The sequence below is a fragment of the Cyrtonyx montezumae genome, unplaced genomic scaffold (genome assembly GCF_038088225.1).
Source record: "Cyrtonyx montezumae isolate F1298 unplaced genomic scaffold, pur_monq_1.0 scaffold_29, whole genome shotgun sequence".
NCBI lineage: Eukaryota > Metazoa > Chordata > Aves > Galliformes > Odontophoridae > Cyrtonyx > Cyrtonyx montezumae.
Window position 1 is genome coordinate 93,422 of NW_027072033.1, and position 72,089 is coordinate 165,510.

General features: G+C 39.0%; 2 protein-coding genes across 7 annotated transcripts; both read right to left on the reverse strand.

Annotated features, from left to right (window-relative positions):
* Positions 1-6,528: 6,528 nt before the first annotated feature.
* CDC14B (cell division cycle 14B) lies at positions 6,529-58,453 on the reverse strand. 6 transcript variants are annotated; one of them, XM_065740590.1, is made up of 15 exons: positions 58,223-58,287; positions 56,654-56,696; positions 50,652-50,745; positions 49,591-49,666; positions 46,558-46,650; positions 32,929-33,005; positions 30,546-30,612; positions 29,081-29,143; positions 28,086-28,173; positions 27,492-27,722; positions 25,681-25,819; positions 25,403-25,556; positions 24,588-24,688; positions 12,328-12,444; positions 6,529-8,022 (listed from the first exon to the last, which is right to left on the reverse strand). In XM_065740590.1, exons 2-15 carry the CDS (start codon positions 56,685-56,687, stop codon positions 7,983-7,985), a joined length of 1,374 nt encoding a protein of 457 aa, XP_065596662.1. In that variant the 5' UTR covers positions 56,688-56,696; positions 58,223-58,287; the 3' UTR covers positions 6,529-7,982. The 6 variants fall into 6 exon arrangements, with proteins under 6 accessions (XP_065596662.1, XP_065596663.1, XP_065596657.1 ...); XM_065740591.1 differs by lacking the exon at positions 56,654-56,696 and having other exon boundaries at positions 58,223-58,453; XM_065740585.1 differs by lacking the exon at positions 56,654-56,696 and having other exon boundaries at positions 6,529-8,019; positions 58,223-58,446.
* Positions 58,454-60,806: 2,353 nt separating this feature from the next.
* Positions 60,807-64,445, reverse strand: PRXL2C (peroxiredoxin like 2C). Its single transcript, XM_065740584.1, has 6 exons — positions 64,205-64,445; positions 63,730-63,798; positions 62,488-62,541; positions 61,993-62,098; positions 61,630-61,761; positions 60,807-61,026 (listed from the first exon to the last, which is right to left on the reverse strand). The coding sequence occupies exons 1-6, from the start codon at positions 64,367-64,369 to the stop codon at positions 60,899-60,901; spliced, it is 654 nt and encodes a 217-aa protein (XP_065596656.1). The 5' UTR covers positions 64,370-64,445; the 3' UTR covers positions 60,807-60,898.
* Between the last annotated feature and the right edge of the window lie 7,644 nt (positions 64,446-72,089).

Consider the following 72,089-nt stretch of genomic DNA (forward strand, 5'->3'; position numbering starts at 1 on the left):
GATGGGATGCACCTATCTCAAAGGGGGAAACGAATCCTAGCACAGGAGCTAGCTGGACTCATTAAGACAGCTTTAAACTAGCTGTGACGGGGGAAGGGGATAAAACAGGGCCCACCAGTAAAGAGCCTAAGGAGGCTGTGCTGGAGAAAGGGGTGAGGCAGATGTCTCAGCTGAAGTGCATCTATACCAATGCACACAGCATGGGCAATAAACAAGAGGAGCTTGAAGCCATTGTGAGGCAGGCTAACTATGACCTTGTGGCTATTACAGAAACATGGTGGGACCTCTCCCACGACTGGAGTACTGGGATTGATGGCTACAAGCTCTTCAGAAGGGATAGACAGGGAAGAAAGGGTGGTGGCATAGTTCTCTATATCAAAGAGTGTTTTGATGTTGAAGAGCTTGAGGTTGGAAATGACGAAGTAGAGTCCCTGTGGATAAGGATCAGGGGGATAGTCTTTGGGAGTGACATCGTGGTGGGGGCCTGTTATAGACCGCCTATTCAGGATGAAGAAATAGACGAGGTGTTCTATAAACAACTCGTAGATGTTGCACGATGGCCAGCACTCGTTCTCATGGAGGACTTCAACTTCCCTGACATATGCTGGAAATATAATACTGTGCAGAGGAAGCAGTCCTTGAGATTTCTAGAATGTGTGGGTGATTGCTTCCTGACACAGCTGGTGCAAGAGCCTACCAGGGGAGATGCCTTGCTTGACTTACTTTTCACTAACAGGGAAGGACTAGTAGGAGATGTGAAGGTTGGAGATTGTCTTGGCCAGAGTGACCATGAAATGGTGGAGTTTGCTATTCTTGGTGACATCAAGAGGGTGACGAGCAAAACTGCTACCTTGGACTTCCGGAGGGCAGACTTTGACCTGTTCAGGATGCTTGTTGCAAGGGTCCCTTGGGACTTGCTCCTGAAGGGTAAAGGGGTCCAGGAAGCCTGGATGCTCCTCAAGATGGAAATCTTAAAGGCACAGGAGCAGGCTGTCCCGGAGTTCCGTAAGTCGAGCCGGAGGAGAAAAAGACCAGTGTGGATGAACCGGGATCTTTTGTTGAGACTCCGAGAGAAAAAGAGAGTCTATGTCCTCTGGAAGATGGGACAGACTACTTGGAGTGACTACAGAGAACTGGCCAAGATTTGCAGGCAGAAAGTTAGAAATGCTAAAGCCCAGCTTGAACTTAGACTGGCTACTGCTGTAAAGGAGAACAGGAAACCCTTTTACAAATATATTAACAGCAAGAGAAAAACTAAGGAAAATTTCTCTCCTTTACTTGACAAAGCAGGGGATGTAACCACAGATGATAAGGAAAAGGCTGAGGTTCTCAATGCCTTCTTCACATCTGTCTTTAATAGACAGAACAGTTATCCTCAGGGTACTTGCCCTCACCTGGAAGTCCGGGACGGGGTGCATAATGCACCCCCTGTGATCCAAGCAGAGACGGTCAGAGATCTGCTCCTCCATCTGAACTGCCACAAGTCCATGGGGCCAGATGGGATCCACCCAAGGGTGCTGAGGGAGCTGGCAGAGGTGATTGCCGAGCCACTTTCTGCCATCTATCAGAATTCCTGGTAATCTGGAGAGGTCCCACAAGATTGGAGGCTTGCCAGTGTGACTCCTATCTACAAGAAAGGCCGTAAGGAAGACCCGGGGAACTACAGGCCTGTCAGCCTGACCTCGGTATCAGGGAAAGTTATGGAGCAGATGATCTTGAGGGAAATCACACGACATGTGCATGGCAACCAAGGGATCAGACCCAGCCAGCATGGGTTCACAAAGGGCAGGTCGTGCTTGTCCAACCTCATTTCCTTCTATGACTAGGTGACCAGACTGGTAGATGAGGGAAAGGCTGTTGATGTAGTCTACCTGGACTTCAGCAAGGCCTTTGACACGGTCTCCCACAGTATTCTCCTGAGGAAACTGGCAGTCCGTGGTGTGGACAGGTTCACTCTTCTCTGGGTGGAGAACTGGCTGGAGGGCCGTGCCCAGAGGGTAGTGGTTAATGGAGTTAAGTCCAGCTGGCGTCCTGTTACGAGTGGTGTCCCCCAAGGGTCAGTTTTGGGGCCCATCTTGTTTAATATCTTTATTGATGACCTAGATGAGGGAATTGAGTGTACCCTCAGTAAGTTTGCAGATGACACCAAGTTGGGAGGATGTGTCAAACTGCCTGAGGGTAGGGAGGCCCTTCAGAGGGATTTGGATAGGCTGAACAGCTGGGCTGAGCTCAATGGGATGAAGTTCAATAAGACCAAGTGCCGGGTCCTGCACTTTGGCCATAATAACCCCATGCAATGCTATAGGCTTGGGGCAGAATGGTTTGAAGAATGTAGAGAGGAAAAGGACCTGGGGGTGTTGGTTGATGCTCGGCTCAACATGAGCCGGCAGTGTGCCCAGGTGGCCAAGAAGGCCAACAGCATCCTGGCCTGTATTAGAAATAGTGTAGCCAGCAGGAGCAGGGAGGTGATCATCCCCCTGTGCTCAGCTCTGGTGCGGCTGCACCTCGAGTACTGTGTTCAGTTTTGGGCCCCTCACTACAAGAAGGACATTGAGGCCCTGGAGCGTGTTCAGAGAAGGGCAACAAAACTGGTGAGGGGTCTGGAGCACAAGTCTTATGAGGAGCGGCTGAGGGAGCTGGGATTGTTTAGTCTGGAGAAGAGGAGGCTCAGAGGAGACCTTATTGCACTCTACCACTTCCTGAAGGGGGGTTGTGGTGAGGAGGGGGTGGGCCTCTTCTCCCTGATAAATAACGACAGGACGAGAGGGAATGGCCACAAGTTGCGCCGGGGAAGATTTAGATTAGACCTGAGGAAGCATTTCTTTTCTGAAAGAGTGGTCAGGCACTGGAATGGCCTGCCTAGGGAGGTGGTTGAGGCACCATCCCTAGCGCTGTTCAAGAAGCGTTTAGATGAGGTGCTAAGGGATTTGATTTAGTAGTTGGGTAGGGATAGTGATAGGAGGATGGTTGGACTAGATGATCTTGTAGGTCCTTTCCAACCTTATGAACCTATGAACCTAAGTGTTTCTGTTTTTGCTAAGCCCAGACTTGAATATTTCTAAAGGCAGCACATCACTTTTGCTGCAGTATTTATTATCTGCTCCTACATTGCCTAAGTAGAACCTATAAAGGAAGCTGAAGCATGCCAAATCATCGAAGTTAAGCAAGCTTCAGAAATACTGTGAACAGATTATTCTTGCAGTTCACAACAGTCAAAATTTTAGCCTGGGTCACTGTTCAGCTGTTCTCTGTATTGTGTTTTATTCCTCTGCCCTTCCCTGTCCAGCGCTGCTACTGTGCTTCCATGTCTACATTGGGATTAGCAGTGTTTTGCTGTGGTGGTCCCATCCAAACAGACATTATCCAGGCAGAGCCTTTTGTTCACTCTTCAGCAGGGAGCTTGCAAAGGAAGATGTGGTTTAAACACTGATACAGTTTCAGAAAGGGCCACCTTACTGCTGATGAACACAATTTCCAAGCGAATATGGACGTCTCTTTCTGGAGCAAGTGAGGGTTTCCTCATCGTCAGATAGGCTCGGCCCAAGGTGCACATGCATTGCCTTTTCTTAAATATGTAAGGTAGAAATAAATACAGAAGTGGAGAGTATGTACCCTTCCCTTCCCCTCCCCTCCCCTCCCCTCCCCTCCCCTCCCCTCCCCTCCCCTCCCCTCCCCTCCCCTCCCCTCCCCTCCCCTCCCCTCCCCTCCCCTCCCCTCCCCTCCCCTCCCCTCCCCTCCCCTCCCCTCCCCTCCCCTCCCCTCCCCTCCCCTCCCCTCCCCTCCCCTTCCTGAACCCTCATAACTTCAGTAAAAATAAACATTTCTAAACATTTCTGTTTTGAGAAATCTTTGATGTTTGCAGTCAAGGTATATATGGTAATATGATATTTCGTATTATATTGATTAAAAAATAAATAGAGTGCTACACAATCATGCAGAAAGACGAATTATCTAAGAAGCCAGTTGTTCTGGTTTAACCATGATCATTTTTGCTGTGTAGATGTGTCCCAACCATCCCATTTGAGTCCAATTATCTTCTGAAGTCAGTCCCCTCTAAAAACAGAGCTGAAAATTGTTTTTAAAATGCAGTATTTTGAAAGATTTGTGCTTCTTAACTAAAACTTCCTAGGCAAGTGAGATTCTTCCATAATTTCTAAGAGCACAAAGTGATCAGAACCATACAAATATGATCTTGTTCCTTTAGAATGCTGGAAATAGAAGGGAAGACACAAACTTCTGATTATTATTTTTAATTTTACATAATTAATGTTTACAATTCTCACTATTCAATATTTTGTATAAAACCAAATACAATATGCACTATTTTCAAATGAGACACAAATGCATATTGAGCTATTTGATATTACAAGATAATATGAAGCTTTATCTTAAAAATACCTCCAGCAAAATAAACTCCCATTCTGTCAATCCAAGTTAAAAAAATATGATTAGAAATATACAATTTAAAAATAATCAGGATGAACAGTACTGATTAGTCGAAGACTTCTAGATCTTGATAGTCTATACACGAGTTTACACAAGACAGTCTGCAAACTATTAATATAAAAACTGCAGTGCAACAAATTGGTGACTGTAACTTTTTTCCTTCCCTCCCCGCCCCCCCCCCCCCCATTTTAATGCAGAAGTCTCTACAAACATTTTTCTTTGTTGTTATTTTTCTTTTTAAAGCAGCACTTCTGTTGTCCTGGGGCAAAAGGACATGGTCTGATACAACCTTTATTACCATACTGATGCTGTAATGGGAGCTAGCAATCTGACCTAAGACACCACAGCTTTTGAATATGTCACATACTTTTGAATAAGAGATCATGGAAGAATCCATCTCTCATGCTGAAAGAGTGGAAAGAATTTTTAAGTTTAAGCAAACCTCCTAGTTGGTAACAGCAGAAATAACTTTCTTCAGCCGCTCCATTCCACTGCTGTCATACACATGCTCCTTTTTGGCACACAGTACTTCACATTTCAAAACAGATTTGGAAAGCAAGGACTCCCTCACCTGTGGCTACTACTCTTTATAATTGTACTTAAGACAGCTTTGGTATGGTGCAATACAGATACAAGACACTAAAAACTTGGACAGACAAAGCAATACAATTAGATGAGAACACAATGAGGTAATGGGTTAATTCACCATGTGAATTAAGACTGCTTGGAGAGTTCTCACATTAAAGTCCAACACTGATACTTTGGTTGTTTCTCAGCAAGATAACTCAGTGTTGAATGGGGTCTGAAACATATTCACGTCAGTTTTGTTTGAGCTTGAGTTGCCCTGTGGTGTGCCAATTTAAGCAAAGTTACTTCTGATTAACCTCTAAGTCCTAATCACTTTGCTTGGAAATTCCAACTGAGAATTCAGAAGGGCCGTGAAACAGGCTGATAAATTTTAGATGAATAAGTTCAGCTAAGAGAAGGGTAAGGCCAAAAACAATAAGTAAATCTTTTCTGTTTTTCTGTTTTATCCTTTCCCTTCTGCCTGTTATAAAATTTTCAAGATGAGAATTTTCTTCAAAAATAAAGAGATACACCCCCTGCTGCAGTTCTGACAAAGGAACTAAAAAATTTAAAAAAATAAAAAAAAATATATATATATTACAAAAAAAAAAAAAAGAATTCTGGCTGCTTTTTTTTTTTTTTTTTTTGTGGTGGTTTTCACTCTGAAGAGAATGGAAGAGATGGTGAAGATTAAGTGGAAAAAAAAACAAATAAAAAAAAGACAAAATTAAGATATAAGCCTCAGTGCTCTCTGTCGTGCACCACACAAACCTTTCCTATTTTCTTTCTGTTCATATTTGCAAATAATGCTGTCACCATACATTTTACATCATGTCTCCTCTCCAAGTCACAATGCTCTTTGGCCACAAAAACGTTCTCAAGCCTATGGGTGGTTATTCACAGTGGCACTGAGAAACCACTAACAGAACACTTCCCTTCATTTGAAGAGAAGTCTTTCTCCATAGGAAGAAAATTGCAAATTTAATCTGTACCTTCTTAATGCTTAAGTTACTCTGCTGCTAAAATTCCCTGCCAAAAATGACTTGGAGGTAGTGGTGGGTAGCAAGCTGAACATGAGCCCTTGCAGCCCAGGTGGCCAACTGTAGCCAAACTGCACTGAAAGGAGCTTGGCCAGCAGGTTGAAGGAGGCAATCCTGTCTCTCTACTCTCTGCTGGAGAGACCTCACCTGGAGCCCTCATCCAGATGCAATGATCTCAGTACAGGAAATACCCAGACCTACTGGAACATGTCCAGAGAAGGGCCACAAAAGTGATCCAATGGATTGACACCTTGCTTACAGTGTCTTACGGGAAGCTTTAGACAAGAAAGAAGCTTTTTAGTAGGATCTGTGGTGACAGGACAAGAGGAAATGGTTTCAAACTTAAAGAGGGGAGATTTAGGTTGGATATACAGAAAAATTTACAGAGAGGGTGATGTGGCACTATAACAGGTTGCCCTAAGATATGCTGGATGCCCCATTCCTGGAGACATTAAATGCCAGGCTGGACCAAGCTCTGAGCAACATGACCTAGCAGTGGATGTCCCTGTCCACTGCCAGGGAGTTGGACTATATTACCTTTAAAGGCCCATTCCAACTATAAGGATTCAATGATTCAATGATTCCAAGATCACTCCTTTATTCTGTAAGAGTTACAAAATGAAGAGAGAATTGTATTCTATCTAAGGCTATGTGGTAGCAGTTCTCATTTGAGGGAAATGCAGCTATAAACTTCCAGGAAGAAAGGATGCCTCACTTCAAAGCAAACCGTTGAGACATATTTCATAATGTGAATGCAGTAGGGAAATAAACATTGCCAGTGTTAGAAGATAGCCTTGTCGTGGATAAATATTTCAGATTGCTCTACAAATTTCATTGCTTTTAACTGACAGGTAAGCTGTAGTTTTTTAATAATTGTAATCAGATGTTACCAACCGTATCTGCCCCTGAGTTCCATTATCAATTTCAGTTGCACAGGAAGCTTAGTTTTCCTTTCTTTTTTTTCCCTTTTTGTTTTTTTTCAGACGTGCTGCACTCACTAAGTATTTTCAAGCAAAAAACAACAAAACAAACAAAAACAAAAAAACCACAAACAAACAAACAAAAAAAACCCCAGTAACATTCATAAGTTATTTAATGTACCAATAATACCTGGAAAAACGCCTTAACTTTCTGATATGGTAATCTAAAGGTTCATCTAAATGACTTGAAGTTATAAAAAGAAAGAGTAATGACATTTCACTGTTTTAAATGTTTTCCTCCCTCTTAGAATCATACATACCAGATTTAATGCAATTACAAATAGGTAAAAGAGCCAGTGGTTGTGAACAACTGAAAATCTATCACTGTCAAAAAACATGATAATTGTGGGTTTTTTTTTCAAAATAAAAAAAAAAAACAATCACCATCTTTGAAAATAAAGCACTCTTTGGTGGACAATAGTTATTTTGTGTTCTCAACACTGGGACTTCATTAAAAAAAGTCATATAAAATAAGAAAGAATAACCAATTAACACAAGAGAGTACCAAACCTATAAGTAAAAAGTCTCTGTGGTTAAGTTTCAGTCTCAAGTGGAGACCTGAACCCAGTCTGAATGAATAACACAGATTTATATATTAAAAACTCCCACCATTTTTTAACTTCTGGTGGTCAGCAGCTGTTAAGTGATTGCCATCACATTTTATACACATGCATCATATATACTAGAGAGCCCTCTTTATAATAGAGAGCTCAAGTATTTACACCCGAGTCTGAATTTACAGACTTTGTTGGTTTTGTTAGAGGAAGCATTAACAATTAAGAAATTGTCTACCAAACACACTGACAGTTCTATTCTACGAGTATGAAGAAATTTCTTCTGTCAAAATGGAGCCAAAGACATCTTCCTAGATATGAAATCAAGTGTCTTTGAGTTGTATCCCCTTCATTTCTGGATATCCCCTTTCAACTCTGCTTGCTGATTAGAAATTTTAGCGCAATACTGTTCTAGTTCTTGTGATGGACTGGCTGCTGAAATAAAACATATTTAAGGAAAAAAATTTAAATGCGTACTCAAAAAGTTATTTGAAGCAAACATTGTTGGCAAGATAAAACAACCAAACTGTATTTCAAAGAAAGAAATGGGATAAAAGTCATGGCATTTAAAAACAGCAATATCAGTTGTAAAGAAAGCAAAGACCAGTGTGCTTGCAGACAATACGAAGAAAGGCTCAGCTTCATACAAAAAAAGCAACATAAGATTAAAAGTACCATCATTTCATTAAGTACAATTGCTGTAAAGTATTCATTTTCCCTCTCTCCCTCTAAAGTATCAGACTTGCAGGAAAAGTAGAAAGATTAGTAAAGAAACATTAATATTTTTTAAGCTAGACTTAGATTAAACAGATAAGCTCTGAAATGCTGCAGGCAATTTTCAGTGTATGAACAAGAGTGCAGATGGCTCCTTTTACAATTTCCAATAAAGTAAAAGCACATGAGATTGTAAAAGCATAATCCTCTCTTGTTAAAAGATGATCTATATCACGGTTTTCATACATTTTCTCCTGACCTCCCAGTTTTGTTTCTTTTTCTGTAATAACTTGATCTCTATTTTCTCTTTAAGCAGCCCTACCTACCAAAATTCTTTGGCCATTCAAGATTTCACTTTTAACCAACTACTAGTTATATATGTAATCCTAAATCCGTAATGTGATAAAACAGAGAAAACTATTTCATTTGGGGCTTACTATATTTCATTTATTCTGGGAATTTTTGAAGTATTGGTATGTTGGCCAGAATGCACAGGGTTTTTACCATGTTATGAACACAACTTTGCTATGCATTTCTGCTAGTCCAGCTGTCTGTCAAAGGAGAATGCTATTCCAGTCCTTCCCGTACTCTGGGATCAAGCCTAGACCATGATTATTTATGTTAAGAGTTAAGATTTTAACATTCTTCTTCCATCTCACTCACCTTTCAGCTGATATAACATACTGTTCCATCTACTAAAAGTGATTTAATAGCAAGAAAGCAAGGACAGAAAAAGGAGAGGAAAATGACCTGTCTATCCTTCAAAGGATCTGGTATATACATCCTGTTAAGATTCAAACACAGACACACTTTGTTCCCAGTAACTCGGAAATGTACACAGGATACATCCTCAAAGGAGAAAAAGATTAGAACAAGGACACCCACAGAAAAAGGCTATGGAGAATGCTTTAATCATGTAATCATGTCTTGCAGTTACACAACACAAGAGCTAACGTATTAAGTCCTCCAGTACTGGTCCTTTGTAGATGGCAGCTGACATCTCAAGACATTCCACAAAGGAAATGCAATGAACATTATGAGCAATATACTGAAGTTCTCTAAGAGTAGGATATTTTAACTGCATATTTTGGCTGCAGTATCAGTCTAAGGACATTTATATGACAGTGTCCAGCAGTCTCAAGGATGAAATGGTAAACTCAGATCTGGTGATAATGCTGCATTATGATGGGACAAAAATATGATTCATCCACAGTAAAAATTAACTAAAATGACCTGGAGTATCAACTAAGAAGTTTTGTATAAAAATAGTGCAAGATGTTTCTACTGGAATACAACAGTCAGCCAAGACAAGGAAAGAATAAAGGTCCACATTAATGTCAGAAGTTCCAAGAGAGCAACAGGGTCTTGACAAGGATTGATGTTGTTTAGGATATGGACTCAATTTGTTGACAGTAATTATTTTTCTCTGCATTGTGTACTGTAAGGTAATACAAACTTCACAGACTTCACCTGGATCCTGGCAATACTTATCAGTACAAGCTGGAGGATTTAAGGATAGAATGCAATCCCATTGAAAAGGTCTTGGAGGTACTGGTGGATGGGAAGCTGGACATGAGCCAGCAGTGTGCCCTCACAGCCCAGAAAGCCAAACATATCCTGGGCTGCATCAAAAGAAATGTGTCCAACAGGTCGAGGGAGGTGATTGTGCCCCTATACTCTGCACTGGTGAAACCCACTGGAGCACTGTTCCCAGACGTGGAGTTCTCAGTACAGAACAGACATGGCTGAGTACATCCACAGGAGGGCCACAACAAGTATCCAAGGCATGGAACACCTCCCCTACAAGGACAGACAGAGAGCTGGGGCTGTTTGACATGGAGTTGTTGGAGCAAGTCTAGAGGAGGACCACAAAGATGAATAGGGGGCTGAAGCACCTCCGTTATGTGGGACAGGCTGAGAAAGCTGGGGTTCTTCAGCCTGGAGAAGAGAAGGCTTTGAGAAGATGTTATAACAGCCCTCCAGTTTCTGAAGGGGATCTACAGGAAAGCTGGAGAGGGACTTTTTGCAAAGGCAGGTAGCAACGGGACAATGGGAAATGGCTTTAAACCAGAAAAGGGTAGACTCAGACTAGATATAGGAAGGAATTCTTTACTGTGATGGTGGTGAGACACTGGAACAAGTAGCCCAGTGAGGCTGCTATTGCCCCCTCCCTCAAAGCATTCCAGACAAGGCTGGATGGGGCTTTGAGCAACCTGTTCTAGAGGGAGATGTCCCTACCTATAACTAGGGAACGTAACTAGATGATCTTAATGGTCCCTTCCAACTCAAACCACTCTATAATTCTACAATTCTGTAACTCAACCCAGAGAAAAGAAGGTTTCAGGGAGACCAGACAACAGCCTTATAGTATCTACAGGGGGTATACAAGAAAGAAGTGGACAGACTTTTTAGTGGGGTCTGTTCTGATCAGCAAGGGAAAATGGTTGTAAATTAAAGGAGGGAAGATTTAGATTGGATATAAGGAAGGAGTTTTTTACAATAAGGTTGGTGACACACCAATCCTTGCTCCTCTGAGTCATACATCTTTCAATACATGTATAGCATTTCTTTCAAAATAACTGAAATCTTCCTTGCTCTCCAGTTTAGGGATGCTGTTTTCTCCTACAGATAGGTAGTCTTATTTCTCACAACATAAACATCTACTTAGAGGTGTGTTTTCCAGGAAATGAATATGTCTGTTCAATTACACATACAGTTCATCTACATCTATGAAGACTTGCAAGTAGCTTAAAACTCAGAAATAAAAACAGCTGTGGGAATCCCATCAGTCTATCTGGAGCAAAACTGACATGGTGAAAATAATGTAGAATGGAGTTTCTCAGTAAAACTCTGAGAAAGGCCTGAGGATTGAAAATGAAGTATTTTTCCATGTGTTGTTACAGGAATCAAAATATAATTCATAAAATTCATATAAGCTGCTGAAGAAAATTCTAACTAGCACATTCCTGCAGACTGCTATTAATTAGACTATTTCCTTTGTCCAGTAGAGCAGATTTTCCATAATGTCTGTTGCCTTCAAAAAAGGATGAGGTTGTGGAAACAAAAGCTATGTGGGGAAGAAAAACTGCACAAAACCTTGGAATTTTCAGCAAAACTTATTAAGAGAGCCACATAATTAGAGTTTGTGGGCTTTTTTTTCTTCTACTTTTCGTTGCTGTTATTTGCCACCTTTTTCACTTCCCAACAAATAAATATATATGTCTTCATCACCTGGTACATACATTCAAAAGTTGTTCCTTATGAGCCTAAGACAGGTTCATTTGCAGCCACAGAATATTACCTGAATATTCTATCAGAATATTATACCTATTCTATCAGAATACTATACCTGAATATACTCTAAAGCTCATCTTTGATAATGTCCTGAGAGCTACTGCAGAGAGACACAAACACATGTGCGTGCAGAAGGAACACATGAGTACTGTGGCCATACTCTTCTGCATCAAAAGACACTCTTGAATACACTCATCCAAATTTGAAATTTCCTTAAGCTTTGCAGAACAAGATCAGACCAGATTATCAAAGATACTCTCATTATGGAATCTCATACCAGCATACATATAACATTTTATACACTTCACCTACACACTGCTGGATTTGCCCAACTACTGCATTTCAGTTTTCCACAACAAACTGACTTAACATGCTATATCTAACTTTTAATGCTGGAAACAACTTTTCCTCTCTTACTCCAGATTAGGTTTGGTAGTTACAAATTATTTTTTTTATAACAGAATCCTTCACCTCCAGTAGTTCTTACTCACATTAGGAATAAGAACATAAAATTCCAAAACTTGAAGGACTCAGCAGTATAAACCAATAACATAAGATTTAAAGTTCTGGATATTCTCAATACATAACACAAGACATAAAACTGCTTCTCATTTCTCATTCTTAGGAGGAGAATTACATTGTGGCAAAAAGCCTCTAACAGTAATGGACACACCAGCTCAAAAGTATTTGTCTACCAACAGTTACTGGATCTTTAAAGAGGGTAACTCTCACCTTTTTACACTTTTGTTTCTTGCTGCAGACCTGGTTGTTCTTTTAGTAATGTTTGTACTGTCAGAAATGCTAGGTTCAGAGGTTTTATTTTTCTGAACACTGGACTGCAGAAATACTCTGAAAAGAGTAGGAAAAAGAAGAGATTATATAACCTGAAAGTTCCTAGGAAAACACTGAAAATAGGATATTACACTTTCAGCAGATCTAACAAGTATCAGTGGGCCTTTCATTCTGAAAAGCAAACTCTTCCACCTAAAAATCAGCCTCCTCTTCACAATGTTATAATTATGGCAATTCAGGCCTGTTTTATTAGGCATACATGTGCCTTTTTGTGTGATTATTTTTTTAATTATTCACTTATTTATTTTTTAACACGCAAAGAAAAGAATAAATAATGGTTTGGAGTTCTTTTTTTTTTTTTTTTTAAGAATGAAAAGAAAGCTAACTATAGTATTACATGTTCTGCAACAAGAGAAAAAATGAAGACCAAAACTGAAGTAGGCAACAAAACCAGATGTTATTCCAGTTTGGTATAAAAAGAACTGGAAAACAAAACAACAGAAAAATCAAGTAATTCAATGAGTCGCAATATCATGCAGTTAACCATGAGTTATTCTCTTTAGATACAGTTGCCTGGGGAAGAAAAAATAAAAATAATTAAAAAAAAAAAGCTAGCATTCTGATATTACAGGTAATAAGCAAACCATACTCAAATGCTGAATGTGTTCAGCAGCCTCTCCTGAAGACTCAAGGCAGAAAAATCCTAGTGTTGCTCATAGCATCAGCACCAGTAACATAACTGTGAAATGCAAATATTTTTTTTAGCCGTCATGCAGCTTGCTTGTAGGGAAACCACATTCTCAGTATTCCTGAATACTTGTAGTAAAATTATGATTCTATGGAAAAAAAAGACTCCTCACATATATCAATAGTCTACACATACATATTTAGTCAACATTTAATTGGTCTATTTTCTAGTCATTCCAACTGTGCAAGTTTCTAATTATATAAATATGCATTATTTTAGAGATTAATGTAACTTCAGGATACATTCTTTTTTTCTTCTGTGACTATGAGCATTTCAGTTCTCAGGCTTCACTGAGTTCATCTCTGTTAGTAGACTGTATTAGATTGGCAACCAAAGCTTCATTAAATTATATAAACTGCTACCTGGTTGTTTAATATACTGAAAACCTGCTTTTTAATAATCCTATATATAAACATAAAACAGGTTCTGGAGCAAAAGTAAGCAGGTATTAATGGGAGAAAATATATATGAGTATTTTTGCAATCACACAACATACTTACCTGTCAAGAGCAATTACTCAAAATATGAATAGAAAAAAAAAACCCTATATATTTTTACTGTTTTATATGGAACTTGATACTAGAACTGGAATGCACAAATGTAATTTAGAGAATACAGTTTCATCTAAAATCAATTCTGCAGTATATTTCTCCATTTTAGAGTAGTAAAAATGACCAGCAACCTTGTTGTAACCAAAGTTAATGCTTCTATATCGTTTGGTAAATGATTATGTAATACACTAAAGTTTGTGTATTTTTAATTTCTATATGACCAAGGCTATTCTAATATTTTACACGTGCAAAAGCAAGCACTTTGATTTGCAAAAGTCCAAACCTGCAATACTGCAACAACAAGGACTATTAAAATGCAACACTAATTCCACTGTAAGCACTACACATTCAAAGTCAGAGGAACCAGATACATGAGAGGCTGAAAACAAAACATAAATGCCTTCAAAAGCATATCATGTTGCAGCAGACAACACAAGTTCTTCCACCAAAAATCTGTTTTCCTTGCATGCCAATGGTGAAAAGGTTCAAAATATTAAATTTAACTTTATAATTTCTATTGTCTGAAATATATGAAATATATTACAATTCCAGTAAGTTCTAATACTACAACTTACCATTCTCTTTACAGCGTAGTTGTTGTACCACGTGAATCAATTTGTAACACTGCACTTGAATGAAAATTTGCAAATGATGCCAGTGGTGAAAAGAAGTCAACATTACAATCTTTCATCTGTACCACTAGTGATTTCCAGGACTGAATTAACAGGTACAAAGCCTTAGTCTCCTGACTTCATCACTTAAACGTGACTGAATCGTGGCACATGCTGATTAATTAGCGCTTATGCAGACAGACACATGTAAAAAATGTGTCTTCTCCATAAACTTTTGCATAAATTGTCTCTTCACATATAACGAACAGAATACAAAGCAAAAATTTGAAAAAATGAAAAAAAAAGAAAAAATGAAAAATTTGAACTAAAAGAAAGCAAAAATTACTGGAACATTATTTAATCATTACCTCTTTCATATAGGTGTTTTTTTTTTTTCCAGACACCAAAAGTTCAGAAGAGAAGCCAGTATATATGGCTTAAACCTGTATAATCCTCTAAATATGAATTAAAATGCTGTGAAGCAACAAGATAATCATCTTTCATGGACACTTCAGTGCTCACCTTTTTGATATATCATAAGTAAGTCAGTAAAAAATTGAAATCCCTATTAACAAAGCATTTGCTAAATGATCAGACAAACATGTTTAAATCAGACTAAAACTTCAGTCTTTGAAGACTTAAGAGTACCCCAAGGAAAACAGACAAATTCCCTTTTGCACCACTGCCTGACACGGTGTTACAGCTAAGCACTCACTGCTGTCTTGAGACCCAGCCCTCAGCTTAGGAGCTGCATTACCTTAAATGTACAGAATTTTGATTTAATATGTGATCAGACTGGCAGCCTCACTTGAGAACATGTTTCATAGGTATGTTTTACAAAAATCATGAAATGATTCTCAGGACATCTATTTACTGCTTGGTAACTATTCACAAGAAATAGCATGTCATGTTGTACAGCTCAACAGCTAACTTACAGAAATACAAGAAGAAAATGCATCTGATGTACAAAATGTTCTCCTCTCAGTGAAACATGGCTTTTTAAAAAAGAAAAATCCTGAAGATACACTACAAGATGCTTTAACTGCCACAGTACTAAAATATGTATGCTATGAATTTTTCATTCCCATTAGCATCACTTGCTAATTCTGAATCTAATACACCCTCTAACATGATAAAATTTGCATGCCACTTCTCCTTAAGCTAATTTATTGGCCTTCAAACAAATAAAAACTTGCCTAAGTGGAATAGTGTTGGGTTGATAGCACCAACTTCCAAATAGTTCACAGCTTTATCATTTAAATTGGAGGAGGGGGCTAGGGGACACACAACAACATGGCACAAAAGCCTAATCCCAAAACCCAGGCCAAACACTGGAAAATCTGAGCAACATTAATGCACGCAAAAAGCTTTTATAAACTATAACTGATTACAGCACCCTAAGGAGGGATGAAGTTGTCACGCTCCAGTATAAAGGAGGGAGACAAGGTTCTTGCTTGGACATGTTCCAACATGTTCATCAGCAAACTTCGATGCAATGGTATAAAATATTAGTCTCTTACACCACCCTATGACTCAAAGGTTGCTTAAAAACTGGACACTGGTGATCCATGATGGTGATAAAAAGACAGGAAGCAGAAGGGTAAAGGAGGGAGGGGGCAGGAAATAAAATGTTTCATATAATTGTTACAAAAGTTTTTTGTTTGCTTTTTTTTTTAATCCTTGGTTAGAAGTGTTGCCCTGATATGTTTCACTTCTTCATCAGCAGAGGTAGTTGTAAAGTACATAGAAGATATTACACATTGTATTAGTTGAATAAAACATTCCATCATACAAGGAACAAACATAAGAGTTGCAATAGTGCACAATATATAGAATAAAATATGTTTTACCCATGGGCCACCTGGGAGCCAGGAGAACAGGTCAAGGTCTGGGTTTTTCCAAATTTGGACAGGAACATGTGCTATCTTTCGTATACCTTTGGCAATTTGTTTGACATCTTTCCCATTATCATCAATCTTTAGACAACAAGCTGAATCATTTAATTTGCCACAGACACCCCCTTCTTCAGCTAGCAGGTAGTCCAGAACAATGTGATGTTGGAGTATTGCCACCCACATCTGTGAGGCTTGATCTGCAAGGAGATCAAGGGCATAACATCTGGTGGATCTCTCCAACATAACATACCCCAGTCCAGTTTACAGGTAGTTGTTTATATGCATAATGAAAACAAATAAAAAAATGTCCCTTCAGTGCTAGTCGTGAGCTTCCTAATATCCACCTTTCACCCCCTGCTTACTTGAGAGGTGAAGGAATTAAGTTTCCCTATGCCTCTGGTAGCTTTTCTGGTGCTGGAGAGGCACTAGGACCTAGGGTTTTGCTTTCCTCAAATCTAGTTGGCCATCCAGTTACCAGCATCTTGAGCCTATCTGTTGTCAGTCCATCCATCAAATTTCGTGGAATGCCCTTTTTCCAGCCCAGAGTCCAAAGACCATTATGTTTATGATCAATGATTCGCCTACCTGTTCTTAGTGGGCATGAAACCTTTTCAGTTCCATTAAGCTTTGAGCTAGGTGGCCTGAGGGCAAGTCTGGCTGCTGCAAGCCTTACTCCCCTTGGCTCAAATTTTTTGTTGGAAGAAGTCACCTGCCCATATTTTCTTCCATAGTTAATTAACTCTTGGGCAACCTCCCCCCATGTCCATCCTTTGCATCCTGACTGCGGATGATTAGAGGTTGCAGTTCCTTCTAATACTGCCCAGGTTGTTTCTTCCTGAGACATAGCCTGTATCTTTCCTTGCAATTATATGCCTATGGGTTTCAGTGATTCTGGAAGCCCCCTGATTAGAGGGGTCATTCTCTCAGGATCAACAGGCAACATCATGGGAGATTCATGGTGTAACTGCAGCTTCCAGTCATACATCGTTTGGAGACAGGCAGCCTTCTGAACATTCTCTACTAGCTGATCAGCAGTTCCAGTAATGGCAAGGGGGTCTCCCCTTTCTAGAGGATGAAGACCACCTGCCCAATAGGCAGCTCTCTGTGTAAGGGACCAAGGAGCACGATTGTTACCAGTAGTTAAAAATACTCCTGGTCCCCAACAGCCTTCAGCCTCTTTTTTGGTTAAAAGTATCTGATCTCTACCTGTGAGGCTGACCCTCCATATGTACTCTGTTTCTGATTCTTTAGGAGAGTGGACAAAATCTCTTTTCAATTTTGCTAGCTCAGTAGTAGAGAAAGGGATTTCTTTAATGTTAATTTGAGGATCTAAATCCTCGCTATTATCGTATGAATACTCAGTTTTTATTAAAGGACGCAACCGAGCTGGGGAGGCTTCTAACTTGTCTACACTTGCCTTTATACCTTGCAATTCCTCCCTTGGATAAGTTTTATCTTGAGGAGCACTAGTACCACTGGCATACTTACCCTTTAAAACTTCCCTTAAAGCTATTTGCAACAGATCAGAATTATGTTTTTCTACTTGCTCTTCTAGGTTTACAATTTGATTTTGAAGAGCTTTTATCAATTCCTGACTTACTTTAACTGATTCATGCAATGCTTGTAAAGCTTGGCTCTCTGTTTTAAGCTGCTGGTCGTGGAATTCTACAGCTGCAACCAAAGCAGAGCCCAACACTGCACAAATAAATGCCTTCCCTTTTCCAGCTCGGGTACAGGCATTCTTTTGCAGAACACTAATACTGTCAGAGACGCTCTGCACGTTATACCAGTTCTGCCATGCCCAGTCTACTCCTGTTAATGAGGGTCTAGCACCATGCTTTTCCAAAAGTTGAAATAATACATTTTCACTACTCATTGTGGCACTGTCACTTATTTTCTTAATACCCAGATCAGGTCTACACTGAGGGAGAAAGGAGGTATTCAAAAGCGTAACTAACACCTCACCCCCACCCAGGGAGGTACAACACACCTAATAAGCAAATGTAAATACTGTCCCAATCACTCCTTCCTTTTGCTGAGAGGAGCACACAAAAAGACAAAAGCTAAAAACAACACCTTCTAAGGTAAATAAACTTCCTGGAGAGGTACACAGTTCCTCACTTCCCCAAGAGGTGCACATGTAAAAGGTTCAGTTTTCAGAGGTCTTCCCGAGGAGGCATACATGTATTAGACAAATGATAATAGTCAAAAATTATTTCATAAGTCCTCAAGAGATATACACATAAACAGTAAAGTTTCAGAATTTGGAGCAGTCTTCCTGGAGAAGTGCTCACATCTAAGTTTTCAAAAATATCGCTCCTTGCATCTCCAGGAGGTGCACAGAGGAAAAGGTTCAAATTTCACACTTAAGATATCAGACTCAGTATTCAGAGTGATCTTCTCAGAGAGGTACACACAATTAAATAAAAATATATCACTCCTCACAACTCCAAGAGGCACACACAGAAAAAGGGTTCAAACTATATCTGGAAGGACAACACTCTCACGAAGGATATCCTGCCGACTATGCCAATAAAAATGTCACGCTCCAATATAAAGGAGGGAGACAAGGTTCTTAGATTATGTGTATACCCGTCGTGAAACAACGGTTCAAAAGTTTGTCCGACCAGTTTATTACCAATACTGACCAGGGAGATGGGGAAGGCGGACACTGTTACCAATAAGGGTGATGGGGAAGGGAAGGCGATAGGCAAGATAGGATAGAAGCAAGGATTTGTACAACGCAGGGAAAGTCACCAGCCAGGATCCTAGGGGCAGTCCGGTTGCAAGCGGCTCCGACGGTCCGAGGCAGAAGAGCAGGGGCGGCAGAAGCGGGGAGAACAGCAGCTGTCCTGGAGAAGCAGCATCGGGTCAGCATAGGAACAGCGTCAGCCAGCACCGGAGAAGCAGCAGCGAACAGTGATCAGCTCGTGAGGGTTCAGATGGTAGAACACATCGAAGGTGCAGCAAGGTCCAGGAGAAAGCAGCATGTCTCAGGCAGCAGGCCCAGGAGGGAGTTCAGCAGCAGGGATCAGCTCATGAGGTTTCTGACAGAAGAGCACCCCAATCTCATGGTGGTCGATCCCTCTCTTATTCTCCATTTTTCTTGCCTACACAACAAATCCTATGCTAGGATGCCAGGCAAGCATCTCCTGAGATAGTTATCTCCCCACGGAGACGAGTACCACACAAAAGAGTGTTCAGTGGTCATTGAGCTGCAGCTTATCTCTCTTTCGTTGCCCCAGGACATGCCCATCTGCTTGTCCCTTAGACAAAGGATTTCACAACCTTTGCCCAGGACTAGCTTGGACATGTTCAGACATGTTCATCAGCAAACCTTGAGGCAATGGTATAAAATAATAGTCTCTTACAGAAGTGAAGAGAGGCTACACAGGAGCATGTCTTCTCTGACTTCTTAACAGAAATTTTACCAAGATTATCTACTTCACGAGGTCCTGATTTTGTCTGGAATAGAGTTATTTTGTTCTCAATAGCTGGTATGTGCTGCGTTACAGAGTTAGGATGAAACTAATGCTGATAACACACTGATACTTTAGTTGTTGCTGAGCAGTGCTACAGAGAGCCAAGAACACTTCATCTCCTCCAAGGAGTTGGGGGGGCAAAAGGAGCTGTGAGGGGATAGAACCAGGGCAGGTGACCCAAACAAAGGAGTGTCTGGTAATCTATGATATCACACACAACTTTAAAACTAGGCCAAAGAAGGAGGAAGTGGGACATGAGAAGCGATGGTGTTTGCCTTCCCAAGTAACAGCTATGTGCAGTAAGCTCTGCTGTTCTGGAAGTGGCTGAACACCTTGTCTGCTGATGGGACACAGGGCATCAATTCCTTGTTTTGTCTTGCCTTCATACGCAGCTTTTGCTTTACCTATAAAACCATCTTTATTTCAACCCACGAGTTCTTGCACTTTTTTTTTTTTTTTTTTACTTTTCCCATTCTCTTCCCCAGTGTTGCTGGTGGCAAGGAAACAAGCAGCTGGGTAGTGCTGAACTGGCTGCCGGGTTAAACCATTACACTGTCACATACAACACAGCTTTCTCACTCATCACCTTTTGATTTTCAGGAAGGCTGGCCTGAGATATATACTACTCCTGTAAGTCATCTATAATTACCTCTTTAGTCTACAGGTAAACAGCCTGCAGGACTGCCAGAGTAGCTAAGAACGATGACTAAATCACCTGACTGGTAATTTGGTCTCTTAAAACACAAGGGACGCTAGCTGCATACTGGAGAGCACATTAGCTTTTAAGTGTTTACTTTGCCAGGACATAAAACAACACTGCATGACCATAAACCCTGAATATGAGGCAGTGGCACTAGTAACTCAATTGTTGGCATAAAAATACATTTACTAACATCAAATAGTCTTTTCTCCTACCCTTTAGCAAAGGAGCTTTTACACAGAACACAGAAATGTTAAAAGAAAGGAAGACAGTTGAGTGAAAGTGATATTACAGTACAAGAAAACAAAGAATGGATTGTTTATTTTTCTTTAAAATGGTGTTAAAAATTTAATCTTTCAGTTTGCCTTTAGAAATCTGAGGTTTCACTTCTGTAAAACACTGAGACAAGAGCTAATGCTAAATTGTGAGTAAAACTTTCAAAACTCTCATTTTAGTGTGTTTTTGACAAAGCTAGGTACCAATGGGAGAAAAATCTAATTTGATCTTTTAGATTTGTTTTGTTTTTGCAGAAGACTAGATTAAAATGACCTCAACTAAGGCTAGTGGAATAACAAAACTGACCACAACTTCCCCAAGTCTTCATTTTCAGTTATTGACTCTTTTATTTCAGCAAAATTATTTCCACGGTTTTTATAAGTGTGGCAAGGATCCTGATTTTTCTCTAAGAGCACTGAATTTTTAAGCAATCACTTGAAGTAAACATTTTCCTTTTGGGATAGCATAAGTGGTAAAGCAGCCTCCTGGATACAGGGAAGCAAACAGAAAGAAGCTATTTTATGTTTTCTGAAAGATCTGTGTGCTGCTGCTATTTTATTTGGCTAAAAGATGAAAGCTGCCATCTTATGAAGACAAAGTACCTTCTAAGTAAAAAGTAGCTGCAAATACTCTAACAAAAGCAACTACTCTAACAAAAGCTTAGTAGAGAAAAGAGTAAAAAGTGTATTCAAGGAATGGATGTATTTTTAACAATTTACTCAATTACTGAATTTAGGTAATTCAAAGAAGGTATTAACCTATTCCTATAATATTCTATAAAAATAATTAAGAACAAAAGATGAAAACAGCTTGTGTGAGTAAACAAGTAATCCTTGACCTAATACTTCAACCTGTCTCAATGTACGCTATAAGGTCAAAAAAAGTCCAATTTTACTGTCCCTTACAGTATATTATAAGCTGTTAAAGAAAAACAAAAACAACAACAAAAAACAAACAAACAAAAAAACCCCAAAACAAGCCTATTGCCACTTCTAACAAACTCGAATTCCTGGCATTTCACATAAATAATGCCATCCTTTAGGAAATCAAGCTTATGATTTTCAGGGTATAAGCTTTGCAAGTTTATGAATTTCGGAGTAAAACTGGAGCTAAGATCTTTACTGTCAATACACAAAGGAGAGGATCATATTATAAACCAGTTGTTATTTTTTTTCCTTTTTACAAATATAGTTACTTATTTGCAGGAGCATGCAGAGAAGAAAGGCTTAAAAATTATAAATTACCCTAATTACAAAAGCTCTGCACCTTTTGTGTTGCAAGCCAGCCATAAAAATCATTCAGTTATTTCAAATAATATATACAAAAATACAACAAAGCGAGAGCAGTGAAATTTTCTCTTGCAACAAAGCTAGTAAGGAACATGATGTGAAAACATGCATTTATGAGACATACTAGACAGAAAGCATGAGCTATTATAGAGAAATGGAATGGGACACTTACACAGTGGCTCTCTCAGGGGGTCCTGATGGTTACTATGTTCTTAAACCATCTAGACAGAATAGCAGGCTGGGAAGAAGGGAGCTACATACAATCCACCAGATGACAATGCTACACAGTGTAGACACCAGCATAGCTAGGAGCCATCTAAAAAAGGGGTTGGAGGGGGAGGAAAAGATGAACAAAAATTCAAAAGCAAAAGCCATTTGCTGCATTTTTGCCTGTTTCAAGTTCTTTGAAAGCTTATTGCTCTACAATCTTAATCAAGCTTTTTCTTACTTTCTATATGAATCCATGCAACCGTAACTTGTCAAATGTATCTATATGTATAACAAGAACCTAAATAAAATTTCTGAAATCCTCACTGAAGTCATCTATTCCAAAGAAAGTTGTTGACAATCTTTAAAAAATGCATTCTAGACCATATGTAGCCATCTCTTATGCAGTTTGAACAGCCTACACCAATAGATCTTACTTCACAACCATGCTTTTTTAATACAAAAATACTAGACCAGAGCCAGATCACTTTCTAGCAACAATTTATGCGAACACTTAAGATAGGAAGGGTGGGTTACCTTCTTGTGTTCAAAAGTGCCAAAGCTAATTGATATTCCCTATGCCAAAGGTATACCATACTGCTTGTTAGAACATGCACAAAGCATCCATTCACAGTATCACACAGAGCTTATACAACCAACTTCAAAACTCTATACAGAAACTCCTTGTGTTTTAAAGTAATGCTTCTAGCCCTCAAAAAACTGTAATCCCCTCAGCTTCTGGTACTCTTACTTGCTTGTGTTTTTTGTCGCAGTTGTTATTTCTTGCTTTTTTTTCCCTTCTGAAATAAAACTGCATAGATGATTTAGAGTTTTGTTTGCTCAGATGAAATTAATCAATTTCTCAGCAGCATTAACTACTTTCTAAGACTCTGAACTAAGATAGAAAAAGGCTGTGAGCTGTTTAGCTATGGAGGACTTCTAACTCTGGTAAGGCAGCTAAATATCCCTATTGGTATTTTGGTTTAGTAACAGTAAAACTGTGTCAACACATCTCAGTACAAGCTGCAAACCATAAAACCAACTCCTGCAAGAAACAGTAAAAAAGAAATTCCAATTCCTCATTAGTGTACCATCTCCCTGTGCCACAACGCATGTGTAAGCCCTAACTTACCCAGTCAGCACTCATTCCAAAGAACATACTGAAACTGAGACTTTTCACAAACTTTATTATATGATTTAAAGCACTACTCATGAAAAAAAAAATATTAGGAAGTAGAAATGAAGAGAAAATACACACCTTAGAAGATAATGTGCAAGGCAGCTTTTTACTGTACCGCTTGAGTACACTGATGTGGTTTTTGTTGTTGCTTTTTTTGCGTTGTCTAATTTTTCTTTTTTTTTTTAAATTTCAGTTAGTATAGACTTTGTTATTTATATATTGTTCATTACAGGGTTGTCTGTGCAAATGATGACTGTGAACAACAGAGAACCTCTTAATTAAAACATAAGTCAAATTCCTACACAGCAATGTGTGAGGCTATCCGAAGACACTCTTGTAACTTAGCATATTCTTAACTACCCACACCTTGCTTTCCTCAAAGTTTGATGAAGTTTCACTTTTATGAATTTTGCCTCATCGTCCCTACAGAAATACAGCACAAAAAAGCCAAGTTGCCTTTGATCTATAATTCCAGTAGTGTGTTACCTGCAAAAATCTACCAGCCAGAGGTCACCCTTTCTTTCCTAGCAAACAAGTGAGATCTTGGGTATGCCCTTCACAACTTGTATTCCCTTGTAGCTTATGTACAGGGAGCCAGAAAGCTTTTCTACCTACAGTTGCTGTGAACTACAACAGATGCAGACAACAGTAGCCTACAAACCTTACTTTATAGGTGGAGTTTCGTATTTGTTTTAAATAAAGAGAGTAATACACCAGGTTCCAAGTTAGAACTGGTCTCCTTAGAATTTATTTATTGAAATACTGCCAGTACCTACCTTCCTGACCACCATTATCCCAATGTCCATAGGATTTAGGTTAAGTTCTCCAAGGAGAAGGAAATTAAACAAAGCTAGAGATTTTTTTCCAACTATTGTTAAGCAGCTGGCTTTACTGTAAAACTATGAACACACTTTATTTCAACCAAACACCACGAATCAGTCATGTTCTTCCACTGCTATACTACCACAGGAAGGAAAAAGAAATTACTAACATACAGCATTCAGAAGCACTACAGGAAATCGCAGAGCTCTGGAATCAAAGATCAACGGCAACAGAAAGAAACTGAATAATGTAGTTCTTCAACCAAGTTCACCTGTTTCCTTAATGCCTTCAGCAGAGTTCTTAGGAAAAAGGGAATCTTTCACTTGTTTTAAATGAGCAAAATCAGTCCTGCCAACAAATGTATGAGTGCTAAGGTAAAAATGAATGAAGAAGAGAATACAAGTAGTTGTGGCATTTATACATTCACAAACTGACTTACTTTAGTGGAGATACAGTTGCAGATTTTGCCTGCCTTTTACTTTTCAGAGCACGAAGCTTGTCACCTTGTGTTATACAGTCTGTTTCATCTTCATCACTGTACTGCAGAAGAGGAAAAAAAACGCAAGATATAAATGCACATACTTAGAAAGAATTAACTTTATTTTAAATCATAAAGTTAGAATTATCCCCAAAACACTTGCCAGCATAAAATTAAAAGAAATTCACTTAAATAAATACAGTCCTATTTTCTGTGATGACACATGGATTACATGCACCAGAATGTTCAAACATTGGAAATGCATCTCAAATCATTGCTTAGGCACAGTACAATAGTCACTCCCCGTTTTTCTCAATTATCTACTTTTTTCAAAACTAGCACTTTTTTTTCTTTAAAAATAGACAGCTTCAAAAAGTTGTACAGAAGCTATAATTAGTTAGAAGTTAATAATAGTGAAAAACCTTCCATTCCTCCCCTCAAAACACACAAAGTAATACAGTAATATAACTGACAATCCAACACACACAGAGAATTTCTGACTGCAAATTTTAAGTTCTAATATCGTTCATTCTAGTATTTATCTAACTGCAAATTTCAAGTAGGACAATAATGCTCCTACATCACCTATATTTGCACTTTGTTTTTCAAATCATAATTCCTGTCCATAATATTTTTATCCCCAAATCTCTTGATACAAAGGAAAACAGAAAAAGGAATGTGATAACAGCATTATTGTACCCACGGGTTTGTTAGAATCTAAGAAATCCTCAACAGCATTTGCAATTTTTACAAAAGCATAATATTCAGATGGTTACCAGTTCAGTGCCGTTTTGGATGGTTCTCCTGTTTCTAATACCATTAATTGAAATATGACCTACTCCTGACAGGATTCTTGTTACACCCATTTTACAGCTTCGTCTCAACTTTGCATAGAAAAGATCTCCTTCTGTCCAGAGTTCTGGCTGTTTCCTACCGTGGCATAGAAAAACAACCCAAAAACCAACAAATTAACAACACAAAATTAAAGGGTACAAAAAAAGAACAAAAAGCTATTTGATCTATTCTAAAAATTACTTCAATTCAATCTACTTACTCCAACAGGAAATGTTGTTGCGGTCCAATCACTGAACCTGGTCTATTTATTCTAATCCAGGCAATAGTTTCAGCAGCTGTCATTCGATAGTGCTTCATAATATAACAGGCAATAAGTGTTCCAGTTCTTCCAAGACCAGCTGTGTAAGATAAAAGAATGGCTTTTTCTTATATATGCTTGTTTTCATCTGGAAGCTGCTGCAGCTAGACATTGTTACTGAGACAATAAGTTGTTACTGGTAACAAGTGCAAGTGCAACTTACCTTTTTAATTTTTTCCCTCATTTACATAGTTAATAACACATTGTTTAAATGCTCTTAGTACCTGTAAATATATCTATATTTGCACACACACTTATAAAAGCATAAAGATTGTATACGCAAATAAACAGGCATGACAGTGTTTATATGCAGATACAAAACAGCTGCCTTTTCAGAAAATTCGCAAAGCACTTTGATTGCAAACTGATCATAAATTGCATTAACATCAGTTGCTCTTTTTTTTTTTGTTCCAAAGGAAAAGCTAAATTTTGTAAGAAGGAAGTTTGGGCACTTGCCAATTTAAGCCGGAGCACCCTAGAAAACTTTTTCCTAAATGGCCCTAGAAATTGTACCATTTACCTTGATAAACATGAGAAGGAAATGAAGATAGCCAACTTTGTGGATTCCCTGCTTGATTACTTTCTTTAAATGTCAAATCACATTCCTTCATTTAAGAATCAACTGAACACCTGTGTAAAATCTTCAGAACAGTCTAACAGACAACACAGTCACACAGCACTTTCTGCACCTTGTCCAGCTTTAAGAACAGGCTACAGCGTTCTACTGTTTCTCAAGACTTATAGGAGACCGAGAACTGTAAGGCAGTCTTGACATCATCAGAATGACAAATATGAGAGTATACCTTATTCTGAAGGAAAACAAAGCATTTGTACCATTGTTACTCAATATCCAAATATATTCAATTAAATGATATGCCTGGATTTCACATCCTGGTGGAGAGTATGAGCGTACATGCATGCAACAGTCAAGAAGCTGTTTTGAACATTTCAACTTTACATGATGATCCTATTAAACATATAGCAAGTGAAGATCCAGAGAAAATTAAAAAAAAGGAGCCTCTGAAAGTCCCAAGCAAATGTTTTAAGAAAATACCTTTCTCCTTAAATCATAATCTGCTGTGGACAGGGAAACAGTTCCACTAGAACCACAGAAATCTTAATTTCTCAGAAAGCTACTTCAAGCTATGTTTGGCATGCTGTCAATATCCGTTCCTTTTGAGTTAGACTGTCAAGGAACAGATATTCAGAGAAAACCCAGTGCAGCTAGTATAGAGAGTTTCAGACAGATAAAGATCTATATGGCTCCGCAGGAACACTCCAGTACTTCACGAGGACTTTTCTCAAAAAACTGTACTGGTATTTTTAAAAATTTCTAACTTAGTGTATTTAATCATGCATTTTCAGAAAGATCTGTAGACCTTGTCAGTACTGCAAATTCAAGCACAAAAAAAAAATCTTTTAAAGTGCTAACACCTTTTAGCAGAAAGAGCTGTTAATTAGGCTAGCTTACTTCCAGCAATTTTATTCTTGGAAATAGATTGAAGGACTCTTCTGGAACTTAAAAAATTAGAAGACAAAGAGCAGAACAAAAGCACAGAAAGCATGTGCATAGAAAAGCTGCTGCTTGGCAGAGTTGTCAGTAACTAGATATAATGGCATTATAGAATCATAATGGAGTTGCGGAATAAATCTTAAAATGAGAAATATCCCAGAAACTATAACTTGTAATATAAATTGTTTATACACAGTACCTTTGCAATGAACAGCTATAACACCTTCAGCATTCTCACAAATACTTAGAAATGCTTTAACTATAGTATCATTAGGCACACTTCCATCAGCAAAGAAGAGGTCAAAATGCTTGAATCCAGCATCCGTAAAACGTCTGGCATCATACATTTTTTTGTTGAGGCGTATTATAGTGGTGACCTTATGTTTCCTGAAGTATGGGAAATAAGCTTCTGGAGCATGATGGGGATAGCCTATTTAAAAACAAAAAAAACAAAAAAAAAAAAAAGCAGGGAGGGGGAGGAAAGAAGAATGAGGCTCAAACTGCAGAATAAATGAAGACTGAAAACCAACAGATGAAAACACTTTCAAAATAAAACTTTAAGTTAAACATAAAAAAAAAATAGTCTAACTGAAAATGGAATTTTAAAAACAATCACCTAGATCAGATGCAATTAAACCAAGCATTAAAATTTTACTGTCAGGGTTCTTATAAAAGAAACAGAGCCAAGGAAAAAACACACTTTGAGGAACAATTTTTAAAGCTTTTTCTTACTGGTAGCAACCAACTAAGAAAGCAGTGGGCTTGTGTCCCCCACCTCCTTTTTTAAGCATACCATTTTCAATTTTACTTCTTGAATGAGGTCCACTGAAGGCAATGAATTTGTTTGGTAATATCCAGTTAAAATCTCCATTTTCTGCTCTCTGTCAAGAGAAAATGCTTGGTTTATCATTATCCCTGTATTTTCAGGCTTTTCCTTATTGTTTCAAAATACATACTAGATAGAAGTGATGTACAACTTTTTGCAAAGGAAGCGTGATAAGAGACCTGCTTTTTGTTTCATCAGGAGGCTGTCACTTGTTCTTAACCTCACTCTTCTTCTTGTGTTCTACCTTTTCTAAATTCCAGGTTTAGAACAATGCCGTTGATATGCTTCAGATGAAGAACAATTTCTAAATATAAAATTTTTATGTTTCTAAATTGTGATCTTCCTCACTTTTCATTATTTAAGTCATGATTTTTTAGATTCTAAGAATACCCTATTTTCTCTTTCAGATAACTAGCAGTGCTGTATTTCTGAGTGCCTATATTCAGACATCGCAGTCCTTTATCTTCATATTAGTTTCCTATGCCTCAAACTGCATGTTGCAAGCTTCAAGTTTTCCAGTCCTGTCTTCTTCTCTACCTTAAAGAATGGTAGTATAGTTTTGCTTTGTGTTCACAAATGCACACTTCAGTCACTTTCCAGAGATCAGATAAGACTTGGACCTGACTGTCCTCAAGTTGCTCATCATAATTGCTCAAGAATATGGAAGACATTTAAAAGATGGCCAAGGAACAAGTTCTTGCTCCCTCATTGTCTTCCAAGGCTTCAATAAAAATGTGGGGAAAAAAGCATTTGTTTCTGTTTTGTTTTCTGCTTTTCCCCACTACGTTTGACGCTGACTATGCTTATTTCTGACTCTTTCTGATCACTCATCTATATTTAATAATTATAGTTGAAAAAGGTAAAACAGAAATGAAACATAATACTAAAAAAAAAAGCACATATTATAAACATTCACACTGGCATTAATAATAGCAAACAAATCAGAAGACTGATACACGTACCTCATAATGCTCATATTCATTTACATCAAATTCATCAAAATCCAGAAAACCATACTGCAAAGCCTAAAATCCAGAATACAACTTTTAACAAAGATAACATCATCTCATTGAGGACAATTAATCTCTCAGTTTACCAAATTCACCTTATTACTTGTTCTACTCTTTCAGATAAATTTATTTTTTTGAAAAAAATGCACAACAGCTGAGTCTTGGAACAAAACAGGTATAAAACTGGTTTGTAAGTTATAATAGAAGTGAGGATAGATAAGGAAGTCTTTCTGCTTCCACTGAATCCACACTCTGTAAGTGTACTGTCCTTTTATTACTGCTAGTAGTAAGATATGACAAAGAGAAAACCAAGTGGCAAACATTTCTTATTTATATTACTGGTGCATTCTTAAGTCTGTATTCAAAGATCATAAATATTTTGGTGCATGTATCCTGTTCTCTTCTATTAAGATTCTAATCTCTTCACTAATTAAAAATTGGCTGCAGATAGACTAAGTCCACAGCTCTAAAGAGACACTAGTGTGGCCCTTGGTGTTACTAGTAAACCACAGCCATATTTAACACAGAATAAAAAAATGTAAACTTTTTGGTAACTGGCAGTTTATCACTTATTAATTAGTCAGAAAGAGAAAACATATACAATCTCATAACACCAAGTATTTTGAATATCAAATTCAAACCTCCTCTCTCACTGCATAGCCTACTGTGATTTTCCTTGCTGTTCACCACTCTTAGCATAGCAGCAGCCAATGTCAAAACATAGAAAAATACCTGAAGAATCTCAAAACTTCAAGAAGTTGGCTTATGTAATAGAAACAATAGCATTTGGCAGAGGCACTCACAATGAAAAAAAAAAAAAAAAAAAAGTAATGGAATGGAGAGCCGCAGAATTCCCTGTTCCAATATTCATACAGATGAAAAAGAATGCATTCAAATTCTCCTTGTCCTAAAATGCCACATCAGCCACCACTGTACTGCAACGAGACACCAGGTTAATATAACTTGTGATTAAAAAAAAATCTGCTTTTAACATTGCTGCATTTATATTACTGAAGCAAAACTTCCAGTTACAACTACATACTGAAAGTGCCTAAAAAGCATCAATAAGCAATTCAAAACCTCTATAAAAGGCAACAGTGAGTGATCTGATAAAACTGTTAGTCAGTTCTTAGAAGTAACAGATACAAATGACTGTCCTGAAAAGACTACCTAAATATAAGTCAGCATTTTCTCTTTGAAAACTTTTCTAGTTGACTAGAGGATTAGTTCACTACAGATGTTCCATCCAGAAGTTTTGTTACAATGCATAATATGTAATAAGCTGGGTAACAGTCAGAAAAAATTGCTGCAGTTGTAGCTGTAACAGCTCTGATTACCTCTTAGCCTTTAAAGCCTTTTTCTGCTGAGCAGCAACTAGTTGACATTTCACACTAAAAAAAAATACTGTTTAACTTACCTTGTTTATTGCATGAAAACAATCCAGCAATGTTAGATGAAAACTGCAAGTACCAAATGAAGCATCCCTGTAACATATGATGATTGTAGTGTAAAAAAAGTGTAAAATGTTCGCATTTAAATCCAACTGAATACAACTGAAGATATCTCTCTAAAGCAACATTAAAAAAATAAATACAATTTCTATAATAGCAAAATAATTATGTCAAATGATTAAATTCCCCCCTTGTATCTTACAATAAAAAAAACACAAAATATTTTTCTCCAGTTATATTTGGTGTTAAACGTGACATGTTCAATGCACATGTCAGTAAAGAACAGAAATATCTGAAAAATAACAGAAACTCCCTTTGGCAAAAACTAATGCATAAAGATCCATCTTACTGTAACATATACTCTTAAAACATTTCCTTCTGAAGTTCACTTTCAAAAACATCAAATTGTAATACACTGACATCTTTTTCTTCAAATTCTGTTTAAAAGCAAAAAGGTGCTTCACAAACACATTTTTTAATATATGTGAATAGTATCTTCTTGAAAAACCTGTCAAGATACACATTTGTATGGACATGTTGAAAGACTTTCCCTAAGATGTATAGAATAGAATAGTTTATGCTTAAACTTGAGAAACTGGTTTTCATCAAAACTCTTTCAGCTTATTTTTTCTTTAATCTTGATGCAAAAATAGTATGCTCTTGATATATGACCATTACCAGACTCCATAAGCACAATCAAATAAGCATTCTACAGGATTACTACAGTCAGGTAAAAAATAATTTTAAGTGGAATCAATATCAGATGATATTTTATCTTCTCAGAACAGCTACTTCTAAAAACATGCAGCTCTTATCAGAACACAGGGAATCATTACTGTTACATAAAAGTAAAAAACAGACCATCTTCAAACTCAAACTGAAATGAGGAAGAAGTTCTGAAGAACAGGAATGTCTGCCTCTACACTTTATTTCTATTCTTTTCTGTCTAATGAGTAAGTGTGAAAAAAAAATCTGCAGGAGACAGTGATAACAGACACAGCTCAGGTAAGTGGCAAGCATTCACTTCATACTGTTAACAAGTTTCCCTGTTGGTAATGCCCAGAAATAACAACTAACTTTCTGTTATTCTGTTGAAAGGCAATGCTTTTTGCAGAGATGAAGAGGACAGTAATCTCAATTCAGTAGTAAATTCTACTGAATTCAAGAAAATGGAAAAATTCCCAGGCTTCAGAATATCATGCGTATTATACTGAAGTCTAAACATGTTTTTGGAAGTCGGCTCTCAGTAATTCCTGTTCTAGAACATATATTTGCATTTCTTTTCAGTATGTCTGTCAAAGTGATAATCTGGGGATTTGTGCATGCTGTATGACCTGAGTGAAAAGCTGCAATATCAGCTACCCACATACATCTTTAGGATTCTTAGAAACACAGAGGTCTTTAAAGAGGCCTTTTAATTTCTGGGAATTAAAAGAAAAAATGGAATTAAAAAGAGAAACGGGATGATGGAAGCATGCAATTAAAGACAGGTGCTACTACACACTTATACTGTGAAGAAGTAAATGAAATTCAAATAATCAAAAGCTCAGCTCTTGGACAGGAGCTAGAAAACACAAACAGGCAAGGACTGAATTAATCACCAGCAACCAGACAGCAAACTTCCATTCTACAAAGATTCTGGCCATCCTTTTCTGCATACTAAAGCAGACAGTGGAATGTTAGTTTGATCCAACATTTAGGAACACTTCTTTGGAAGAATTTATGAACGTTTTTCTATGAATGATGGATCAACTTTATTCAGTAAATTAAGCTGCATAGCACTCAGAGAAGTCTATCGTCTGAAAAAGCTCAGGGTCAAGCAACCACAAACAAGTAGTTTTATATATTTCCTCATTGGTAAAAATGAATTCTTTGAAGTTAATACTAAATCACAAGAGGCTAGGTAGCATTCTTGAGGCACAAAACAGTTATTAGTAGATTGCTTTGTACATTTATTTAGCGGGGAAAGAAAAAAAAAGGAGTGATAAAAGTATTATAAGTTTTGTGTGATTACTGGACGATATTTTGACACTTAACTGTTAACGACTAGCATAAAAACAATGCCAAGTAGAAAGCAATGTAGATCAAAAAGCTCAACAAAGAGTATACAATATACAGTGCGGCTTTTTCACACTTTGCATTGGTGCACTTCAAAACCAGATGCTATACTCCTGTTAAGTTTGCACTTAAAATCAAGCAGTGAACATGAGGTGTGACCTTTTAAACTACAGAAAACAACAACAACAAAACAAGAAAGAAAAACAAAACCAAAACAAAACAAAACAACTGTACTGCTAAATGCTATATTCTTCAAATTATCAAGCTACAAAAAGTTACATTATTACTTACCTGAAAGGAAGATACAAAACACTTCCAGCCAATACAAGCCTGTACACATCTTCTGGTGATACTCTCAGATATATTATCTATTTTTATGAGGAAAAAGGGAAAAATTGCCTTAAGATTCATAGAAATAAAGTCACTTGCTTACAACAGACGTAATTAAGTGTCAGCGAATTTGTAAGTGCTGGGAAAGACTGTCATGAAGAGCAAAATGATACAAGTGTGCAACAATAAAATTAAGCAAAACAATAAACAATACAGTATATGAACATAGATCCTTAAGCAAAATATGTCACATTTCATTTATTTTTGACTAATATGAAGTTATAGGCAAATGTATGAATTTTCTGATATACAAAACAGTGCATGTGCTCAACAGGTAAGACTGAAATAATAACTTGTATATGTTCTGATTTTCCTATAGCATTACATTTGCTTTATTCTAAATCTCAGACTTCCTCCTTTGTTCTGGTGAAGCAGTGTTCAGTAATTAAGTCCAGATGTCATAAAGGAAAAAATTTAGTCCACAGTTCTAGAATCCTAGGAATAGAATGAATACGCTTGTAACACTCCACTGTCAAAACTACTCAAAAAAAGATAAATACCACCTAATGACTAGTATATGGACGTTAAATTGTCCATATACAAATTATCTTATCCCTCCTGTAAATCCTCTAACACTAAGGTGAATCTGCTTAGGGAATATTACATAACTCTTTTATTATGCAAATCACATCTTCCAGTAATCAAGAAACATCCCCACGTGGCCAGGAGAAAATAACTGTTAATAACAAAGCAGTCATTAGTCAGTTAAATAATTTCATGTTAATACTTTTTCTTCAGAAATGCATTAGCTAGGCATTAAAATGGTCCGGGAAGTTATTGTTTCATTAAAGTTCCATACATTTATTTACATCTCCTATATAAATTACCTTTTTACAATTCTTCTTCTATGGAGAAATCCTAATGAATACTAACCAAATACTTATCTATGACTAGGATGCAGGAGCCCAGAGCAGGGCAGGCTGCGGAAAGGCCTGATGGCGACTGCAGCTCTCACAGGGAGCAGAGGGCAACGCTAAGCTCTGCTATGTGTGACAGCGACAGGGCCCGAGGGAACGGCATGGAGCTGTGTCAGGGGAGTTGGGGGTTAGGGACAGGGTCTGCACCAGAGGGCAGTGGGCATGGAACCGGCCTGCCAGAATTCAAGGAGTGTTTTTGGATACACTTCCCAGGTGCAGAGTTTAGATTTTGGGTAGTGCTGTGAGGACCCAGGGGTTGGACTCAATGGTTCTTGTCGGTTCTTGAGAATTCAGTCATCCTATGACTTTATGATTTGAAATACTCACGGAAATGTACATAACTTTTGCTCTTGGCTGCTTTCTTTTTCTTTCCTGTTTTTTTTTTTTTTTTCCCTTCCCATACAAACTGAATAAATGACCTTGTTTGTGTTGGCAGTATCCTCCCTCCCCCCCACACACAAGCATTCCTGAGAGATGAGACTGGGAGGTGGAATAGATATTGCTAAAAAAAAAAAAATAACAAAAACTTGAAATACATCTTCAACAGACAGCTAAAATACAAATGTCAGCAGGTGACCTCTCCTGTTTTTCCTCTGATTTGATAACATTATGTATTTTCTGAGCATTCTTCCTGAGCAATTAGCAAAACAAAATGAAATCAAACCCCACATCTGTTTTATTTAGGTAATTTACTATGGCAATGAAAACAGCATTTTTTTGTGTGTGTTCACTGAAGTGGTGTAAGTGAAGTTTATATTTCAATTCAAGAGCATATACCTAGGATAAAAAAAGGACTTAAAAATTTAGATAAGTAGGTAGATCATTTAATGTTTTCTATTCTTCAGGCATACATCATATGCAATTGATTGCCTGAATTAGACTTGAAGGTCATGTTAAAAAAAATTCCAAGTTGTGTTCTTTGATACAGTCATATATAAAAGCTCAGAACACAATGAACACAGACTTCCAGAAGCCATACAAACATAGTGCTTGCTTATCAGAGAAAGTGTGCTTCACCAGAGACATAAAATGACACTAACAAACAGGAAGAACAGTAATTAAATGGCAGAAATAGAGTTTGTACCCAGAAATGACTCACTTGGAAAAAAGCTGTGATTCAGTGTCGCCAGGCTGGGTAATAGAGAGCAATACTTGCACAACAGGCAAATAGAAAGAAAGACAGCTAACATTAGCTAATCCTTTAAGCACCTGTAGCTAACAAAGGAAAAGGATTGTTCTCACATCTCAGTTGAGCTTTTAACGGCTTCTTGAATAATACAAGCTTCAACACAAAAGCACGTTTGCAAATGTTAACAGCAGCAAGAGGAAGTTTTCGTTGCACTAATGGACATGTTACAATAAACTAAGACTGCATAACATCACGCGGTATTGAAACACATTCGTTCTTAAGCACAGACCATACTCACGAAATGACATTACTAACTAGTGAAGCAGCACACGAGAATGGATGTTCCTTGACACAGTTACATGAACACTCGCCACAGACAAGCACACTTGGAAAAAACCGACATGATTTCTGAGCATTGGAATGTCTACCATTACTCAGTACGTAGAAAAAACACACCGCGAGGAGATGGCATTTTTCAGTGTAAACAAGCTTAAAGGAACAAGTACTAAGCAAAAAATGCACAATACTTCCAATACACACTTATGGAACAAAAGCAGATTGTGGTACATTATATCTTATATATGTAGTCACAGCTAGAATGTGTGGAACAGTTACAGGGACAACATTTGATGAAAGTGTTGGATGGAGTTCTCAGTGAAAAGTGGTATATAAAAACATTCAGGTTAGTAAGAGGATATCTGGGCAGGTGTGATAGAATGGAGTATTTCAGAAGGAATTACAGCATTCAGTCTTCACTGTGAATGGGAAAGACTATAAACTGAAACTTAATTCACAAGGAAAGTATCCCAGCAGTAACACAAGAAGTGTTCCATCAAAATGGAAAAGAGATCTTTTCTGGAAGTTTAAGATTACAAGAGAATCTTAGCAGGAAATCTTGGATGTGTGGAAGCCTGGATCAAGGATGAATCTGTGTGAGGTGATTCAGGTTGCTGGTGTAGGCTCCAAATATACATAGGTTGTTCTGAAAGTAATGCTTTTTATTTCCATGGAAACTGTAACAGATCCAAAGATTACAAAACACTACTTGATACAGCAAATTCTCATCTACCAAACTCCTTTTTTCAACAGTCACTACCATTAGCAGTGCATTTTCACCAGCGATGAACAAGAACTGCATGCCAATCTTGTAAAAATCTACATCTCTACTTTTGCTTATTATCACTGCTGAAATACATCACCCACTGCCTCACTGTGCTCTCATCCATTGTTTGGTCTCCTTGTTCAACAAGCATCAATGAATATCAACAAGTGTTATTTTTATAGCATGGAGGAATTCAGCGACATCCCTTTGCTTCGCATGCACTTCCATGTCAGATGTCACTGTCAGACTGACCCTCTGCTGCCATTTGTCAGTCACGTGGCAACAAAATGTAATGAAATACCAGTGGGAAGATTCAACCTTTACTGCCATACTATTAACATCTGCCTCTGACACTGAGGGACAACATAATCAAACAGGAGGCACTAATTTTGGAGCAGCAGTCACAGAAAGTGACTGTAGGTAGGACTAAACGAGTGAGAGATGGAGCAGCAAAGCACAGGGAAGCAGCAGATATCAAAGCAGCAGAGGCCACATCTGTGTTACGATGTGTGTCAACTAGCAGAAGTGCATCTGTGAACTGAAAGCTGGCAACACATTGTTGACATCTGTACTGCAGACTTAAAGAATTTTATTTATTTTAACTTCATGTTAGTCCTAGTCTGATCCTGTGGACTGGACACCCATTAGCTGTTGGGATTGCTCAATGACTGCTCTCTGAAGTGAACCAAAATGCACCAGCCAAGGGTTTAAGGAGAAATTCACTTCAAACACAACTGATACAAACCTAAACTTTAATAGACACTCTGAGAAATACCTCATAGTTTAAGGTCACTGGCAGCTACTTTTTCTGATGATGAGGAGGTCACCAAAACCTTAAAGACAAATTATTTCACCAGAATGATGTGAAAGGCAGTAAATGAGAGAGGAAGTAAAAGATGTTAAGAGTGACCTTTGAGCTGACAGGATTGTTCAAAGTAAGAAGAGTTACGTAAGGCACTCAGCAGAACTCAAGTTTCAGAAAAGATGAAAATGAAAAGGTTGACCTGATAAGCAGAAAAACAAAGATATTTACAGATGTACTTGTAAACTGATGAAGTGTGTATAAGGGGAGGATGTGAAAAGGGAAAAGACACCTCTAGAGATATACAGCACTTGAAACCAGTTTGACTAAATGCCAAATCTAAGCTTGGCTACTTATATTTTTGCAGGAGTACACAAATTTTCACATATAAAGCAGTTTCCTGAAGCTGATGCCAGTAAAACAAACACCATGAGCAACCACTATAAAAAGATGTGTGAGTATACATGTACAGGTACTTTCCATGTATCGTACATACACACAGAGGAAAGTTCATTCAAATTTTACGATCATATCACACAGGGCTCTCCTTCATGAAATATGAATAAATTCCGTCCCTTTATAACTCGAGGGCATTAGAGTGCACTGTGCACCGGTGTCCACCAGTGCCTTGTATCTTTGTGGCTCTAATGTGCCAGGCCATCTAATCCACACAGTCCATTACACTCTATAATCCCTTTCCCCCTCCCCCCTGGCTGAGGGCAGGGCCCCTCTATTGGTTACCTGCAGTGATGGGAGCAATTTCATTGGTGGCTAATCTGTGCTGTAGTTCTCTCACCTGTGCTCGCAGTGCAGGAGTGGGTTTTCTATGCCACTTCCTCATGTCCTCTCCGTTTTCTCGTAAGAAGCTCCACATGGCCACATGTGACATGATGTTACTGCTGTCATTTGCTCGTGCAGAGAGGCGGTTGCCTTTGGTGGCCGAGACTTTCATCAGTTTCATCAATTGCTTCAACAGATTCTTTGGGTCATGCTCGTCTTCATCAGGTGTTTCCAGTACTGACAGAGGTTCATCCCTATTCATCAGTAATGACAGTTCCTCCAGTATAATTTTCTGTGTCTTCTTTATCTCACCTACTTCTTCTGCTACCGCTAACACAGCTGCAATGGAAGCATGTGATGGTGGAAAGTGTTGTTCAAAGTTTTGGAGTGTAATAATCAATTCATAAACTGGGAGTCTTCTGCCTTGGCCCTCATATCTATGGAACGTTGCTACCAGTGTACTTGCGTACCTCTCTGGTGCTGTTTTTGAGAGCTTATGATATACATCAGGTGTGCACCTTACTCTATCAGGATCACATCTGGTGTGGATTGTTATGGACAAAACTGGGATCATACAGCATCTCTACTACACCCATTTCTCTCAAAAATTGGATGCCTTTCTCCACACTATTTCATCTTTCCACTTTAGGCTCCAGATCATCTTTGTAAGGATATCTCTCCTTTACAGCCACTAGTACTCGTTCCCAGAGGGTAGCGACTCCATTCAGACATCTGCCAATTCCTCTGTCGATAGCTGGGTCTCGGGCAATGCTTGCCAGTTGGCGGGCTTCGCTGCCATCTAGGGACACGCTGCTGGCACCGTTGTCCCAACACCGCAGCAACCAGGCGACAATAGATTCACCCGAGCGCCGTACAAACTCCTTTCTTGAACCTTGTATTTCAGTCATCTTTAGAGGCTAACGAGTAGTGGTAACAGTGACTTCATCATCATCGCTGTCTTCTCCATGTCTCTCACTTTTCTCAGTGGCCTTTCTAGGTGGTGGCGGTGGTGCTGAGGAGGGCCCCTCACCTGGATCTTCCTCTTCTTTCTCTGCTTCCTCTTCTTTCTGTTCTAGGCGCGAGGATACCTGTGTCCATTTCTGGCCTTCCACAGGGGCAACCGACATTGATGCCGGTGCTTCCTGTGATTGGTCAGGTCTAACTTTGAGGTTTCCATTTTTGCTTTGGACCTTAGTTTGGAAACCATTTCTCTCCGGAATATCAATTATAGCTCAATAAAATTTTTAAATTTTTAAAAATTTTACAATCATATCACAAAAGACTCTCCTTCCTCAGGCCAAACATTCAAACCAAGCAGCTTTTTAAAAGAAACCTGAAAACTCTGCTTTGTGAAGATCTGAAAGAGAGCATGCAAAAGTACAGCTGCATTGGTTTTAACATTTTCCTACAATCTCATACAAGTGCAGATGTACACACATACATCACTACATACACACCGATGTGAAGTCTTAAAAGCCTTTATAAATCTTTTCCATAAGTAAGAAAACTGTTGTAATAAAGAACTCACACCTTTTACAATAACATACTGTTTTTTCACCCTGTGTAATCATTTAAGTAGTACTTCTTTAGAAATTCATCTTCTTTATGCATGGAAAAAATATATCCTACTGAACTTCAAAATACAGCCAGAAATTTGCCATTCAGAGTTGAACCATTAACACTGCTCTAAACATTCTTTTCATTTAGGACATCTGTTTCTAATTAAAGGACTGGATGTAGCTCTGTGAATGGTCAAAGGCCACCTAAGCATTATGTACTTTCAAGCAATGTTCCTGCCAATATTGCTATGTATATCCAAGAGCCACTAGGACGTTCATTGAACGAAATGGAAGAGCTTGTCTAACTAGGCTACTGAATCCTCATTAATGAGTGCTCAAAATCAACCAGTGAATAAGAGTTCTTGTAGCAACAAAATCTTACCTGATTATCTTTTATATCTATTATAATTTCAAACCAGTTCTATTGTAAACACAGGTCTCCTAGATTTGTGTTGCTCCTACAAAAACACTATTTGCAATAGGTTGAAAAGCTTTGGTGCTTTCACCAAAAGTTACCAAGTGAAATAGTGATACTGCACCCAAGACAGAACACATTTGATAATAAAGATACCTGATATAATCTGTTGCTTTTTCAGGAAAATAAAGAAAGATATAAGCTATACTGTTAGAAATAGTATCAACCCGAGTCTGCAAACAGCCCTTAAAATTCATGTTGATGATGTGCTTAATAACCAACTTTATTCTCCTGATCAGCCCTTAAATGAAATATCTACTCAAGGTTGCTGCCTTCACCATGCATTTTACCCCACTGACTTAAAAGGAAGATAACAATGAGAAGATTCAACCTAAACTGCCTACAAGCATATTTCATGCAATACAATTTTGTTTCAAAAATGTCACTCACTTAAAATAATCTTAACCACTGTAAACTACAAATAAATACAAATCATCCAATTCTGAACACAGTTGCTGCTATATGACCGAACATAAACTGACACACATGCATAATTTCACTATAAAAATATCAAACATGTTTGTTATTAAAACCTAACTTGAACATACTAGACAGTTAATACAGTAAACTTTCTAGCAATATTTCTTAGAAGTTTACACAAACAAATTAAAACAAATATATTAGAAGGCTCTTGTACGGAGGTGTACTGTACTAAAGAAATGCACATAGGTTCATAAGGTTGGAAAGGACCTACAATATCATCTAGTCCAACCATCCTCCTATCACTATCCCTACCCAACTACTAAATCAAATCCCTTAGCACCTCATCTAAACGCTTCTTGAACAGCACTAGGGATGGTGCCTCAACCACCTCCCTAGGCAGGCCATTCCAGTGCCTGACCACTCTTTCAGAAAAAAAAATGTTTCCTCAGGTCTAATCTAAATCTTCCCCGGCGCAACTTGTGGCCATTCCCTCTCGTCCTGTCATTATTTATCAGGGAGAAGAGGCCCACCCCCTCCTGTAGCCAACAATCCTTTTATTAGCAGAAACACGACTGTTACTTAGATAGAAACTTTCAATTGTTTTCAAAACAGTGGGAAATAGAAAACCCTTCTAGCTTGGAACATCAGTACTTTACAACAGCTGAGAAAGTAGGATAGCACTACTATAGTGATGAACCCCAAGTGAACAACCCTATCCAGAATTGCAGTCTGGAAAGAACATGGTAAGGAAGAATCTAGCAGAAAAAGCAAGAAAAACTGCCATTATGAAAACTAATCATGATTTCCAATATACAATTCAGAGGAAGTTTTTAACGGTCTTGAACACAGAGAGACTTCCAGCAGCTTTTGTTTGTATTAAGTGCCAGTACTACTTTGTTCATCTCCCCTCCTCCATTCAACAGTCAAGCATAAACTTTCTTCACCAAAACATAGCTAAGAGTGAACAGTTTACCCACATCTAATTTTAGCACTGTAACTGTTAGCCATTTACTACCACTCAGCTTGGACCAATAAACAGACTGATCTCCATTTCTACATCTTAGCTAGAGGTAACATTGCAAGTGCCACAGTAAAAGCACAACAGCTCAACATTACACAGGCTGGTGTTAACTGCTTCTACCCTTTCCAACTCCTACCTTGTTAGGCCCACAGTTAGGAAGGCCACCATCAAATTGGAAAAGCAAAAACAGTACTACAGATCAGAATGGATGAAGGACATGCTGCTTACCCTGAAGAAACAAGATAAGAAAACAGACAAAGTACAGAGGTGAATCCTGGAGAAGGTGACCTGAATTACAGCAGTTCATGGGGCAGTACCCCCCAAAAGGGTCACCATCCAAGTACATAATTAGTGCCAGGCCTGAGAAAAGAAACACTGTCACTAAGGTAATGCAGCCAAGGGGAGAGGGGGTTCTTGGGAACTGAGTGGTCAGCGCATAGATGGTACATTCTCTTTCTTAAAACAGAAGGAGTAATAGTGAAAGAAGCAGACTTTCCTTACCCACAGCTAAGTCCTGGCAAAAATCAAGAGAAGCCACTGTAGAGATCAACTCAGAAGATTACTGTTGCTTTGGTAGAGTGGTAAGGCCTGAACAGTACATACAGCTTATAATGAAAAGCAGCTTTTCTTCAGAAGGTGAAGAACAAAGGCTTTTTCTTCCCCCTCCCATCTTTCCCCTCACCCTATCCATCCTAAATAATTTGTAACCATGCAATTCAAACTAACCAAACAATAGCTATGCTTTGTGTGGCTGAACATACCAAGTTTATGATAATGTACATGGAAGAATATTATTCTCATTAAGCAGCACATCATATGTAAAAAGTAAAGAAAATACAGAATTAAACTATGAGGGCTGCTCCAAAAATAATGCCTCCAATTTGATTACATTGGCTCATGATGTTGGAGGCAGACATCGGTGGTATGGAAGTAGAGGTTAAACCTTCCCACCAATTTTCCATTACATTTTGTTTCCAGGCAGCAGAAGCACAGCATGACAAAATGGAAATGCATGTGAACAAAGGGGCGGCACTGAATTCCTCCAGGCAGAAAAAATAACACCCACTGACATCCAGCAACACTTGCTCAACGTTTAAGGAGACCAAACAGAGGATGTGAGCACAGAGAGGTGGAGTGTGATGTGTACCAACAGTGGCAACAGCCATGCACAGCTGTGACACCATGAAATGAAGAACATCTTGCTCAGCTCATGCATCCAAATCAGCAGGTTACAATCAAGGAACTGTAAGCAGCTGACTATCAGCTTCAATGCACTGGAAATAACAGTGGCAGAGTAGAAATACTGCCAAGTCTGGACCAGGTTGTTCCCAGAAAAGCTCACACAAACTTGCCGTATGCAAACCAATATGAGACTGAAAGTTTCCTGGATAGTGTAATTACAGGTGACAAGAGGTAGTATCTCCACTTAAAGCTGCAATAAAAACAGTAGTCCAGGGATTGAATTTCCCACTGAAGTGAAAGTTCAAGGTGAAGACCTCAGCAGAAGTGATGTACACTGTCTTCTGGGACAAGAAAGGGACATCCTTCTGGATTTCCAGGTACCTGGACAAACCAGCAACTCTGAGATACTGATTAAGCTGAAGGCTCAAAATTCCAGTGTCAGATAAGAGAAGATGACAACTTTTCTCTTGCAACACGATCATGCCAGGTTCGTACCAGGATGAAGGCCACGGCACACACTGCCAGACTTGATTGGACGGCCCTACTATATACTCAGCAGATGGTTTTGATTTGGCATCTTCTGATTTCCATCTGTTTGGGATGATGAAGGATGGACTGTATAGGCAAGTGTACTATATAAGTATGTTCTATAGTTGACAATTTGTGCTATCACATGCTGTTTGAATCTGTTGTAGTTTCCATGGAAGGAAATAAGAGGCATTAATTTTAGAGTGACCTACATAGATGAAAGATGAACAATATAGGAAATAAGATTTAAATTGTGAATATTTACTCTAAAATATCCTAAAAGCTACATATATAACAGTGTACTGGAAACTATGTTCTTCATCTTTAAGGTCTTGAAGCAGCAGATACAGGAGTGAAAGTAAGTGTGTAGCCTGAATGACCCCTGAAGACTCATTTCCACTAAGGAGGAAAGAAAGACAAGTTAGGTGAAGATGGGAAATATGGGAACATCATAAAACACTGACTGTGAGGAAAAGACTGGGAACAGACTTTGCTTGTAAACCAGAACACTTAACAACTGCCTTTCCACTTCCACTTCGCTGTTAATGAAGATCTTTACAATTGCAGTATTTGTCAAAACGAGCACATCTCCACACTGTTAATATACACATACATACATATTTAAACAAAAATGAATGGTAAATCATGCCAACATATTGCAATTCCTATGAACAGAACTTAAATAACACTGTGTTTAAGATCTCAAACTTCAGATCAATGAACCTTTAAAAACAGACTTTTAAGTCACTAGTATAAAAGTACTGAAAGCTTATGAAGTCATGCAAGTGCCTGAGAACAGTTACATGCAGTTTGTTATAGTTTTAATGCATTTATATGTTCAAGTGTGATTATGTTAAAAAAAAAAAAAAGTACACACAAACTTACCATATCTGCGCTATTTCTAAAAAGTGGCAGCCTGTTATTCCAAACAAGTAGGAATTCCTTGACTACACCACAGCTTGAATTCAAAACTATGCATATGCTATCAAAGACCTTATAACACACACAGATGAGCACTATTTTCATGACTCACTCCATGGACACTATTTTCCCTTTCTATTTCCTTTTTTTCCCCACCCAAACTCCCTCAAAATGATGCAATGCCACATAGCTCCTTGATCTAAGGATACCAGCTGAAGCGGGAGCCCATCATGAAGCTAAAAAGAAAAAACAACAATAAAAATATATCAAACATGAAAAAAATATTCAACCCACCGAAGACAAAATATAGAATGGCAATCTGTCAATCTATCACTTCTACAGTATGGGATGAGAAATAAAATGACTAAATTCAGTTAAAAAAATGAAAAGCATTACCAAATGGTAGATCCTTCTTCATCAAAAAGCTATGCACTCTGAACTGAAGAAGTAGCTGGATGCTTAAGCATATTTATGTTCAAAATAAAAAGGCTCTTAATGTATTTCCTTCCAGTCAGGAAGTACAATTATACATTTATCAGACGTTCTAAATAGATCCCAAACCACTGCATGCTTTGCAGAGAACAATGTGGGATATATATGTATGAAAATTTCAGCACTGTTTCCTGTTACTAAGACTGCCTCTTCATGAAAGATCATCAAAGTGCACCGAGAAAAAAAGTAGGCCTTAGGGGCACACTCTGTGATCTTCCTTCACTGGAATCCTTCCCACATCAATCTGGGAAGAAATTATATCTCACTTTATAGAAAAGGTAGTACAAAAGCCAAGAACTTCTGCACTGGAGAGAAAAAAGGATCAGCTAGAGCTACCTCAGCATCTATAACTCATAATTATCCTAAAGACAAACCTCCCTACCCAAGAAGAGGAAGAATACTCACATAGTGTTTCCTTTCATTAAGAAACTGCTCAAAGACAGAACCTGTACAATGCAATAAAATAAATGCAGGTTTCTGAACTCTAAAAAATTATCTGTGGCTTTGACTAGCCTCTTTCTGTTGCACGTCAGCTACCCACAACTAACCCTCCCATACACACTGGCTAGAGTCATAATCTCTCTTCACACCTCAGCTGAAACTGTGCTCTGTAACTCCCATATTCTTTACTGTGGTTCTCTGAAGCAAAAATTTGCAATTATTTACTCTACTTTGTACTGTCATAATCTGTAGATATCTATCTTAGGCTTTATGCACCTATACAAGCCTGTCCCAGCATCCTTTCTGATTGCATATTGTTAATGTGGCATGGCAAGGCTAATGGATGATGATCCCAGATATTTGTTAGAATTGTTTTTTGTTGTTGTTGTTGTTGCTGTTTTTGTTTTTTTTCGTAAACTTTTAAATAGTCAACCACAGCATTTTCTTATCCAATTGTTTCACTGTCAGCGAATTTTCTATACTGCAGATTCTGCTCAAAATGTCAGGTGCCAGGTTGCACAGTAATATTGCACATATTGAGAATAAAATTCCAGGGAAGAACAAAAACCTTCCAAATAACAGGTGATAACTGAAATCGTTCCACTCTTGCTTTCTAGACCTGTAATACAATTGAGTCACTTGGAGGAAGTTAACTAAAATAGCATCTTAACAGCAAACAAGTTTAGTAACTCATATTGCCAGTTTCTCAAGAATGCAATTGTAATGCACCTGTATTTCAAATAGCAAAAGTGGCTGATTTTCAAGTTAAGTTCTTTATTCATAATGATTACTGCAGAAAACAGAAAACACAGATAAACCTAGGAAGCAACAAATAGGACTTATCTATAAAGTAGAGAATCAGCAAGAAGGCTGTTAGCGTCACAGCAAGTACTGTATAGTTGCACAGCTGGTAAACCAGAGTGACCTAAGGCTAAACGAACTCTGTTCCCTCAAATTTTCAACATCAAAAAACACACAGATCATCACTTTGTTTTAAAAGCAAATGAACAAGAGAGACAGAGTGTTATAATCAAGGCATATTAAAAGTCAAAGCACAACAGGAACACAGTATATCACATACTTCATACTTAAGCTGACTGTGTTTTACTCCTTAGCTACAGTTTTGTGTACCAAATACTGCTTCTTTCAGATGTAGTTGCAATGGACAGACCAATTTTTTTTCCATTTTTGTAGCCAAGGATCTGACTCAGAGTATCCGCAGCCACCTCTTACACTCCCAAGCTGTACACTGACTCTACTACACAATCTTATGCCTCCTCACAGGTTAAATGAAGAGATCATCTCATAGTAAAAAAGAAGACAGTGAGGAAGAAAAGATGTATTTAAATGTTCACAAAAAGGAGATGATATACTGCACTTTGTCCAAGATAATATTTGTGGAAAAAAGGAGAAAAAAAAATCAAGCAGTCTTTTTTTCTAAATAAAAATATGCATACATTTTTTGAAATTTGAAAACTATGACAAATACTGAAGCTAAATAATTTTTAAGAGATGATTTTTTTTCCCCTTTTCCTTTTAGAAGCAGAGATCACACTGCACAAACAAAACAAATCCAACCATATACCTGCTGGACTTTAAAAGTTCTAGTAGAAGGTGACACCTTACTGTAAGATACATTAGTAACAGTATTATTCACAAGAAAACAAGTGTTTTTATCTAGCTGTTTTAGAAAGTGAATATGAAACAATGAACACATTGAACCTTCTGATATAATAGTAAAAAAAATTTTATACTTACTGCGTAGGAGCCTATGAGAAATGCAGCATTTGCTTGCTTTTTTTGATCAAAGCCAGTATAATGAACTATTTTCTTCTTTATCAATGAAAATGACTGTATCAAGAAATGAACAAGATTATAATTCTGCAGTTTATATGTTTCATGTCTCCTTTTATCGAATTAGAGGAATGCAAAGCTCACTTCACCTACTTTCAACCATTTGTATTGAGTAGACAGAGTACATGGTACCTGTGTTGCTTCAGAGCAAAGCAGGCACGTCCAACCTGCATCCCTGCACGGGTGGCAACATGACCCACTCCCTGCCCCCCTGTGTCAAAGGCAGAGGCTCTTCACTGCACAGTAGCCCCGGGTAAGCACCCACTGCTCGGCAACAACCAAATCATCAATGTGCTTTTAACGCTGTGTCGACTGAAAGGCATAAGGAGAGCAGTATCGATTCAAGTGATGGCAAATAACTGCATATATTTTGATATACTGGCTGAACACAGTGCTCTGAACAGTGAAGAACACACAGTTGTGCCTTCTGGTTCAATAAAAGAATTCGAAAATAGGTTTCAAGACTGAAGAAAAAAAAAACATGTCAATTTATTTTTGCAACACCATTTTCAGCTGATATAAACACATTACCTGCAAATTTTCAAACGGAAAATTGCATAGAGTTGCAATCAGATATTCACTTCAAAAATCACATATCTTTACCAGACTTTTATAAGCCCCTTCTTATCAAAGAAATATCTTTTGCTTCACAAACACACCTTGTTCATGTCATCACTTTTTGGCAGTATTCATATTTACGCATATTTGTGAACAATTGTCAAGGATTATGTACCAGAAGAATAAAATTTCATTTTACCTTGTAAGCTCACTAAGAACTGCAACCACTATCATCAAATCAGATTTATGCATTAGCTTCACAACAACAAAGGTCACACATCCCGCTAGTTTTATGTTTATGTTCCACTCCTTTTCCAATGTTTTAAGAAAAACATAAACATTAAAATGCTTTGTTACTGACATATTAATGATATTGTATACTTTACAAGGGCCTGCTCTAAAAGTAATGCCTCCCGTTTTATTGTGTTGTGGTATGCATGGTATGGCAGCAGAGGCTGAACCTTCCCACCAATACCCCAATAATTTTTGTTGCTGAGTGACAGATGGCAGCAGTCTGAGAAAATTGTGTCTGAAGCAAAGGTGTGTCACTGAAGTGCTCTGTGTGGAAAAAATGGTACCCCTGACATTCACTGATGCTTTCTGAATGTTCATTATGGAGACCAAACAGTGGATGTCAAGTACAGTGAGGCAGTGGGTGGTGCATTTCAGCAGCGGTGAAAGCAGGTCATCTCTGCTGGTGCAGTTTTGATAGCACAGCAGGCAGCTCTTGTTCACTGCTGGCAGAAATGCATAGCTAATGGTGTTGACTGTTGAAAAATACTGTTTTATAGATGAGAATTTGCTCTACCAAACAGCATTATTGTGCTCTTAGTATTAGTTGTAGTTTCCACGGAAATAAATAGAAAGCATTACTTTCAGAGCAACTTATGTATATACAGCCCAAGACAATTCACAGAATCACATAATGGCCCAGGTTGGAAGGGACCTCAAGGATCATTCCTCAAACTTCCCTGCCACAGGCAGGGCCACCAACCTCCCAATTTAATACTAGATCAGGTTGCCCAGGGTCCCATCCAATCTGGCCTTGAACACTCCAGGGACAGAGCATCCAAAACCTCTCTGGGCAGCCCATTCCAGCACCTCACCACTCTCATATTAAAGAACTTCCCCCTGACATACAAGCTAAATCTTCCCTTCCTCAACATAAAATCATTTCCCCTTGTCCTGCTGTTATCTACCCTTTCAAAGAGTTGACTCCCCTCCTATTTATAGGTTTCCTTTAGATCCTGAAAGGCTGCAATTAGATCACTCCACAGCCTTTTTTCCTTCGGGCTGCGTAAGTCCAGCTCCCTCAGCTTTTCTTCATAGGGAAGGTGCTCCAGCCCCCTGATCATCTTTGTGGTCCTTCTCTGGACCCTCTCCAACAGCTCCCCATCTTTCCTCTGTACTTAATGCAGCCCAGGCAAGACAAAAGGTACAACACCCATGCTGCACACAGAAATAAAGAGAACCTTGTCTCAGGCTAACCTGTTCTTAGTGCTATAGTGACAATGAGAGACAGATTTATATAAATTGATGCCAGTGACAGACACCAAGTAATGCCCACTACCAAAAAACAAACAAACAAAAAACCAAAAACATAAAAAAAACCCAAAAACATAAAAAAACCCCAAAAACATAAAAAACCCCAAAAACATAAAAAACCCCAAAAACATAAAAAAAACCCAAAAACATAAAAAAAACCCAAAAAACACAACACTTCAACTCTTTTAAACTACTATGTTCTGCACGCTTTCCAATTTTCATAGCTCAGTGGTGGTTTTGAGATCTAAGCAGTTTTGAAGGGTCTAACTGTGATTTACATTAATGTTAATGAGCTTTTTATCTGCCTAACAGGTTTTATAGTCCAACTTGTGTTAGAGGTCAACTAACTTTAAGTCATTGATTTTATTAATACAGGAAGTCTCTGTTTTATAGACGTTTGTCCTATTGGAATTCCAAATACCAAGCACTTCTATGAGAAGAGTGGATGCATGACAAGTCTTCTCTAGGACCATGCAAAACATAACTATCAAAGATCAAATACTGTTTCTTACAGAAGAGATGTCAGTACCAGAAGGAGTCTAAAAGTTTCAAGAAAAAATCTGCCATTACAAATCTAACTGCATCTGTACCCACTTAGCAACTCAGTTTTTCAGTGCTTACTATTAATCCCTGCAACAAGAGAGTGTATTTTAAAGGCAAGTGGCTTTTCCCTCCTGATCCTCCTCCTCCCTAAAAGCATGTAAGGGAACTCTGCATGTGTTTTCAAAACTTAGCTTCATTAGGAACACACAAAAACACCTAAACAGAATAAACTTCTGGTCTCTTTGCTTTTATTCTTCAAAATTGAATATTGAATACTAAAACAAGCATTACCTTTAATTTCTTATTTAGCTTGCAGCAGTATTTGTAGACCATTGCCAGATTGAGTGGCCCAAAATCTCCATAGAAGCTAGTAAGAGAGGGTAAAAATTAGAAATGAAAAAAGAATTTAGTTTAAGCTAGATGCACAAAGTAAGAAGTAGTAATATACACAAGCATCATCCTGAGCACATAAATGTCATCTTATATACATAGCATTTTAACTAGAACTACAGCTGTTTCCTGTTTTCCACACAGCATCACACAAAGTAAAACATTCAAGATTCAAAAAATTCTCAATACTTGATCACTCTGTGAGATCAGTTCAGAAACACTGTTCCAAAAGCAACCCCAATGCCTGGCTTTAGAGGAAGGCAATTAAAAGTAATGCAAATATTTTGGGTAAATGTTTGTCTACATATACCTAATGTTCTTGTACATTCTATGGTAAATTACCTCAATTAATTAAAAATGCAGTATACATCACTGCTAAAGAAAAGCAAACACAGAGAATAAATCAGTCCTTTTAAAAACAGCATGTTTTTGGTAAAAAATATTTCAAGAATTAGCAGCATTCCAGATCACACACAAACACATATGCTGTTCACTACTGGGGAAATAATATATCCATTCTTGGCTCATAAAAGCTCGAGTTAATTTTATCAACTTTTTTACTTATTCCAGGAAGATAAGACACTGCACTTAATACTTCAGTGACTAAAGACATCCCCTTCTGCTCAATAGCTGAATGTGCATTTCAGAGTATATGTTGCTGCAACGTGTTCCAGCGTCTTCTAACATGTCTGGGTATAACGAAAGCTCTGAAGAGGTTTTTAAGAAATTCTGATGGGAAGCCAAGAAACCATTCTAAGACTTACAAACCATTATAGCAAATAAGTCTGAGGACTGACTCATTAGCTCTGTAGTGGGAATAGTATGTTTCCTTCAGCTACATTTAAACACAGACGTCAGTTAGACTGCCTTCTCATTATTGTCGTTCTAATTTAATCGAACAATCTCTAAAAAATAAAATAAAAATTAAAAAAAAAAAACAGAAAAAGTAAGTCTGTACTTACTTCTCATAAACAAGTTCATTGTCTATGCAGAAATAATGGGTATCCGCAGCTCCACTCTTTGGTTTTTGGCAGAGAATTGCAAAGTAAAGGCGATCTGAAAAGGGAGGAAAACCCAGAGCTTTAACAAACACCCTATTTCTGCGCAGCACGCCTGCCTGCAGCGCAACTCCAAAGCGCTTTCTCCTGCCTCCTCAGGTGGCAGCGGCACGGCTCCGCGCTCGCACCGCTCTGCCGGCCGACAGAGCCCGGACATGGACGGCGGGGCTGGGCCGGCTCCTCCTCCAAGCGGCGGAGGCCAGGCCGCACAGCAACCCTCTAAACGCGGCGGCGGCCCCGAGCTACACCCCAAGCGCCGCGGCACTTCGTTAAGCCGAGACGCAAAATGTCTCCGAACCGCGCTGGGGCGCGGCGCTCCACAGCGGAGCCCCACAGAGCGCAGCCGGCCCCCGCCATCCACCCCGGGGGCCCCCGCAGAGGCAAGCAACGCTCCCCGTGCCTACGTTCTTCGCCTGCACCCTTCGCTGAAGGGGTTAAAGCCACCCCGGCATTCACATTGAAAAAAAAAATCCACAAAACAAAACAAAAACAAACAAACAAAAAAACCCCAAGAAAACATAAGAAAAACACTGAAACAAAACTGTCTCTAAGGGTAGGGCAGCTGCAGCTCCAGTGAACTTTAAACACGGACTGTGCCGCAGATGAAAATCGCTGTGCCTCCTGTAATTGGTCAATAAAAACACGGGCCTTGCAGCAGCACAGCCATACTTCTGTTCTTGCTGCTGGGAAAAAAAAATACATATAAATATATGTGTATATATATATACACACACACACACACACACACACGTATATACACATACATGTGTGTACATGTACAATGTACCTTAAAATATGGGAAGCAAAATTCAAACGTAAAAATAAACGACTTTCTTGCACTAGTTGCCTAGAACGAACACATTTACCTAAATCTCTGAACATCACCTGTATATAAGCACAGAGATATAACTTTTTGTAAAGAGCAGCTATCTTCTCTTCCTGAGAGCAGAAAAAAAAGTGACTATGTTTCAAAACAAAATGATTAGCACTTCGAAGTCATTGCCTGTATTGTACAGGGGAGAAAACAGGCAGCCCTAGAGAAGCGTTCCGGACAAGACCTCATGGAGGAGGGAGCCATGGCTCCAGCTCCCCCTGTGCCTCTCCCCACTGCAGTCTTTCCCCTGCTCTGTACAGCTGTATGTATCAGGGGCTGCAGCAGGTATCCTGGCTCACTTAAAGGAGAAGGGATATATTAAAAAAAAAGAAAAAGAAAAGAAAAAAAAGAGGAAAAGAAAAGAGGAAAAAGAAAAGAAAAAAGAAAGAGGAAAAGAAAAGAGGAAAAAGAAAAGAAAAAAGAAAGAAGAAAAGAAAAAAAAAGAAAAGGAAAAAAAGAAAAGAAAGAAAAAGAAAAGAAAAGAAAAGGAAAGGAAAGGAAAGGAAAGGAAAAGGAAAAGGAAAAGGAAAAGGAAAAGGAAAAGGAAAAGGAAAAGGAAAAGGAAAAGGAAAAGGAAAAGGAAAAGGAAAAGGAAAAGGAAAAGGAAAAGGAAAAGGAAAAGGAAAAGGAAAAGGAAAAGGAAAAGGAAAAGGAAAAGGAAAAAAAAGAAAAAAAAGAAAAAAAGAAAAGAAAAGAAAAGAAAAGAAAAGAAAAGAAAAGAAAAGAAAAGAAACGAAAAGAAAAGAAAAGAAACGAAAAGAAAAGAAACGAAAAGAAAAGAAACGAAAAGAAAAGAAACGAAAAGAAAAGAAACGAAAAGAAAAGAAAAGAAAAGAAAAGAAAAGAAAAGAAAAGAAAAGAAAAGAAAAGAAAAGAAAAGAAAAGAAAAGAAAAGAAAAGAAAAGAAAAGAAAAGAAAAGAAAAGAAAAGAAAAAAGAAAACAAAGGAAGGTGGTTTGCTGGTTTACTTCCAACTTCCCTGAAAAAGAGCACTAACTTCCATAGAGAGGAGGACTGAGAGCACCAAAGTAAACAAAACTGAGAAAGTTGAGGATACAGTAACTAGGGATTGTGTTTAAATTGTTGTTGCTAGATGAAATCCAAGTCAAACTACAGCCCTAAGCTACAATTTCACACTGCTTCTGAGCTGATTTAATGGCTAGCTGCCACGAGGTTTATTACAAGGAAAAGTTTTCTGTTGAGTTAGATGTCTGGACACGCCCACAACGGGCTAGCACTGCCAAAACATAGACAGTATTCCCCCCCCCAGTGGCACCGACTCTAGGTTCATTTGTTTTTGACTGGGACCGAGGCCTCGGTGCACTCAAACACGCACACTGAGGTCTGGACAGAATGGCTGCAGTGCTTGGGCTGGCATACCACTTTGCATGCCATCTTCTCCACATAAGCTGTACATCACTTTTGAAAATATGAAAGCTGTACAGAAGTAATTCCAAATCCTTTAATACTAGAGAAGGAACAAAAAAGGCGGAGAAATACATTTGCATAGGTCCAAAGCCTAAATGTAGCATTCTACTCTAAAACAGGATTTGAAGTACATGAATCACTTGCTTCCTCAGTGCTCCAACTTTTACTGAAAATTTTCTGCAGCTTTTGTGAAAACGTCCAACAAAAATAAGAATTCATCTCCTGAGTGAACAGAGTGCATGTGGCATTTTGAATTGCTGTTGGCATTCAGTTCCACGTTGGTATCTTTGGATTACGTTAATTGATGCTATTCTAAAACACCTAAAAGAATTTAGCAAGGAACTCAAGCTTAATGGCTGTACAGAACCACCTCACAATAAGAGCAGCGTGTGTCAAATGCCAACATCCTGACAAGCTGTCCTTTCCAGCACACTACTAACAACTGCTCCCATTATGTAAACAGCAGGCTCCATCTTTTTAAAAACGTTACCTACAAGGGGATTTTAGTAATAAGCTGCGCAGAGTAGTCTTTTCCCATAAACCTATTTGACTTTCTACTGGCTAACCAGCCTGATAGCATAAAAATGGTGAACTGCTCACCATGTCTGTTTTTATTGGTGTTTTGCAATCATAGTCCCAGTTCTGTTTACAGCTACCAAGGATTAGTGTTAATTTTTGAACATGAGTATCCAACACTGTGAAGCAAGGATTCCTCCACTATGGATCTGATTGCAGGACCAGGGTCTATACATGAAATACACTAGAGCACTGATAAATTTATTTAGTAGGACTCCACAGCAGTTTGGGCTGCAGAAGCAAAGCTTCCACTTAAATATTTTCATGCATCCTTCGTTAATTTTAGCTTTTCAGTACCTCATTTACATATAATGTAATTTAGTACTTCCAGATTCTCTCAGATTTCTGATAAAAGGTCATCATGAAATTATCATAAATTAGAGCAGATCCTTCTGATCGTCTCTCAGAAGAGCAGGGCTTACTGCCTTACAGGCTGCATCTGCACTGCAATTAGAAGACACGACTGCAGTACATTAGATGTACTTCAATTATGTTTGATTTTGTTTGCCTCAAATAACAAAACAGTTAAAATACAGAAACACGGACTTCATTGATGGTAATTAATTTTAGTAGCAACTGATGTAAAACAAAGAAGACTGCAGACCCCTACCCGAGGGCTGTGATCTTCACTAACAGCTTCGCTACTCCTGCCACCAAACCAGAGAGATTAAAGCTAGAACAAGCATGTCTACACGGGCTATAATTATCACACATCTGATTTTGATGTGCATACAGAAAGAAAAGCACTTTGCTTATCTTTCTGCCCTACAGTGTTCCATGGAAGCATAGGTATACAACACTAAGAGCTACCATTTCACAACTGTGTTCACTGGAAAACAGAGATGACAAAATAACCTCCTTTCTTTACCTTCAGAAAGCCTGACGCTTCCATGGTTCCACCGTGGAGGCCTGGAGAAAGGCAATTTCACTAACTCGGGAGACAACTAAACACCAAGCAGGCACTCACTACAGGCAGGACAAGTCTGCATACCAGCAGCAAAGATTATTTCACCAAAAGAGAGACTCGGCAGTGCTATTGTTAAACAGATGTCTCAGATGAGAAATTCAGAGGAGACTGACAGTATAACAAAATACAGCACCAGTCTGTTTTGAATTATCAAGAATGCAACTACAGAGTTATTTACTATTCTAACAGAACTTTATTTCTAAATTCAGGGTTAGTGTATAGTATTTAGTTACATTAAAAAGTTCAAAATAACAAAAAAAAAAAAAAAGAGAAGACAAAAAGATAAATTCTGTTGCAATATTAAGATTAGAAGTAAAATTGCATGGTATTTTCTTGTTAGTCATCTTATTCTTGAAACATTCACTCCTCATCTTTACAATATAATTCATATTTAAGTGATAATACATTTGGCAATAACAACAATAGCTTGGTCTTCTGAGAAAAAAAAATGAAGACACACTAAAAAGCTAAAATAAATTTTTATTTATCATGAAAAAAATATTTCCAGGGCCACATCATGATTGATGAACAACGCTGTGTTACTTAAACGCAGACCTTGATCTCAGCTGCTCATCTGATTTATAAGACTACACTGCAAGTGTTCACATGCTGTCAGAACTGTGTTAGGTTTTAAAAGCCTTAAACTTGGCTTTAAAAATCTTAATTTTGAGACATGTTTACCAGTGAGATCACACTGATAAAATACTAAATACAACTTTTATACTAAGATTTAGCTGTATAATAAAACTAACAGAGTGCGGATAGTCAAAATTTTCCCCAAAATCTTTTCATAATTAAAACAGAAAAAAGAAAAAAAAATTGGTTTCTTCATAACATACAAAACTTATGGTGTCAAATCGACAATAAAGGAAAAACAAAGCAAAACTATCAATGAGTATATCTAACCAGATGTTCTTTTATAAATCTCCAAGTGACAGCGTAAATGAAATGTTTCCCAATTAAAGGGAAAAAAAAAAAAAAAGGTGGGGAGGAATATATGGCACAGCTTAGGACATTCTGGAGTTAGTTCCACACTGCAACCAACTGAACCCCCTGAACAGGAGGACAAGCAAACATCTGGAAAGATTCCCCATACTGTTTCATTCAAGATTCATACTAAAGATTTAATTCCATGTTTTGTAGCAGTAGTTACTTCATTTTGGAATTAACTACTAGAGAGAGGTGACAGAGAAACACACGCTTCTTGTGCAAAGTTTATGCCTTATAACTCTACATTTTCTTTAAAATGTTATTTGTAAAATCAGAGCAAAGACAACTTGGCAACAAAAGGAAGTAATGAGTTTTTAAGCTTCTCAGATGCAACAGTTACATTTCCTTTAGATCAAATACATTATTTCTTTCAGAGATCAGAAGGATATGGGAATATGTTTCCAATAAACCGAAGAAATGCATTCAGTACCAGCAAATTGAATTCATACCAGCCAGGCTCACACATTAGTTGACAAACACAAAATAGTAAGATTTACTGTGCAGCTTAAAAGACCAAAATAGTTTTCCAGAAGCAGAGCTTCCCTGAACTACTCTTAACAGCAAACAAAAATACTTAGATTGATAAGTACAATTGAGGAGGAAATAAACACAGTAATTGTTATATTGAATATAAAACCTACGCATAATAAAGGATTATCAACTCTGTTACATATCAATTTAACATCAGGCAAGATAAAATCCATTTTTATAGCTGTTTGGGTTAGTTTACACTGTTGCCTTCCACAGAGATGAAAATGAGAGCAGCCTGCAATGTTCTTAATGAGTTTGGGGCTGTTCTGTAACTGAGAAGGTAATGCTGGTATTCAGCCTAAAGGCCACTAGAATATTCTTCAGTACACCCAATTGCAAGTTAGGCTTGATGCTTCAATCTGCTTCCAGTCCAGAACTATTAATTCATTTCTCAGAACTGCATTAGGGGAAGGCGAAACTGACAGTTCAGAATCTGAAATAACTTTTAAAGCAGTCTAAGGAAAAGGTGAGCCTATTGCCATCATTCTCTCTTAGGGTTTCTCTATTGAAAAAAAAAAATAGAAAAGAAAATCTGTCATACCAACGCAATGAAGATTAGGCTGTAATTGTTCCATTATTAGAAGCTTGTAAACAGCAGCCACGGTGAGCAGTAAGAAAAGATTAAGGGAACATGAATTATTATTAAATACAAGAACCTATTACTTTTTAATTGAGTTTGTTATGCAGTGTACTGATGCACATGCTGAACTCCCACTGAAAAAGTCAAATCCTGGGTGATGTGCTGCACTATTCGTACAAGCAAGCATTTCCTTGGAAGGGAAAACACAGTAATGTGAGGGGCCTGCTCAGTGCTGGAGGTATGCCCTGGTCTCGAAAAGATGCTACCCCTGGCTGGTCATAGAGTTGTTTGTGGGGCTGGGCAGATCTACACAGCATTCCATATTGGGGAGGTACTTTGATACCAAAAAGGCAACACCAGCCTAATCAATCAGAGGTTTCTACACTGAACCCTAAAACAGTATAATTCCTGTACAGATAGTTACAGCTAAGAAACTATAGAAAAATAAAGACTTAAAGAATTACAGTTCTGTATATAAATACACCATTATGTCCCTTTGAAGATTAGACCAGAAGAACTGTATTTTAGGCTAGAGTACTGCAGTTTTATTCCACGACTCTATAACAGCTTTTTAAAGAGAGGATTCTGCTATGCTTAGGGAATTTAGATTCTTCCTACATCACTATGCCCAGTTTCCAAAACACTGACAGAATCTTAGGATTTTCTAAACGCATCGCTACTTAGGAGCCGTGGCAATTTATCCAGACTCCTGCTCCTCAGCAAGGAAGAGATCGGTGCTTTTTTTTCGGTCCATGATTGCTCTCAGTACTCTTGCTGCTCTCTATACTCACGGTTCCCCAGGTGCCTTTTGTAGAAAAAAAGGTGAAGCTCATTTCTTGTGTTTTTAAAGAGAAGTTGTAAATAATGCAATTCCCAAATGTGACACAGCACACAAAAAGCTAATTTCTGCGTTTGTCCCCATGCAAACTAAACCCAGGTACGTCTCTTAGACAAAGAATTGAGGGAGTTACTTCGGCCGCTCCTCCGCGGGTGCCACGCATGGTACCGACTGCTGTCGCAGTGCCACCACGGGCAGCGCAGGGGCGCCGCGCGGGGCCGGGACAGGGCACAGCGGGACGGCCGGAACGAGTGCTGCGCCCACCAACAGGCACGGACGGACACCAGCCCCCAGCGCAAGCACAGACCGAGCTCCTCTGCGCTCTGTTTCGCAGATACGCATTTTGCCGGTTTAAATACTCTTTCCGCTCCGTTCCAAGCCAAACCCCCAGAGCGAGGCACCTCTCGGCGCTGCCAAACAAAGTTACTCAGCGCACACTGCGTGTATTGTTCCGAAACGCTCCCAGCGCCACGGAACCCGGCTCACCCCACTCCCGTACCACCACCCCCCCCGCGCACGTCGCGCCCCTCTCCTCGCCGCCGTCAACTTTCGCCCGGACCGACCGAGACCGCCTGGCGGGAACCCCGGCGCGGGATGCAGCGGGGAGGGGGGCGTCGCCCCGCCTCGCTGTCCCGGCCCGAGTTGCGGCACCCCGCAGGGCAGCCCGCCCAGCCCCGGCACGCCCCCCTCACCGGCGATCTGCACGCAGATCTCGGGCCAGGCGGCGGCGGGCGTCTGCCGCCGCTCGTCCTCTTGTTCCTCGCTGCCCACCGCACTCGACGCTGCGCTTCGAGTTCTCTTCAGTGCCGGCGGCGGCCTGGCGCGGCGCCGGGCCTCGGCCCAGCTCTTCCGCTTCATGGCGGAGACGGCCCGCTTCACCCCCACCGCGCCGCTCCCCGCGGGGCTAGGGCTGCCAGGGGAGGGACCGGCGGCGGCGGCTGACGCATCTCCATGGACACCGCCCCCTCCCGCCGCCCAGTGCACCTTCGCTCCCCCCACCCCCCTCTGCCGCCGCTGATTGGGTCGGGGTGGTGTGGCGTCACCGGTGCGGAACGGTGGGGACGGTGATGTCATAGCGGCCGCGGTAACAGGTGGGCCGGGCCGAGCTTTGCCGCCGCCCGACCCCAGCGCTCCGAACACGAGACGGGTCCTCGGGGGCATTCCGCTGCTTGCACCCTTCTGCTCGGGGTTTGGAAAGTTTTAAAGAGCTGCCGTTGTATCTTAACACGCAGCATTGCGTCCGGTACGCGCACGTTTCAATGCACCGACATAGGTGGGCCACTCCCAGTCCGCCTCTGCCTTCCTCGGCCCGGGTCCTGCCATCTGTGTGGTGTGAAGCTAGTGGATGTCGCCCACTTTTTGCTGCATAACTTTTTAAAAGCACTGCTTTTAAATAACACGAAAGGGCCTGAAGCTACCCTTGGTCATTCTCTGTGCACTTGGGACCAGAATTACCTGGGCTATGGCATGCAGTGGGTGTGTGATATATGCAGGGCAGATGTTTTCCTTAAAGCTGTGTTTCTGCTGAGCCTCTTGTGGTGTAGTTCTTCCTCTTTGTTGGCCCTCACCCTGTGATTCTATCTGAAGAGTCTGCTGGGATAACACAAAATCTCATGGCCTGTCAGCACTGAGGTGCCAGCGACGAGAGAGGGCTAGCAAATGGCAGCTTCTTTTGTTCTGACCTCCTTATGAGTATACAGCTGAGTCCAGTTCATTACTGAGTTAAAACACCACAATAGAGCTATTCCCACTGTGTGCTTTCTGAGAACTCAGAAAGCAAAACGGTTTGAGAAATGACAAGAAGAACACTTCTTTTAGAGCTGGAAGCACTGGACGCATGAACATGAAATGACTGGAAAACAGAAGTGGAACTGGAACTAGCGTTATGACTGGGATGACCAGGAGCATGAATCAGCATGAAAGTGCTAAGTGCACCGGGTTCCCTGCATCCTTTCATTTCCTAAATACTTTAAGATTTAAATCTGTCCCTTTGCCCCCTCACGTGCCTGTAGCGCTGCTGGGTCTGCAGACTGCTGAGAGCCCAGGTTGGGTGCTGCTGGCTTGAGCAGGGAGTCACATGGTACTTTCACATTAATTGCATGAATGTCACATTAATAGCACACTATCCAAACGTGTGGGTAATTAATAAGGTGCTAAGGGATAGTACCTCCACATGTAATTACATTACTCAATGTCATTATTTTTTCTCAAGCAAGCCTTTATTTTTCATCAAGGATTACCATGTTAATTTCATTTGATCTTAATGGTGTAGAGCTCTCAGGAGTTTGTGCATACCAATGACTCTAATGGACATGGGGACAAGCCTTTTAATTTTACATAGGCCTTACCTGTGTGGTACTGCTCAGGCCGACAACTGGTCAGATTCTGCATAAGAGTGGTGTACAAACAGCAGCAGCTTACAGGAACGGGCAAAGAGCAGCAGCTGCAGAGGAGGATATGCTGCTCTATAAATCTTGGAAAATCTCATTTTGAAAGTGCTAGAATGTGGCTCATGCCTCAAAAGAGGGCAAATTCTGCTTTATTGAAAGCAATAGATTCTGAACATAAGCTCTAATAGAAAAATAATTACTACAAAATCTGACAGAACCGCAAAATGCAATGTCCTCACCTCAGCAGTCCATGACAGAAATAACTAAGGATGTTTGTTTTTTCAGACATACACAGAGTATTTACTGCTGCAAAAATTAATAGGAAAACAAGAAACCAACTGCGGCCGATTCCAAAACCAACTACCTGATCACAAATACATTTCAGACATACCCCTCCCTGTTTTAACAGATCTATGCTTTTGTATGACACAAAGTAAATTCAAGCAACAGCTGACAAATTTAAATTGTTTATTCAAAAATAGAAAATGAACACCTGCCCTTGCCAGATGCAAAAGTACACAACAGCTTAAGTCCCAGTGTGATTTTTTGAAGTTTATTTTTTTATACAAGATTGCCACAAAGTGCTGGAGGTTTTAAAGCCCTGAAAAGTTTTGGATTTAAGTGCAATTTGTTTAACTGAAAGGCAAGAAACCCAAGTTCCTCCTCAGCAAAAACATCTTAGTTCAGTGTATTCAGGATAAAGACTCTTAAAAGGCATTAGCAAGGTCATTATATGAGAAAGCAATAAGCTACAAAAATTTCTGCAATAAGTCTTAGTTGTGTTTTAGTTTTTATTATCCTGTACTCCGTGGAAACAGCACTTTAGAGTCCACCTGCAGTGCCAGGTATGATATTCTGCGCTCTGGTATTCCAGATATGGTTTCAGATGTCCTAAAAAGATGGAATACTGAAGTTGTTGGGAATTCACTGGACTGTTGTTCTTGTAGAACACCAAAAAAATGACACACTGTCTTAGCGTCATATGTCAATAATCTGGGGTCTGTTTGTGAAATTTACTGTTTTAACTCCTGCCAGCTGCAAAGCTGAATTAATGGGAACATGATCCAATCTGTTTCTATCATGATGCAAAAAATGAGCTTGATTACCTGGAAGGGAATGAGAATAAATGAGCAAGTAGTTGAATACAGCACTTATTTAAAGATATAAGTGAATCAAAGAAGCGTTCAGATTTCCTACAAGCTCTGAAGTGTCTTGTAGACTGCACAGTAAATCCTATTTTAAATTATGACATGGATTTTTTAAATTAAGTTGTAGAAACAAGGGGCACTGAAGCATCTAACTAAATTAAATCTGCTGAAGAATAGTGAGTCCTAATAACATGATATGACTTTGTCATGTAGTAGCCCTCTTCATGCTTTATTCCTTTATTACAAACACTTTAAGTGCCTCAAATCAAATTGAAAGCAGAATATGAGTTAATACCACTCAGAAATACTTTCTAAACTTCAGGCCATCAGCACCACTATTGATTTCTATAGGACAGAGAACGGCTTTATGCTCTCTCTGTAAGAGGTAAGACCACACAATGACACCTCCACAGGTCCATTCTGCTAGCAGAACCACAGAGACTACACAGGACTGTCCTTCTCCTTGCGAGTCCACAGGAAAAACAGCAGAGATGGCAGCGCTAAAGCAAACAATGTAAGGAGTAGCCTATCTCTTTCTGACAAAAAAAAAAAAGAGATCACCTGGGCCTAAAATCAGAGTTCCTCCCTGTTGAGCAGGATCTCCTTGGAAGTCAAAAGCTGGGCCAGTCATTGCTCTCCACATACTTCTAATACTGCCCAAGAGCATGCTTGATTTTACATGAGGGCTCTTCACTAAATGAAACAGCAAAAAATTTGTCACATAGACATACAAAAGTACATAGCAAGAACAACAAAATAAAGCAGTTGCTGGGATTATTGGAGGAAGCAGTGGTTTGAGAAGGTGCAGCCTACCAGAGGTGGTCTGGTGGATAGGCTCCCTTCCTATTCCCACTGTGATCATGCAATTTTTTTCTGAGCATTCTTGTTCTGTAAGTCATATCAATATGAGAAAATTATTCTTACCTGATATGCCATTACCTTCACCTCTTTTCATGCCAAGTATTTTATAAATTTCCCTTTGTGGATCTACATACATTTCATGTGTATACCCAGTTAAACTGCAAAAGGGCTGCAAAATATGTACATAAGAGAAAGTAATATTTTTAAGGTTAAGATAGTAATTTAGTTAGTGAAAACAATACTGAAAAAATACCCCAATTTTAAAACCTGTGACTTTGTCATGCTAAATGAAAGGCCAAAAATTTTCAGCCCTACAGCTTTTACAAAAACAAACCTTCTGTTGAAATCAGGAAAAGATCTTCCCTTAACAAGTCTCTGTGGATTTTAATCTGAAGGCTTTAGTTATTTGCTTTATTCAAACATTACTATTAGAATTGCTTCATCAAAAAGAACACCAGCCTGGTTTTCTGTGGCTGCTAATCAACTATCTTTTCACTCTGAAGAAAATCTCTCAATGCAGGTAGAGCATACAATTTATTTAATATCTACTTTATTTACCTTGATGTGATGATAAGATGACTGTCCAATAACTATAAGCCTTACATTTGCTTCCTAGAACAAAACACAGATATTGAAACTGAGAAAGAGGAGCTCCGTCTTTCTGCATGGCTGCAAAGCATTAGCAGTCTGTTGTTCTGAGATAATGATCATGGTGTACTGCGTTAAAATCATTCAAAATTAATGTCACTGACATACTTGGAACAAAAATACTTTTATCTGTCATCCACAGTTAGTAGCTATATTAATTTATTAAGCAGTAGATTACTTTTGAAAGATAACTTCTAAGTTACAGGTTTGTGAACAATACACTTTCATTAGTAACATCATCTTTCCTACTGAATGCAACCTGTTTATGAATGAAAATGCAAAATTTCAACACAGTTGCATGCATCTATGGATGCAGCATGCAAATATTGATGCACAAACAAGTTTAACCGTGATTTCCACACACCGATGGCCCTTAGTATATACAACTTCAATCAATGTGTAGTGCTGTCTTCTGCAGTCTCCCCATTACAACTGAGTGTAAAACACAGGCCAAGCCTTGTTTGTTTAGATGCCAGTAACATAGTTAATGATGTATCAGGGTGTGGGTTTTTTGTTTTTGTTTTTAATATTAGGGTATAACACTTGCCAATCCGAAACAGAACCATTTTTCTTGTTAGGAAAATAAGCCAACCTAAAATTAGTCACACTAAAAAAAAAAAGAAAAAAGAAAAAAAAAAGTGGAAGAATTTGACTCTCTGTATTAACTTAAGCAGACAAATTAATATCATTCTGAGTAACATTACTTCATCAGTTTAGAAAAACAATCCAGTGAACAGAGACTATTTTTAATTCAGAGCGCTATTCTGATTTAGTCCCATGCACACCCAGAGGCCAACTGTACCAGCATGGTGGAAGGGCAGCAGCAGTCTGAGCAGACAGCTGCCCAGAGCATCACTAAAGCCAAGAGAAAAGTACATCACCTAACGTTGTCTTAACAGTTTGGAATACAGTAGAAAAAATGGCATCAAGCTAGCAGTGCTTGGAGAAATAATGCTGCTGCTACTGAGCGTGCCTTGTAATTACTCCCTTCATGCGTCTCCTTGGCAGATACATTATGTCAATTGTAGCAAACAAGCAAACATTAACCTTACTCTGAGCCTTCCTTTGATTCCTGGAAGGTTTAAGCCTGCAGCAGGAGATAACTGAGCAGTCTGACTGCAAAGCACATACCGGGGTGTGGCACTTACTTACTTGTAAATAACTACTGGGGACTTTTGCCAGGTCTTCTACATACTCCTTACAGGTGTAACACAAAAAGTTCTGCAACACAGACAGATGGACATGTAAGAAACAGACATTATTGCATAGCAGTGGAGAACCAGATTCTCACTTCAGGCACAAACTGGTTTGGAGGTGATCGGGAAATAGATGCAGGAAAAATTGCAGCCACAAAATTTGGGTTAGGAACCTGAGTCTGAGCACCGACTCTGTGCTGGGGCCCTTGCTAGTCATCTATCTACCGAGCTGCCTTGTCAGCTGGGACACGGAGCAGCAGTACACTTGATTCCCTAAACACATGGACTTAAGACTTATTTTATTTGCTATGCATTTGACTCTGCGGACCCAGCCCCCCCGCTCCCACCTTCCCAGCTCAGAACTCCCCCAGTAGAAGCATGGCTCCGCCCAGCCCCTGGCCGCCCGCCCAGCCCGCCACCGCCCTCCTCACCCGCACGAACACCACGACCGCCTTCTGCCGCCTGTACAATGTACCGAAGGGGACACTTCTCCCGTCCGCGTCCACCACCATGCAGCGGGCGGCATCTCGCAGCTCAGAGGGCTCCGGGTGCGGCGCGGCGGGCACGGGTCGGACCTGTTGCACGACGGGGCACATGGGCGGGCGGGATTTGTCCGCGGCTCCGCCGTTCCGTCCGTCCTTCCCGAGGGAGAGCAAGGCGGAGCCAGTCGGTGGAGCGAGAGGGCTGCTAGGGGGCACCGAGGCGGGATAAGGGGGGCAGCGTCCGGTCCCGGCTGCTGGATCTTATCCACCACCAGTAGCTGTCGGTGCTGCCCTGCTGGCGGGGGAGTTGGCCAGTGAGGGCCTCTGGAGGAGCAGGGAGGGAGATGTGCTGCCAAAAGCGCTGCCTATCAGCGGGAGCCGGAATGCAGTTACTTGAGAACTGCATTTCTCAAGGCAGAGAGAGAAGGCAGCGGAGCCAAACGGAAGCTCCCAGAAATGATACGTGAGCAGAAGCGGCGGCACTGTCAACCAGCCGCTGGTCAGGGCTGCCTTTGCAGTGTGCCACAGCGCTTCAGAGGACTGCCACCGAACCAGAAACTGCCGTTTTCTAGGAAGTGCTGAGCTGTTGCTCCAGAAAATGCATAACCCGTGCCCTCACGGGATTAAAAACAATACTGCACGGGACATAGGCAGGTGACCAGAAGTGGATGCTGAGCAGTGCAGAAGTGTGTGAGTGTAGGAAGTGCGCACAGAAATGTAGGAATTGAGTAGATCTGAAAATAGGAGCACCAAGCTAGACACGAGCAGTATTTTAGCCTGTTGTTAGCTGATAGTTTACAGGGAAGGCAGTGCCTTCCTTCTCATAGGGTGCTGAAAAAAAGAGGTATCAGCAAGGAATACAGCTAGAGGGAACAGGACTGGAGTTATTCTCCTTCATGAAGCCCTTCCCCAAAGTTAATTCTAGAGATTCTCTTGGCAAACTTTCACAGTTTCTACAGTGTTAATGTCACATCAACTCCAGAAATTTGGGTTAAGCTTATTCGTTTCACAAGAGACTGCGAAGAACAGGTTAATCTACTCACCTACCACCTTGACTTTTTGACTATACACATGACAGACTACTTGCCTTCAATCTTTTGTTTCCTACATTGAACAATCCCATTTTTATTTACAATTCCTATTGCTCTCTAGGATTCCTAGGATAAGTGTTTTGTATTTTCCTCTGTAAGTTTTAGATTATTTCTGTCATTCCTGAAGTTCAGGGCCTAGAACTAGACATAGTATTTCAGCTAAGCGTAGCTTTAGTCCATGTCTTGGGTCTGTACACCTATTTACACATGCCACTGTGAGCCTGCTTCTTGCAACATTACTGTATTATTGACTCATTTTCAACCTGAGGGACATTGCAATTCCCAGTGCTTCTGCTCCAGACCTTCCTTAAAAGAGAGTGCATTAGCAACATGTTTCCAGTAATTCACTGGAAAGAAATTCTCTCTAACCGCATAATATTTGAAAGGTTGGATTAGCTCTATTTAATATGGTACAGCATATTTGCACCCCAGCTGGGATATTCCCTAACTCTGTTTAAAACTTGTCAGATAGTTTTCAGGACACATCAAGTGCTTTATGTCAGGTTAACAATAAAGGCAAGTCAGCTCTACAAGCCAAACAGCAACATGAAGGAATGTGATCCCTGGTTGATAAAGTGCTTACAGAGAATCAGATTTCTGGCACATACCTATGGTGGAACTGGTATAGCCCTCTTGTTTCATCAGTAAAAGTTCATTTCATTATATGGATCCATCTTGTGGCCTTGTCAGGTAAAATGTGGTCATCATCATAATAGTTTGCTGAGACAGAAAATTGGTGTTCAAATGTTAGTAAAGTTGTATATTTGCTTATGGCTGTTTGCTTGAAAGACTAATCTTGTAGTCCACTGTGCCCCCACAGTGACGTCAAATTTGCACAGGATTTCTGAAAATTGTGAGACATACTTTCAGTTAGATAAGAGTTTGGTCAGTATTAATTCCATGTTGCAATTGTCAGGCATCTTTGTACACGTGGCTGCTTCTGTGGTCAGCCAGATCCCTTCAGCCAGCAGCCCAGGAGCTAGATTTGTTTTTTCCAACACTGAGAGGGAATGGCCCGCCTACCCTTAACTACCGTAAGATGTAGAAAAGCAAGGAGAACTGGTGACCTTTGATATGCTTTGCTCTTTGTGAGGATGAAGTGGGTAAATTAGTCATAACCTAGCCATGTTATGACTGCAGCAAAGCCCCTGGATAGCACAGGCCTCAATATGCAGGGCACAAGGGCATAGCAGAGCTGGGAGCAGACCCTCATCTCTGCAGATAGAAATTAGAGCCTGCAGCTGAGATGTGGTACTCCTGCAGAGGATGTGCAGCCAGCTGCTCTTTGAGGTGCAGGTATAGGTGGACCTCTTGATTGGACAGGGGTTTTGCAGGACACTGTCCCAGCTCAGTCTTCACATAGCTGCTCATGAGCCTACAGAAAAGCCATTCTGTCTCAACTAGAAGTGAAATTTCTGAGGAGCCCACCACCAAAAACGTGGGTGTATCAGTTAGAGCTGATACACATTCCTGCCTAAAAGGCTGCCAGTAAACTTCACTTTTTTACACTGTTTGGAATGCCTTAGCTGAGAATGCATATCATTAACACACGATATCAACAGTTTGTGCTGATGAGTAGCATCTTTCTCCCAAGTATCTCTTCCAAAATATTATCTAAAGCCCCTCAAACAGCATGGTCCCCATTTTTGATAACACCTCTTGCTATTTACTCTTCCTGGAATGTATTCACTATCTTGTGATGTCATTTCTCTTCATCATTCCTTCCCTCATTTTTTTCCACTTTCCTTTTTTTTTTTTTTTTTTTCCTTCCCCTAAGGGAGGATATGTTATTTCAAAACTTGACAAAGTTTTGCACTTTGATTTTTCACTCCTTTTTGAAGTTGCTCAGAATTATTTACAAGAATAAACATTTTTAAGTCTGCTTGAAGTGTTAGTGTGTGTTGTATACTGATTAGCTGTTACCTCATAAAACAAATAGTTTAAAAAGTATTAAAAAACTATACTGTAATAGTACTTATAGAGGAAAATTTTCTCCTGTTAATCCTACAGAGAGCACTGCAACAGGTAACCTTACTACAAAACAAGTTTAACAGTTTTAAGTGAAATGCATGATACTTTGATTAATACAGCTTCAAGGCATAAAAAGCCTTTGATGAATTTATTCAGAGCTTTTCATATTTGATCTTTTTCTGTTTTGCATCTATCTACTTTGTGTGCTGTAGATGAAAACCAGAGATGACCAGCTGCATGTCAGTAATGTAAATTATACTATAGAGAAAACTGTTTTGTGTGTGAGTGCCGTGTGTTGAAATGCTGCTTTAAAGCACTGAGAAGGAACAAGTCTCTCACCTGAAGAACTCATTACTTATGTAGATGAATCACAGGCAAAAAACAAATAAAAGATACCTTACAGTTAGAACTAGCTAAACAGGCTTGCCTTATATCTTGTTAGCAATAAGGTTCTTAGAAAGTAAGCTAATTATTTTTAGTGTTCAAATTACAGTGTAAATTAGCTCAGAGGATTGTGGGGCAGAGAGTGAAAAGTGGATCACATGAGGTATTCACGACAGATTAAATCTTGTTATTTGAGGCTGGCACTTGTCTCACAAGGTGAACAAATCTTTCCTAAAATGATATACAGTGTTTTTATTTTGTTGTTGTTGTTGTTGTTGTTGTTGTTTTGTTTTTAGTCCAGAAAACATCATTTGCTTTTGGCAGAGCAATCTAATATTATTTCTTTTATATTTGCCTTCCCTCCCCCCCCTTTTTCACACAGTCTCCTCTTTTTAATAATACAGAGTAAGAGTACCACAAGAAGGCTGTATTTCTCCAGTGTTATTTCTGTTTTCTGTGTTCATAGAGAGCTGGATGTCTACTTGAGCAGTAGATTCAGATCACATGACTCTGTTACATATGATAACTTTGATATTTAGCTACAGTGAGGAATCCTCTTCTTGAGAAAATGGAATGTTATAACGTATCTGTTGAAGACTAATAACTCGGTCTAATTTTAGCAAACTTGAAACAGATCTCATTCATTGTTGGTACATAATCATATGTAACAACTTCTGATATCTCTTCTCTTTGCTTCAGGGATTAGTTAGGAACTCAGACCAATTCTATTGCCCCATATTTTTAGCTACTTATTTTTATTTTGCTAACATTTGAGCTTGATTGACTGCCTGCATCCTGCAGACTACAAATCCATGGCCTGTGCTTACCCTTCTTCCTTTCAAAATGACTGTTTTGTTGCCAAACTCTGGTTATTGTGTGCCTGACTGGGATGATGCATGTACTAGACATGAGGAAAGTAAGCAAGCTGTGTTTAGAAAGGCCTTCCTAAAGAAATGATTTAAACAAGGAAAAGCTGTTCAACGTACAGTGTCAAATGGTCATCACGTTCATCCTAGATGTTCAGTTCTAAAGATCACAGCTTTTCACCCGTGTCTCTTCAGAGGGCCTCTAAAAATATCTCTAATGGAAATCTAGTGTTTGGTGAAAAACTCCCACCAGGACCATGAATGCCAAAGCTGGGACTGAATTCCAGCCCTAAGCCTCCGGGGCCTGGATTTCAGACTGGAATCAGGTTGAGCCCCCTGCTTGGTGCCCTGGGGATTGATTCTTGATTGAGAACTCTAGTCCCTGTTGTATGGGTCTGTGTTTAAACAAGAAAACTGTTCTTCTTTCTGCTGTTTGCATCATAATCTTGCTTCATCAAAGACTGCTTAATTTGCTTCGGAATACTTCTACTTCTTCATGAAGCCTTTTGTCTTATTTTTCATTTGCAGTTGTGACTCTCTCTATACATGTATTTCTATTGCTATTTGTTTATGCACAAAACTAGAAATGAAAAGTATAAAAAACTAACCAACCAACCAACCAAACAAAACAAAACAAAACAAAAAAAAACCCAAAACAAAAACAAAAACAAAAAAAAAAACAACCCCACAGAAGTAGAAAAGAAGGACAGAATGAAAGGAGGGAATACTTGCTTTAGTTATAGGGAACTGTGAATAAAAATGTATTAAAGTATCAGTTAAACCAGACTTCTCTTAACAAAAACATCTACTGCTATGTGTTTTTTTTTCTTTGCAGTTTGGTGAAAGGTCACTTAAATTAGTTCCAATTCATAGAATCGCAGAATCATAGAATCATAGAGTCATGGGGGTTGGAAGGGCCAATTAATGTCCTATTGTTCTGTTACCTCATTTTCTTTCATGTTCTGAGTTAGCACATGTAACACCCTTCTGTTTGCAACCTAAGATTTCAGACATAAGAGCTGAAGAATAAAATACCAACAGGAATAGTAAAAAAGAGAAAATAGTATGATGAGGGAATGAAAAGTGGCTGATTACATTATATTTTCCATCAATTCCTGTCCTTAATACCAGTTAATTTAATTTTATTTTTTGTATGATTTCCATATTGCTCTTCTATAAAATGTCTAAAGCAATCTGCACTGAATTTATTATCATGCGTCATCAATCTGTAAAAAGTAGCTTTTGACCTTTCTGCATGGCAGTGCATTATTCTCATATCAGATGAAATTCTCAGATTGAAATAACCTCAAGTGCGCTCTTGATTCAGGAAAGAGTGATCAACAGCCATTGCTTAAAAAGTCTCGTCGAGCACACAGACATTCAAGCTGTGGCTCTGCCATGATATCCTAGGTTCTAACACCTAACTCTATTGACTTCAATAAAGTTTTGATCAGACAGTTTAATTAAGTGGGGATCATAACAGTCAATCAGTAAAACTTATTTATTTGCATGCTGTTACTCTTAACCCTACAAAGGAGAATTCTTTATAAAACAATAGTCATGCCAGTATCTGGATCAGGGATTAAATCAAATAGGATTATTCACATTTGAAAGTTTATTTTTATTAAAGTAGTCATAAATTCAATTTTTTGTGGCTATAGCTGAGTAACTCCACTTACAGATGTGCTTATTTGAATTCTACTTATCTGAAATAACTTCCAAATAATTAGGTTAAATCAGAATAAGGGATAATCACTCAGGATAAGGTATGTACAATGTGAAGTTGTTCAGAATACTTATACCTGGTATTGTAGGACAAGGAGTTCTGTTGCACTATTTTAGCTTATTACAGGAATTTCAGATAATAAAAATATATTTTCATTGTTCTCTGATGTAATTTAAACAGAAGATTTAATTTATAATTTAACTAAATGGAGTACTTAATTTGAAAAAAAAAAGAAGGTGATAATCTTCTGGACTCTACTGGAGTCCAGTTGTAGAAAGAAACTGCATGAAGATAACCATGAAGAACAAAATGGCAGCTGATGGATTGTTGTACCAAAAAATTTAGCCTTGCACCCTCAGTAAGTTCATAGATGACACCAAGTTGGAAGGGAGTGCTGATCTGTTGGAGACTAGAAATGCACTACAGAGTCCTGGATAGACTGGGGATAATCACTGTGCTGTCATATTAGTGTAATGCAAATGCTGGGGTATGAACACTAGCTATAGAGTCTAGTACTAATACCTGCTATCTACCTTCAAGCAGGTGATATTTGGCAGTTTTCTGCTGCCTTAAAAAGAGTAAACTATTCAGTGTATATTCTGTATACATTAGTAGCCTTTCAGAAGTAATTGTCTTTTGGAGGATCAGAACCACAGTCAGAGAAAACAATTAGTAAAATATGAATGCTGTGACTGAGTCTAGTCTGACTGAAGTACTTGCTCAAGGTTTAAGCTCTACTTTAAGTTCCAGGTGTCCTGCTTACCTAGGATAAACAACCTTCCCAGGACAAGGAGTCTCTCTTTAAAGATCCAAGACTGCTATAACTACAGACAGCCTTGAGATGAGGGCACAAGTCCAAAGCAATGGCCAATCCAAATAGACTAAGTGCCCTTGTACCCAAATATGGATGAAGTGAGGAGTGGGCTATCTTCCCAGACAACCAGCAAAGATCAGAAAAGATACCCATGCAAACGCACAAGATTCAAATACGTTATGTAAACTTGTACTTACATAATCCTATGTGCATGTAAGAACTAAGTGTAACTTAGGCAGATATATAGTGAAAATTTTGACTATAAATAGAAGCTGGTGTAAAGACTTGGCACACTTGAATTGTGGGAATATTCCACTCTGTGCACTGTGCAGGATTCATCACTCTCCTCCCTAAACTCTCGTCTTCTTGAATGTGTTTTGGGAGATGTAAAAGTGCTGCCACCCTCAGCTGTGTTTTCAACCCTGTCCCCTTCCACATGCCTACTAGGTTCCTCCTCTGTTGTGACTGTCCGAAGGCAGCAAGTGAATTCCTCCTATGCAGGGCATTCTTGAGGGCCCTGGAAATCTGACATTTGTACCCAATTTAGCTGAATGCAGCCTCTTGACAATAGCATGCTGGATCCCTGCAAGCCAAACTCTAATTGAGTGGTCTCCCAAAACATCTCAGGGTAGTTCAGAGCCTTCCTAAATAGCAACTTCTGTTTTGTTGCCATTTGATTTGTTTATTCTATGGTCATATATTGTAACTTCACATCCATGAAAAGTTGAGCATTGAAATATGAATCACCAAAATATTCAAGTCTCTTTCAAAAATGGCTCTTCCTCCAAGATGTCTCAGTGTACAGCAGAACAGTTTAAAAACAGAGAAGGAAGAAATAATGTAATGAAATTTGAAGTGAGGGAATTCAGAAATGAAGTGCAGTAAGGATTTGTCACAAAATTGACTTTCATCAAAGGTATCTACCTTTGATTACTAAAAGTGAACCTAGAAAACCTAGAAAAACTCTGAAACCTAGAAAACC

What these genes read in the sequence shown, in the direction of transcription:
- CDC14B (XM_065740591.1), bottom strand. Translation starts at nt 58,388, where the DNA reads ATGAAGCGGAAGAGCTGGGCCGAGGCCCGGCGCCGCGCCAGGCCGCCG. An exon ending in TTCTCATAGGCTCCTACGCA is followed by an intron (nt 33,006 to 46,557) that starts GTAAGTATAAAA and finishes TCATAAAAATAG; the next exon opens with ATAATATATCTGAGAGTATC. An exon ending in GCAACTGTATCTCCACTAAA is followed by an intron (nt 12,445 to 24,587) that starts GTAAGTCAGTTT and finishes TACTCTTTTCAG; the next exon opens with AGTATTTCTGCAGTCCAGTG.
- PRXL2C (XM_065740584.1), bottom strand. Translation starts at nt 64,369, where the DNA reads ATGTGCCCCGTCGTGCAACAGGTCCGACCCGTGCCCGCCGCGCCGCAC. An exon ending in CGGTCGTGGTGTTCGTGCGG is followed by an intron (nt 63,799 to 64,204) that starts GTGAGGAGGGCG and finishes TCTGTGTTGCAG; the next exon opens with AACTTTTTGTGTTACACCTG. An exon ending in TCCCCAGTAGTTATTTACAA is followed by an intron (nt 62,542 to 63,729) that starts GTAAGTAAGTGC and finishes GTTTTGTTCTAG; the next exon opens with GAAGCAAATGTAAGGCTTAT.